This window comes from Nicotiana sylvestris, chromosome 7, assembly GCF_000393655.2.
Source record: "Nicotiana sylvestris chromosome 7, ASM39365v2, whole genome shotgun sequence".
NCBI lineage: Eukaryota > Viridiplantae > Streptophyta > Magnoliopsida > Solanales > Solanaceae > Nicotiana > Nicotiana sylvestris.
In genome coordinates, this window is record NC_091063.1 from 76,378,726 (window position 1) to 76,450,814 (window position 72,089).

The 72,089-nt window shown below is 39.3% G+C and overlaps 2 protein-coding genes across 2 annotated transcripts; one reads left to right on the forward strand and one right to left on the reverse strand.

The window, feature by feature from the left end:
• Positions 1-5,513: 5,513 nt before the first annotated feature.
• LOC104212965 (early nodulin-like protein 9) lies at positions 5,514-6,747 on the forward strand. Its single transcript, XM_009762337.2, has 2 exons — positions 5,514-5,804; positions 6,013-6,747. The coding sequence occupies exons 1-2, from the start codon at positions 5,609-5,611 to the stop codon at positions 6,462-6,464; spliced, it is 648 nt and encodes a 215-aa protein (XP_009760639.1). The 5' UTR covers positions 5,514-5,608; the 3' UTR covers positions 6,465-6,747.
• An 18-nt stretch (positions 6,748-6,765) lies between these two features.
• LOC104212963 (protein disulfide-isomerase 5-3-like) lies at positions 6,766-16,216 on the reverse strand. Its single transcript, XM_009762336.2, has 15 exons — positions 15,816-16,216; positions 14,343-14,433; positions 13,969-14,063; positions 13,462-13,519; positions 13,139-13,323; positions 12,964-13,021; positions 10,632-10,672; positions 10,431-10,505; positions 9,775-9,831; positions 9,020-9,086; positions 8,626-8,772; positions 8,008-8,232; positions 7,380-7,529; positions 7,210-7,287; positions 6,766-7,061 (listed from the first exon to the last, which is right to left on the reverse strand). The coding sequence occupies exons 1-15, from the start codon at positions 15,854-15,856 to the stop codon at positions 6,984-6,986; spliced, it is 1,446 nt and encodes a 481-aa protein (XP_009760638.1). The 5' UTR covers positions 15,857-16,216; the 3' UTR covers positions 6,766-6,983.
• Between the last annotated feature and the right edge of the window lie 55,873 nt (positions 16,217-72,089).

Sequence of the window (72,089 nt, forward strand, 5' to 3'; positions counted from 1 at the left end):
CGTCGTTCGATCGAGGTCGAAACCTTCTCTTTTTTGGCGAAGGCCCTTGGCCTTAAAGGGTGTTATTTTGAACTTATCAAAATAGCAGCCCGTCGTTGTTCGATCGAGGTCGAACCCTTCTCTTTTTTGGCGAAGGCCCTTGGCCTTAAAAGGTATTATTTCGAACTTATCGAAATAACAGTCCGTCGTCATTCGATCGAGGTCGAACCCTTCTCTTTTTTGGCAAAGGCCCTTGGCCTTAAAAGGGGTTATTTCGAACTTATCGAAATAACAGCCCGTTGTCGTTTGATCAAGGTCGAAACCGTCTCTTTTTTAGCGAAGGCCCTTGGCCTTAAAGGGTGTTATTTCGAACTTATCGAAATAACAGCCCATCGTTGTTCGATCAAGGTCGACCCTTCTCTTTTTTGGCGAAGGCCCTTGGCCTTAGATGGTGTTATTTCGAACTTATCGAAATAACATCCTATCATCGTTCGATCGAGGTCGAACCCTTCTCTTTTTTGGCGAAGGACCTTGGCCTTAAAGGGTGTAATTTCGAACTTATCGAAATAACATCCCGTCATCATTCGATTGAGGTCGAACCCTTCTCTTTTTTGGCGAAGGCCCTTGGCCTTAAAGGGTGTTATTCCAAACTTATCGAAATAACAGCTCGTCGTCGTTCGATCGAGGTTGAACCCTTCTCTTTTTTGGCGAAGGCCCTTGGCCTTAAAGGGTGTTATTTCGAACTTATCAAAATAGCAGCCCGTCGTCGTTCGATCGAGGTCGAAACCTTCTCTTTTTTGGCGAAGGCCCTTGGCCTTAAAGGGTGTTATTTCGAACTTATCGAAATAACAGCCCGTCATTGTTCGATCGAGGTCGAACCCTTCTCTTTTTTGGCGAAGGCCCTTGGCCTTAAAGGGTGTTTTTTCGAACTTATCAAACTAATAGCCCGTCGTCGTTCGATCGAGGTCAAACCCTTCTCTTTTTTGGCGAAGGCCCTTGTCCTTAAAGGGTGTTATTTCGAACTTATCAAAATAACAGCCCATTGTCGTTCGATCGAAGTCGAACCCTTCTCTTTTTTGGCAAAGTCCATTGGCCTTAAAGGGTGTTATTTCAAACTTATCGAAATAATAGCTAGTCATCGTTCGATCGAGGTCGAACTCTTCTCTTTTTTGGCGAAGGCCCTTGGCCTTAAAGGGTGTTATTTCGAACTTATCAAAATAACATCCCGTCGTCGTTCGATCATGGTCAAACCCTTCTCTTTTTTGGCGAGGCCCTTGGCCTTAAAGGGTATTATTTCGAACTTATCGAAATAACAGCCCGTCATCGTTCGATCGAGGTTGAACCCTTCTCTTTTTTGGCAAAGGCCCTTGGCCTTAAAGGGTGTTATTTCGAACTTATCGAAATAACAGCCCGTCGTTATTTGATTGAGGTCGAACCCTTCTCTTTTTTGGCGAAGGCCCTTGGCCTTAGAGGGTGTTATTTCGAACTTATCGAAATAATAGCCCGTCATCAGTCCCGGTTTCTGGAGAGTTGGACATCTTCCGTGGGAGTCCCAGTTTGTTTGGTATTGCTTGCACCAGATGGTGCAATGCTGGTGAATACGAGGTGTTGATGTTTCGCTTAGGTTTGTGTTGTGTACGCATTATAGTTTTCTTGTCTAATTCCTGCTGTCCAGCTCGGAGATGTTGCTGGCAGGAGGTATTCTAGCTGTGTTGAAGCAATTTTTGTCTTTCGATCGAGATGTTCCTTGGTACGTTCATCCACGCGGGTCTTATGTGCTTGCCTGGACAAAGAGTGGGAGGTGAGGATGAGATTTTCTTCGCTCCCGCCCGGTGGGGGAAAACAGGTTGGTAACACCGTTTGCCTTGTTTAGTATATCGATGGTTGATGGGGTGAAGATTTCCGAGCCCGGTGATTTTGCTTGGCTCTTCTTCCTCCTCCGCGTTGCTCTTGTGTCTCGCGTGGGTTGGGTTTTTCCTCCGCGCTCGTTTTGGTGAGTGATTGTATTTCTTGGTTCGATCTGGAAGAAACTAGGAAATTTTCACTAAGAAATCCCCACAGACGGCGCCAATTTGTTTGACTCAAAAGATATTAAAACCTTTTTGAACAAATCAATCATAGATGAAGGGGTAAATCTTAGTCAAACATAATTAATTCCAGATCGAAAAGTTAACAACAACGATTGCATATGGGATGAAAGAGATATGATTGATCTTATTAAGATTTGACATTGTCTTTCTCATCAATTGATGACAAAGTAGATTTACATATTTTCTTCGAGGTTATCTCCGCTTTCTCTAGAATACAAGAAAGGAGCTTTTTGTCTTCCTTTTTGAAAATTGGAGAAGCCCCCTTTGCTGAGAGCTTTCCCTGGCTATATATAGTCAGGGTATCCTTGCCCTTTGCTTGACTCGACATCTTCTTGCCACTGATGTGTCTAGGTCATGATTTTAGGCGTCACTCTTATCGATTTGTCGGATGTCATAGAGGAGAAATGGAGTGAGCTCTATTGACTTTCACTGCCCAGCTACTGAGGCGGGGTGTCGGTCAACTTGGTCGTGACGGTCATATTTTGACCAATACAATTGTATCTTATTAGGATTAAAGAAATATTTTGAGCACAAGTTATATGTTTTGTTCTATGAAGATTTTACTGAAAAAAATCCGAATAACCCGAAAATCCAAAAAAATCGAGATTGAAAAATTCGAGTTTTATTGGTTTGATTTGGTCTTTAGATTTAATAACCCGACACAATTGGTTGGTTTGGTAATTGTAAAATCCGAACCAACCCGATCTATGTAGGGGGATTTGCAGTCGTACCCTATTTTTATGCCACCTTTTAACCTATACCCTATTTTTAAAAACCATTGATTTCGTAACCAACTAATAAAAAATCCATAATTATATGACCATTATACCCCTTCAAAAACATATAAAAGATGCATCAAGCATACCCAGATTCAAATTCCAGATCTTCTCCGTATCTCCTTCATCAGTCCGTCTCTCCTGAGATCGCCCCTCGCAAACCAGATTTGAACCAGATTCAAATTCCAAATTCAAAATTACAAAATCCGATAAATATGCTGAAACAAGCTGAAGTTATTTAGTTCATATCTAAAAATTCAACAAAATGAGCTGGCAAATAACACAACGAAGAAAAAATTATATTAAAACATTATATGAGTGTTTTAATATTTAAAACACCTATGCGCAAAAAACTTCGGCATAGGTGCCAAAGTTTTTTTGTTAATATTCCTATTACACTGGGTAAAAAAAATAAAACATAAATTAAAATTCTATATTGCACAAAAAACTTCGGCATAGGTGCTGAAGTTTTTTTAGTTAATATTTAAAAAAATTAGCAGGAGGAGCTGAAGTTTTCCTATTACACTGGGTAAAAAAAATAAAACATAAATTAAAATTTCATATTGCACAAAAAACTTCGGCATAGGTGCTGAAAATTTTTAGTTAATATTTAAAAACTTCAGCAGGAGGAGCTGAAGTTTTCCTATTACACTGGGTAAAAAAAATAAAACATCAATTAAAATTTCATATTGCACAAAAAAACTTCGGCATAGGTGCTGAAGTTTTTTAATTAATATTTAAAAACTTCAGCAAGAGGAGCTGAAGTTTTCCTATTACACTGGGTAAAAAAAATAAAATATCAATTAAAATTTCACATTGCACAAAAAAACTTCGACATAGGTGCTGAAGTTCTTTAGTTAATATTTGAAAACTTCAGCAGGAGGAGCTGAAGTTTTCCTCCTACACTGGGTAAAAAATAAAACATAAATTAAAATTTCATATTGCACAAAAAACTTCAGCACAAGTGCTGAAGTTCTTTAGTTAATCTGTAAAACTTCGGCTAATCAGTAAAGGACTAGCGTATACTTGGAGAGAAAGTAATCTTTTAATGAAGAAGGCAAAATAGTCTTTTTAGAAGGCTTTTAACAAAAAAAACAGGTACAAGTGCAAACAGAAAGACAAAGCGGCTACAGGTTAAAAAGGGGCGCCCAAATAGGGTGCCCCGTGCAATTTTTACATCTATATACACCCCTAGTTAAACCCATTAGTTATCCATTGGTTATCCATTTTCTAAATGGATAATATGGTTCTTATCCATATTTAATTCGTTTTTAAAAAGTTCATTATCCAACCCATTTTTAATGGATAATATGGGTGGTTAACTATTTTTTTTAACCATTTTGCCCCCTAACTTTAAACGAAATCAAGTCAAGAGTTTATTCAACTTTATGGCCAGGCCCAGGGCAGGTGGTCCTGGGTTGGTCAATTTGCCTGCGCAGGGATTTGAAATGGTTTATGATATTTTTGGTATGATATCGCTAGTGTTTAGGGTCAATTTTATGTACTAGTCAACCGGATCCACAACTCAAAGTGAAAGAACCTTCCTTTTATTTGGACTATATTTTGTCTTACTGTTCTTGTGAAAATGAAACTTTGTGCTGTTATTACCCAATCACCACGGTGAAGACTCATGTGTTTCTTTGGTTTTCTTCTCTTTTTGGCTTTTACTCCTTTTTTTTTTATCTGACTTAAATTTTAGTGGTCGTTCTATCGCTTAATTAACATGACTGAAAAGGAGATAGTATAGTATTCCGTTTCTTTTCCGTCGTTGAGAAATTAGTTCCTTTATCTGATTAAAGATTAGAATTATAAAATTTTCACCGAAGGCGTAAATCTTCCATTATTAGATTAGTGAAGAAAAAATAATTATATATTTGAAATATAAATAAACAAGGATAGCTCAAAGATGAATAAAGGCGGGCTCATTCTTTCCTTTCCTTGTAAACATTCTCAAGGCTATTACCAATAAGCATATAGTAATATTTTAACGAATGAAGTTATTAAGATCGAGTTTATTTTGGATGTCATAGTAGACATCTATCTATTGGATAGTCAAGTATTTGGAATCATTTGGCGCTCTATATTAAAATTTTGGCATACTTTATATTATTTCATTTAAAAGATAATTGCATCACTAATTCACTGTTGAAGGCCTTTAGAATGAGTTTAATGCCCTGCTTTCACTGTGAATGATACAAATTCAAAAGAAAAAAAGGTTAATCTAATTGCCAACCAGCTATACTATTATTCCATACAGAAATGAACCAAACTTGACTATAATCAACCATATGTAGTAACTTCTGTTTGAGACCTCCTCACTCTATGGGAAAAATATTTGTCACTCAACATTAAGTATTACTACCTAGACTCGAAATTAGTAGTATTATTTTACACAAACGAATAATGTTACACTTTGGAAATTCTAGATTCCACAACCCAACCCACAAGACATGAAAATTCTTGATAATGATCAAGTAAAGTATAAATCTAGAATAAGTAACTAAAAAGTGCTCAAAAACAAGTTCCTCTCTTGGCTTTATGCTTTGCAATAGTCGTTAAGAAATCTAAAGATGAAGAATAACAAAAAGAAGCTAAAGCTTCACTGCCACAACTTGTAAAGTTCATGGCAATTTGCACCTACAAATATCCTTCATTATCATTCTCCATTCTCATCACCCAAATAGTTTTTCCATACATCCAAACAAGTTCTAAGACCTTGGTTGCTATTCAAGGATTTAATATCTTGTATTCCTCATTTTCCCAATGGCTCAAACAAGTTCAATATCTAGTAGAAAAGTCTTTAATGTTTTGGGCTTGCTTAGTCTTTTGATTATGTTCCAAAATGCCAACTCTTTCGAGTTCAAAGTTGGAGGTTCTGGAGATTGGAGTGTCCCTTCAGATCCCAATAGTTACAACCAGTGGACCGAGAGGAGTCGATTCCAAATTGGTGACAGTTTATGTAAGTTTTTTTTTTTGGGTTAATTGCCACTCATAGGTGGATAAATTCAACTTAACTCATTACTTTCGACTCAAAATTGTGCATACATATACAAAAAAGACTAAAAAATCACACATATTCATTCAGAATCCACCAACTCTAGGTCCTGGATTCAGCAATGTCATGCACAAGTTTGTTTCTGATATCATTTCTCATTTTGCCTTGGCAGCTTTTAACTACCCTGCTGATAAAGACTCAGTGCTTCTTGTAAACAAGGCAGACTATGATAATTGCAACACAGCTTCTCCAATTGAGAAGTATAGCGATGGACACAGTGTGGTCAAGTTTAACCACTCTGGACCATTCTACTTCATTAGTGGGGTTCATGACAACTGTGTCAAGAATGAAAAGTTGCATGCTGTGGTTATGGCAGATAGAAGCAACCGCAACCAAACAGCAGCATCTCCTCCACCTTCCCCTTCAGCAGATGATGTTCCCCCGTCTCCGGCCCCATCCGGCGAAGAGGCCCCATCACCACCCACTGGCTCAGTAGAGATCAACCCAACTGCAGCACCTTCTCAAGAATCATCTCCTCCAAAGAATGGCGCTTCTGCGATCGTCATGAGCTTTATTGGCTCCACTGCAGCTTTTATTGGTTCATCATTCCTCCTAGGATTCTGATGAACAGTTGATGAACTTGTTTGATTTTATTTTTATTATTTGATTGTTCTTTTCTTTTTCATTTTTGGGTTTTAAATTTCTTGGTTTTCCCACTTTGCTCTCAGTGAATGTAGCTGGGAGTAAAAGGGTAGATTGGTTTGTATTGGTTCGATGATGAGAATAAATAATCTGAATGTTGTGTAAAGCTTGCGTTGGTGATTCATAAATATTGTATACGAGTGTACAAAGCTAAATAAACAGCTTTCATTTGTGTGGACATATAAGAGAGTCCTTATTGAAACAACTTTACATGCCTTCCACCTTGATTTAAAGATCCATATATTGACTAGTTTTCTTTTCGACAATCGACACCAAGCCACATGCTACACATTTAACTAGAATATTCAATCATGCAGACCACCAGAGCTCTTGCGGCAAGCTAAATGTTTTCAAGAGAAAAAATCTAATATAGTATAACTTAAAAGAGTATATCCAGCTTAAATGTAGAAAATAAATTTATACCATCAGTCTACACTGACTTCAAAAATTCTTTCCTAGCTCAACTTTTTTCACCATTCTCATTGTGTTGTGCAGAATAGAGTCCAATATGCCGGCAACCTGTAACAGCCAAAAAGAATGAATATAGGGGAAGTTTGATAAAAGATAACATAAATCAAAAGCCGAAAGAAAATTGTTCGTGATTGAGTGGGGGCGGGTGAAGGAATGAAGGTGGGAGGGAAGGGGAAAGGCAGTTTTGAGAACTGACCGTAAAAACACCACCAATTATAGCACAGACATTTGTAATAAAGTGTGAAAAGGACTTGGATTCTTCTGTAATTAAGACCTGATAGCAGAGGACAGATATTGAGGATGAGAAACCAAAATAACAAATGTATAAAGGTCTACCACATAATCATGAAAAGCATTGATGCAAACCTGCATTGGGGATAGCTCATAATGAAACTTCGCTTCAGGTATATGAAGACTATGAACCAAACTACTATGCGCTGTGTACTCATATTCCTCAACTAATTTATAAGATCTAGTCATCACCTCTGTTTTCACCACTTGAATAAAATGTTCAATCTGCAAATTACAGGTCAAGAAAATAAAAGGTAAGCTAGGTTTTCCGCCATCCTTGTAACTCTTTATGATCACACCAGATGAGTAAATATAATCTATGTTGCGCGGACTCTCCTAAATGTAGCCGCACCCGTGTCGGATCCTTCAAAAATGCACTACTTTTGGAGGATCCGACACGTATCCGGCCACATTTTCGGAGAGTCCGAGCAACATAGAATATAATAGAGGAGCACCCAAAAACTTAGTGGAAAAAGGACCAATCAGTAACTGAGGATTTCTTCGTACTTTTTGGAAGATTTTATAGACTGGAGCCAGTAAAAGCAGCAGAATATAACATTCTAAATAAACTATTACGGCATTGTCACCATTATGGTTTTAGTTTCTGAAGGTTTGCAATCACTCATGTAGAAGTTGCTTCCACGAAAAGGTGTGGTCACATTTAAATAAAATAAGAGACGCCATACACGGGTAGGAAGCTTACGGTAACATTTTCTGTAGAATCTCTTGGATTAGTAATATATGAGTTTCCATTCAACCGTTCGTGGCTTTGACCCAAATGTGGCAGCAGTCTCTTGATATCACTCATAACCTTTGGAGTTATTGTCTTACCAAACGAAAAGCGTGAAATTACATGTGACATGTTCATCTGAGAAGCATCAAATGAATGAGCTGCTGAACGAGCTGATATGACAAGGTTGCCAGGAACCTGAACAGTACGTAACATAGACTGATATATTAGTTTTTTGGGAAATTTTAAAATTAGCAAGACAATAGTGGATGAGCTTCTCCGCAATCTTAATGCCTGAGAGAAATTTCAAACTAATTAAACAACACATCATATTTCTCTTTATCTCCACCATCTTCCTCATGTTCTTTTAGTCTGCATGCAGCTTGGAGAGAAAGAGGGGGGTTGGGGGGGGGGGATTCAGGGATGCAATGATCCGAAGAATAAAAGTAGATTTGATGCTCAACAAGGATTTCCGCCTAGGTTGGCTGTCTCATCATGTTCTTTTCTCCGTATTAGCACACCAGAATAAATTTTTTTTAACAAAGAAATGTCCACCTATTCTTTACGGGCTCCAATTAATAATTTGTATACCTTCTTAACACGTACAAAACCTTCTATTCTGCATCCTCCAGTTACAGGAGCAGGTCTTTTCAAGTCAGTTGCCAGCTTGGTAGACGTATTATCAGAAGTAATCATTTGAGACTCCAACTTGATAGGTGCAATCAAATCTTCCATCATCTGCAGAAGATAAATCCCAGTCATCTCAACAGCATGAAAGCAACGATCCAATAACATCTAATGCCACAGAACTGCCCCATGGCAGGGCACCGTGAAAAATTAGTTCAAAAGGTTATGTCCAGTGATTGTAAGAAAGAAGTGTGGACCAGCTCTATTTTCTTTCCTCAATCTTAACCATCCTTAAAATTTCTTTTTTTTTTTTTCATGCTTTCTTCTTTTCCTTATCCAAGCCCAACTATGTCCTCACCTTGACTAGGCTATCTGTATCACGATCGCCATAGTACGACTCATGATCATGGTGTCCATGGTCCTCTCTGCATGGCAAGCACACTTAACAATAAATACATTATAAGAACCAAAGAACCATGCAAATGAGATTTAGGCTAAAAACCCTGAATTCACTACACTTCCAAGTACATATTGTATCAAACTTAACTCAAGAAAGTTAACAAACATTTACCAATTGGCAACAAAATGACTTTCCTTTTTTACCTCCACTATCCAGACACGTAATGCAGCTCTAATTATTCAGAAAGCAGAATGCTGATAGCAACTTCTGCAGCGTTACTATGCTTAAAATTTTAGCATGAAAAGTGGAAGCAAATAAAGATTCAAAACAAAGGCAGAAGATAGAATGATGAAGAAGAGGAATTTCAGTACACTTTCCACGGCCGAGAGTAGCAATGACAAGGTTCTCAAACGTTCGTAAAGGGATCAAACATAAAATAACTGGAAAAGTGCATCTTTTAGCGTGCTAGCACAATCTAACACTTTAACATTGATACACATATGCAACTTAGTCACACAATAATGGCCTAAATTTTACAACATAATGAAAGCGCCTAACAAGGGATTTTGTTTTTCTTTTTGAATTTGAGAGGATTTGGAATCACAGGTCAAACTAATAAAATATGAAGGACATTAAACATACTATAGAATATTAAAAAGTTAAATAGTAGTGGTGCAAGTTCATAATTGGCTAAAGATAAGTTAATGATTTACCTAAGATCAGATCCTTTTCTGAAGATGCGAATGGAGGGATACCCTTGTATGTGATTCCTGAACATTTATTATTAGATGATTGTAAGGCATAAGGATAAAAATGAAATCATGCTAGAAAATCACAAACGAAAGAAATGTTAGTTTAGGCAACTCTAAGCACTTCCATCCAAACAATTTAGGCAACACAAGGCCTTCCCCTTATTAAAGCATAAAGTACGAAATGTCCAACCAAATCTCCTCCTTTATTCAGGTGATATCAATTTTTTCCAAGTTCACCATCATGGACTCATGACCCAACCAATCAATACTGCAGAATTTGAGAAACTGGATTGAAGGCAGAAGTAACTTCAGCATTTGATCTGTGATAGACGAGGTAAAATTACTCCTCCCCTATACTATCTGAACCTCTCATGGTTTGAGAATCTACCAGACATTTGTACTCAAAGAACTGAAGCTCAGTTAGGTCCTCGGCAAAATCAGCCATGTAGAGCCTACTTTTTTCCATCTTTGAAATTGTGAGGAAGCAATTAGATTAACTGTCTCTTCTTGAACATAAAAACAAAGACAAGTATAGCAAAGTTATAATTTTTTGGTCAAATGTAGGTTTCACCGGACAGGCACAGCAACAATCTCTAAATTGTTCACTCAAATAATACCTTCTACACAAATCGACTTCTTCAGTGCAATCGACTTTTGCCACAAGAATACGCCCATCTGTTTCACGGTCATATCTGAAAAAGTGCAAGATTGAACTTAGAATAGCATATCAGCATGGGGATTTTCGAAGCTCCATTTCAGACATGAGAAGGAGTTCAGCATATACTATTTTTGAAAAGTATATGGGCAACAAAGTGGACCTCTCTCGTATGATATTGGCTGCTTTCTCCCATGAAGGTTTCTGAGACAAAACAAGAAAAAAAATTCAGAAAAAAGAGAAAATGTTAGCTATTCTAAAATGAACAGGTTAACCTTTCTTAGTTTAACCAGAGGATAGCCACAACCTGTTCTATAGAAAATTGTCTGATTATTTAAGCTGGAAATAGACAGGCATAGAGCAGACAGCACACAGAAGAACTACCTTACTGCGTTTGTATTATTTTCAGAAGGACATAAAGTAAAAATACACGAAATGTGTGAAACATCCTAGTCTAGAAGCCAAGATTTACAACTGCAGACACAAAAAAGGACACTTCTATACCTAATCTTCCAATTGCTCTTGATAAATGGCAGGTTGGATCTCTCATAAGAAACATCACAATCCTCTGCATACTGAACATAGATATAATGGCATAAAGGAAAACCACTAGAGAATGAAATCAGAGCGACACTTCTATGGTGTAAAAAGGACTTGATTCAGTCATATTATACTTTCCATGAGCTTGTTTCTCCCAAACTAAAATAAACAAAATGGAGAACAACAATAATCCGTTAGACTCACTTTGCTTGGTGTGCTGCTGGCGATAAGCCCCAAAAAGACACCATCTAACCACAACAAGAGATCTTAAAAGCACGACTGCCTCATTTTTGGACTAGAAGAGGCAACTAAAGAAAGACTTTTGGTCCATACAAGCAGATTACAGCTACAACCCAAAACCTATAATTGAAAAGGTTTTGGCCATAATGTTAGATCCAAAATGCCCAAAACAATGTGGAATTCACTGGAGTGCACGTTAAGCTAATTAATCCAGTAACATTACTCAAATTTAGACAAATTCTGCTTTCATGGTTCTTTTTACTTGACCCCCAAAATAATGTCTGATCGAGCAAACGGTCCAAAAAGTTCCAACCTGAGTTTATGGCCATCAGTCAGTCCAGCCTCAAGCAAAAACTAATCATGCCATGTATCCTCAGGGAAAGACCAAGCTAGAAAATTGTGCACGCATATAGCAGGTTTAGTTTTGTTCTATTTGGAAAGCTGCCTAGGTGTTCAGCAGATCTATTTTTCAGCTAATGAAAATACCATCCATATTCGGTACTTGAGGAACTTTTTTTTCTTAGAGAGAGGTAATAGCATATAAAAGCAGCATTAAGGAAGTGTGGAAGTATTTGCAGGTAAGCAAAAACCAAAAGAAGAATCGCTTTCCAACCTTATAGGGATTCCAAGAGGCTAAGTATTGATTCTGATTCATTTACAAATTCCTCCTTACACCAAAAAGAAAACAAATGTATACAGTTAAACATGATCAGTTGAATTGAGTTAAGTTTATTTTGAAAACATCTATGTTTCCTTTCTTTACTAGTGCTCCAGTCCCAGTTCCAGCAGTGTAGTAATTGTAAGGTGTTTCTTGGCATAAACTCGTTTCAGATCTGCTAAGTTCAGAATAACGTCGCATAGTTTTGATGTCACGGGTTTGAGTCATGGAAACAGCCTCTTGCCGAAATGTAGGGTAAGGCTACGTACGATAGACCCTTATGGTCCGGTCCTTCCCCGGACCCCGCGCATAGCGGGAGCTTAATGCACCGGGCTGCCTAATTTTTTATGTCACCTTGCAATGAATGAAAAGATGGTCTATAGTCCGATTCCTCCCAAATATTAGGCATCTGCTGCACAAAAAGATGCCTTTTTTTCTACAGGATCGAATTGACCCCGGTTGACAGAGGATTCCAGATCCTTCTGCCATACCTTTTTCTTTTCACTCGTGGTTCCCTAGAGTCGTTACCATTTATGAGGAGGTTTTAGCTTTGCAGAGTCATTTTTTTTCTGGGATAAATATAGGACTTAAAACTCATAAAATTAGAATTCTTTATATAAGCTACAAACACATTGCTTAAGTGCTTTCCTGTCTAAATAACTGCCAAACCTAAGACCTTTAAACTATACACTAGTTGAGCACTTGAGCTAATGTATAATTCTTATCTTCTTCTTCTTCCAATTTAATTAAGTAATCTGGTTTTCATTTTTATATGAATAGTATGCTATCTTTTCCCTCTATCCAATTCTTAGCTGCATAAAAACAAGCGTATAGGTACTAATAATAAGTGCATATTCATAAACAAAATCCTGAAATTAGCCCATTCCCCAGATCATTATGAGAAAGACAGGACATCAATAACCCACTCTCAAACAGCAAATCCACACCTCTTGGCATTAAAGCAAGTCATATAAATCTACAACTTTCTGTTTAACTTAGCTTACAACCAGAAAGAAGAAGAGAAGAAAGTAGCAGTTTGGTAGAAACAGATAAATACCAGTCTGTTGCTCCAATAGCACCAAGGAGCAAAGAAATTTACAACCAAAATTGGGAACCTGTAAAGAGAGTGACAATAAAAATAAAGAGATGAACATTAATGAAGTTAAAACAGATGACTAAGATTTCATCAAAAAAATAAAACAGATGACTAAGGTGCATAGCTAATAACTCACTGGTGAGAAACTCTATCAAAACTGTGTCCATTTAGGGAAACAGCTCCTTCACCATATTCCTCGTCATCTTCCTCATCATGTTTGATTTCTCTTGCAGTTGATCCCGAATGAAACTCAGAGCCAGTAGGTCTCAAGTTTTTATCAATGGAATGCTTGCGTACTGTTTTGGTTATGTTCAGCCTATTCTGAGATTAATATATACAAATCTGTTAATCACGAATAAACAAAAAGCTAAAGGCTAACTACATCAAACTGCATGATGTTTCGATAAAGCATTTTCTCTTTCAGATTATGAAGTCCATAAGAAGTGAGTTGAAACTTACTGTTCCTAAGACGTCACTCACATCCACTGATGCAAATTCACAAGACAGTGCCGGAAAACTGCAAGACAAGTTTCGCAAAGTGTTATGGATCAACTTACAGAAATGGTTTGCTTAGTAATATTGCATAATAGAAGGGAATGCATGACTTGAAAATCAACTGAAAACATGAGGACATTGTAAGCATCTTGAAACATCTGAACAGAAACAAACAACTAGCAATATAGTTTACTCCTGCAAGAGAAGACCCCCAAAAGTGTTGTATTAGTACTGACATAATTAATCCAGCAACACATTCATTAATATGTAATCAACTTCTTGGTATGACCCAGTTTACTTTTTTTCACATGTAGTGTCATCATTTGTGTCAACAAAAAGTTGAGAGTAGAAAATGTTAAACAAAAACGCCTCCACTTCAGAAATGGATAATATCAATATGTCATGCATTTAGTAGAAGAAAAAGGAAAAAGGGGATACTGAATATTTTTCCAAGATGTGTCAGAATCATACCTCATATTAAAATCGATTCGTAAGAATTCCGCATCAGAACTCTTATCAACAACAACGGATGTAGTGGTGGTCACTGTCAAATAGTTATTTAGTTCCTACAAGTTATAAACACGATTGAATTAAAATGTGAGCTACAAGATAACGGACAAATATACAAGCATTGATGATCATTTCTTCTGATAATATGAACTTGAAAGCAAATGTAATAAAACAAGGAAAACAACACCAGTATTAAGATACAATTGTACCAGCAATTTAGGAAAACGTATCTATTTTAAAGCTAGTAGAAATTGGCGGTGCAACAATTGCACTTAATTCACTATCTTCTACCACTTGTTCTTTAAACATGAAGGCAAATAATTTTGACTTCCTACCATTCCAAAGAGAAACATCATGGAAAGCGCTGCTACAATGGACAATCCAGCACCAGATAATGATGCCTCTGTCAAATCTCGGGGAATTTTCCTGCAGTAAAAAATTAAAATAAATTTACACAACATCCTGAAGGAGTAGTTTTGAGGATTGTTGATGCAAGATTTCACCCAATTCAGGACGCACTTGCACAAAATTTTCTAATTGCATTAAGCCAAGGTAAAGTAAAGAATTCATTACTTCCATAGTCGTGCATCTTGGAGTTGTAATGCACTCTATTGAAATGGTTAGTTAGTAGAGATGTTCCCACAAATGCACTTTTGGAGACAAGAAGATGCTACAATTAAACTGTCATTCCAGGTGCCCTACTGCCCTTCCCCTCTTTGTTTTGGGCAACAGTCAAACAGAAGATGAAAACTAGAAAATCACAATAGCTGGGAGAGGAGAAGCCATATACATACATACATATATATATATATATATATATATATATATGTGTGTGTGTGTGTGTGTGTGTGTGTATATGTATATGTATATATATAGCTCACAATCTTCCCATCATTTTGTTGTTTCAACCAAATATTCGTTTCTGAAAGCCATTCAACCAACATGACATTCACTATTTCTACTCACTAGCCCGCCTGATAATCACATAAATACTTGGAAGATAGAGAGTGAGAACTCCTTACAGCTTAGACTATCAACTTAGAATCAGAAAGAAAACTATGAAAAAATAGTTTTTAACTGCAGAAGCTTTGTCTTTAAGTGCTACGTTGACCTTCCTTTGGATAGATAGAGAGCACATTCTGTTAAAGTATGCACTCAGTCCAGATTATGTATCTTCCTTTTTCCCTTCCGCTAGAAAGAAAGCACTACCACATGTTTCTTCCTCTTCTTCTAAATATATTTCATCCTACTATTGTCTCAAAAATATCCCTCCAAGAAAAAATGAAGAGCAGCGACAGCAAACTACTTACTAGACATTTACAGGTCATAGAAGGAGAATGAGAACACAGCTAGCTTTCTACTTTAACAAGGAAAGACAGGAGTATTCTAAAGATGATCGTGTTTAAGCGCATACATGCAAGATCGTGTATACATGTGTGATCAGTGATGAAACTATAACTTGATAGGTAATGCAACTGCAGTTTTGTTGAAAAATCAAGTTACAGAAAATTAGACAGACATAATTAGAAAAAGAGCGAGAATTTGATCTCTAAAGGTAACAACTATATCAGAATTGAATCACTAGCCATTTTCACTAACTTCAATTAATCCACTTCAAAAACATCAAAACAAACAGTAAATTAACACTAGTACGCGATTTGGCAGTAACAACACAACCAAATTTACTGTTTTTCGCGGTTAAAAATGACTTTGATTACAGCATGTGATGGAAATCGGAATTGGAAAAAAAATGAAAAGCACGCCGGTAATCAAATTAATTGAACATGAAAATAGAGAAGAAAAAAAACCTGTAAAAGTCAACAGATTTGAGCTTAGCCGTGGACACCATGGTTATTGAACAAAGCAGGGCTCCTACAAAAATGCCAAAGCTAATACTCCTAATGTAACAATCAACAGATCTGCTAAATCTCCACAGGCACAGGCACAGGCACACACACAAAAGATAGAGATGTTGGATTTAGCTATGGGGTTTTGAGGAGAAAAGAAAGCGAATGCGGTGGTCGGCGTTCAGAATCGATTTCTCGAGAATTGGGAGGACTCAGCTGTATCTGCGGGAGGGAGTGTGTGTGTGTGTATACTCCCCGCAGGCGTTTCAAGCGGGATGGTTATAATCTGGCTACCGGCCACCTCCACCACTGTCTGTGTGTTGCAATATTTATTTCGTGACCCGTCTGAATCTAACGAAATTAAGAAAATTATAATTATGGATTATAATATAATTAGTGGACTGTGTGCCCCGCAATTTGCATTGGGTCGGGCTATAAGTGTGTAAATTTGGTCCCCGCAAATCTCAAGAGAAATAAATGCGCGCGTTTATCACGTTCATTGCCTTCGGTTTGGATGGTCATGGCAGTAAGTGAAGTCATTTTCTGATTTCTATAGAGTAGATACAACAATGCCATAAAAACATATTTACAAGTTACAACAAATATAACCTTATTACCTGTGCGGCTACGCAAAGGACTTCAACCAACTTGTAATAAACAAATGATCATGATTTACCCATATTATATTACTAATGGTTTTCCCCAACACTTCACAAAACCCAATAACCCAAACAATGTTTTGGAAGTATGAATACCACTTGATTCTTAGATGATTCCGTTTGACTCAAAAGATATTGGAATCTTTTTGATTTAATCAATTAAATCAAATGAAGGGGTGAATCTTAGTCAACCACAATAAACTCCATATCAATAAGCTAATTGGAAAAATTATAAATAAGGTGAGATAGAGGTAATCAATCTTATTGAAACTTTCTATTGTGGCTCCCATTAATTAATGGAGGAGACCATTTTACATATTTTCTTGGAAAATGCTTCGCTCTTCTTTTCATTATGAAGATTACAGAAGAGTGAACTAGGGAGAGAGAAAGAAGTGAAAAAACCGCCCCTTTACCGAAGGTTTTCCCCAACTATATATAGTCATGGGACCTTTGCTATGTACTTGGTCTGACGCTCTTTCACACTATGTATGCCTTGGTCGTCCCTTGAACGTTGTTTCTTCTGACTCAACGAGTATCGTGAGTGCGGAATATAGAATAGACCATGTCATATTTCGCTGCCTTACAGCTTGGACGGGATGTTGGTCAGCTTGACCGCAGCGGTCAGATTTTGACCAATACAGTTAATCCCTCCGGCTGTCGGGGTCGTCCCCTGTCGGGCCAGGCAGACGGATCATGATTGCTACGAATCCGAGAGAAATCTGACTACTTGTCCCTTGGTTATGCTCCTTAGGTTTTAAGTGAGATGACGACGCTCTTTCGATATCCTTGGACCGTTTCGGCTGTTTCGGAACTGAAACGTCGTTTGGATTGAAACGTTGTTTTGTGGTTGCCGCCATTATGACACACGTTCCTAGAGAATCGAAACGTTTTGTGCCCTATCAGATTCGATTGGCGACTTTTGGATTTCGTGCTTGGGGGATTTATGTTTCTTATAAATAGAAGGAACACATCATTCGATTGACATACTTCCTTGCCCTTTGCTTGAAAGAGCTTTGCGAATATACTTTCTTCCTGATACTCCAAATTTTCACTCGCCCCCAGTTAACTGAAAACTTTCATCCTTCCTTTCCACTGTCTTTTTACTACACCAAATTGACAAAATGGTTGGTGATTCTTCTCGTGCTGACCTCCCCGTCACAATTCCGACGCCGGAAAATGTTGCTCTAGCCACCGGAGGAGTAGAGGTGGTGGAAGATGAGGAGGTCCCATCGGTAACCGAAATCTTGCCTCGTCCTGGGAAAGAATAGACCGACTTCTGCAGTCGTGCCGGGGAGGAGCCAGAACTTGTCCCCTCTATTATAAAAGAGAAAGAAATCGCAGAGTTGAAAGCTAGGTGGGGAATTCCCCGTTACGTTGACATGAGACCGGCGGTAGGGGATGACATATTCTATTTTGACCGCCCCGAGTACTGCGTGTTCTACACCTACCCCTTTCTTATTAGGTACACACTTCCTCTCCCTCTCCTGGTGGTAGATTTCTGCCGTTTTTATGAGGTATGCCCCGCTCAACTTTCGTCGTACCTGTATAAATTGTTCCTTATGTTGCTCAAGTTCGCGGAGCTTGCCGGTCATGAGATCACTTTGGATCACATGCTCAATATCTTCGCCCCTCAGCTCATTCGCGGCATGATAATTCACATGCGCTCTCGGGGGTCAAAGAGTCTGGTGGTGAAAATGGATGACAAGTCTAACCGTCGTTTCTACAAGAATTATTTCTATGTGCGGACCGAACACCTTGTGGCGGATCCAACGGGGTTCCCTGAGAAGTGGAACTTTGCGCATAAGTTTCTTATGTTTTTAGTCGGAGAGATGCCCAACCGCTTTCTGTTACGGTATTAAACCCTGTTATGTCTCTACAGCTGCGAAATTGCCCTTTCTATCTATCGAAGGTATCCGCGAGTCGGTGCGTGCCATCCTTCCCCAAACGGCAGGGTGTCACGCCCCAACCTTGGGAGGCGCGGCCGACGCTCAATCGAGTGAACCCAACTGAGAAAGCCTTTTAGATACCTTCTACCCAACTCACTATGATCAAGAAACCATGCTTTCAGTTAAATTAGACAGTAGAAAAGATCGTACATGAAACATTGCTAGTTTATTTTTATATTACAATCCTTAAACCGTAGTTAAGTTTCCAAAATTTCATACATTTACAGTTTAAAGGAAACAAGAGTTTAGAATTACAACATAGTCTAGTGACCCATCCAATACCCGTACAAAACCCACACAAAACGTCTACAGAGCCTCTAAGGATACAAAAGACAGTTATGATAATGCCGGCAACAAGGCCCCAGCTATACCTCAAAAGTGGTAATTTATAACAAAAGATGTACAACATAACCCCCAGAAGAAAAGGGGCTCACCGAGATTTCTGAGAGGGGGATGCTCCGCTACTTGCGATCGTCACTATCTTCTATAGAACCACCTATATCGATTCAAAAAATGTAGCGCCCTTGGCAAAAGGGACGTTAGTACCATAGAATAGTACTAGTATGTATAACTAAACACCATCTTATTAGAAAAAACAACCATACAAGAACAAAGAAATCATAAGGACTAATACGAGCTTTAAACAATCACCACATCATCAAGTAAAAGGAATCACGTAGCTTTCACATAATTTTCATAGCTTTAGTTTGGGACATTTCATATAGTTGCATCATCATTCACAATACCACTACTTTCTTGCGCGGAGTCCGATCACGACCCGATCGGCTAGGTTGCCTCCTTTGAGACATGTACCTCAGTCACAATTTCACTCTCACTTTTGGTTTCAATATCAGCACAATACCACCATGTGTGCGGCATGGCGTCCGATCACGGCCCGATCGGCTAGGCCTTCTTACCAAGATATTTTTCCTTTTCCATCAATCACCTCATTTCAATCTTTATTTCACATATATCAGTTCGTCGGCACTTGGGGCCAAAATTATCACATCATACTTGGCACTAGGCCATATTTCATAACTCACATTCCACATCACTTTCACTTTCAACATCAAACTTGCGATTTAAGATAATGGGCACATACAAGAGCAATTCAAGTTGTAAGCATAGAGAGGAATGCACATGATTCGGCATAATAATCACAATTTAAACTTGACTTGAAATCTAGGAAATTTAGCATATAGTTCACATTATTCAGATATCCCCAATTTACCAAGAATAGCATATTGAACACATTGAGACACACCTTTCACGTATATTCTTGCAACACCAATTCCTTTTAAATAACAAATACTACATCAATCAAATTTCGGACTTACAAGATATGCATGGACATCATGGGAGCTCAATTTCTAAGAAGGGGGGGGGGGGTTAGCCATACATACCTCAATAGAGCTTTCCCTAGATTCTTACAATAATTCCGGAACTCCTAGCAACTTCGATGTCACAAACCAAAATCCACTAAGGGTCGTGATGGTGCCGGACACCACTGTCAGGCTATCCAACAACAATTTACTAGCAATTTCTCATTTTATTTGTTTTGAAATCATTTCCTTTAAACAAATGAATAATAAATAATAACTTCACTGAATAAATAAGGATGTCTTTACAAAATTTAACTACTGAAAAATGTCGTGATCCTCCCAGAACTCGGTGTCACAAGTGCATGAGCATTTACTGGGGAATGAAATAAAATACCCTAACTGTCCGGAATACAAGTGGACAAAAATGAAAATACAATACGATACTTTGAAGGAGACTCTGCTGGCTGCGGGTCATCTCGATAAATGCACCTTACTTAAGTCCCCGTGTCAACCATGCCGCTATGCCACTAGGCCACTAGCCACATATGAACATGTGCAACAAAAATGCACAGCAAGTGTAGTATGAGTACGAAAATAACATTACCCAATGAGTATCCCGTCTAATCTCGAAGAAGTAGCGACGAGAGGTCGACTTCGACACTTACTAGTGGTCCAATAATAATATATTATTAGTGAGAATAATCATGGATTTATTAAGAATGACAATAATTTCAAATACGTCAAGAACAGGTAAAAGTTCCTTTTTATATTAAAGTCTTCGGATTCATAATCCATTAGTTTTCAATTGTCTCAAGGCTAGGAGGGAAAATATCAATATCAATAAATTTCAAGGCAAGCAATACAAACATGCGCAAATCATGTCAAGGACGTACGACCCGATCCAACAATATTTAAATTGTGCACTGCTAGAGGGTCGAATGGCACGAACCGTAAATGCATCTATTTAATCTACCGAGGCGTTCGGCCCAATCCGAAAATAAACACACACAGACAATCAATCAAGAAGTCAATAGGGAACAATTATCCAAAGAAACGCTAATTCTCTTTTAAAGATTTTTGAAAATGAAGTTTAAATCTTTTTTTTTAGAAATTCATTTACTAATCCGATATGATTTAAACAATTCAAATTGTCAACAAGGTTACAATATTCCAAGTATATCATGCTTTTGGGTCCTAGACTACCCGGACATTAGCGTAATAGTAGCTACGCACAGACTCTCGTCATCTCGTGCGTACGTAGCCCCCACGAATAGGAGCACATAACTAATTAACTCACATATGGGGACAATTCCCTCATATAAGGTTAGAAAGGAGACACACCTCGCTCCGAAGATCCCTAATCGGCATTCCACGTTCTTCCAAAGACTCGAATCGATGAACAAAGCTCCAAAGCTAGCCAATAATAATACCATTCCATTAATATATACTCAATTACCCCTAATAATCCATTTTATAACAATTCCTAACCCCGATCGAAAAGTTGACAAATACGCCCTCAGGCCACGTGCCCAGATTCCAAAAAATTTCGAAGATAAACTTTACCCATAACCTCACGAACTCAAATATTTAATTTACTCTCAATTTCATACTCAAAATCGTGGACAAATTCAGAGAATATCAATTTTCTAGGTTTTCCCTCAAACCCCATGTTTCTACCAATTTCCATGCCCAAATCCGTATATAATCATGTATTTAACCAAAAACTAGCATAAATTACTTACCTCATGCTTGGTGGTGAAAATGGCACCTCAAAGTTGCTCCAAAATCGGCTCCAATTGAAGTAATGGGGTTGAAATGAACCCAACCCCCGATTTAAAAGAACCTCACTGCCTCCAGCATTTCCGTACCTGCGGTCTCTTGACCGCTTCTACAGTCTCACAGGTGCGAACCAACCGCCGCTTTTGCGGTCCAGGGCTCCCAGCCCATTCCACTTCTGCGTCCTCTCCTCCGCAGATGTGGTCCCGCATCTACGGCAAAACGACCACATCTGCGGTCCCAGTCTAGCCGTCCATTTCCGCTTCTGTGGCACGAAGGTCGCTTCTGCAGCTCCGCACCTGCGGCCCTAGTCTCGTAGGTGCGGTTACACCAGCAACTTCAGCCCTTTCCAAAATTCCATTTTCGATCTGTTAACCATCCGGAATCCACCTGAGGCCCTCGGGACCCCAACCAATCATACCAACCAGTCCCAAAACACATTACGGACTTTCTCGAGGCCTCAAATCATATCCAACAGCGCTAAAATCATGAATCAATCTTGTTGATACCCAATTTTTTCCTATGTATTTTTATATATAAAATACTTTCAAAATAGCATATACATACATATATAAGCATGCCCAAGAGTTTTGGTATTTTTTCCTAATTGTTAAGATTTTAAAATCAATTTATTGTCTATTTTTAGCAGTACAAAATCCAATAATTATTCCCAAGATTATCATTTTGGTGAATAACTTATTTTATTCTCATATTTACACCAAAAAATAATTAAGGTGATTTTTGTATTTTTTTACAAATCTATTTGGTATTTTTAAGCTAAATTGCATGTAATTGCAATTATAGCCTATTTCACGATTAGTAGCATTTTATAAGTATAAAATTATTTCCAGTATTTTTAAATTAATATTTATATAGTATCTGTTAGCTCAGTATTTTTAATTTACTTTTAAAATTATTATTACTATTTGTATAAAATAAAAAGGGAAAATAGGCTATTTAACACTTAGCCCATTTCTATTTCAATTACATCCCTTTCACCTTTCAATTTTGGCCCTCAATTTGACCCAATTCCGCCCCCAAATTAAACCATCCCAATCCCCAAATTACCCGACCCCTGACCCGATTAAAAAACCCACCCGGCTCCCCTTTGATCCAGGTCGTTGATCATTTTGATCAATGGCCGTAATTCACCCTTTCCTTTTTTAATTCCCAAACCCCCCTTGACCTAATTCATTTCACCTAAGACATCGCCTTTAAACCCCTTCATCTCTCAGATCCTCTCGAGCCTCTCTGAAACCCTAATCGTCTCCCACCCTATCTCACCATGTTTCCACCGGAATCCATGGCGTCTCCGGCCATGGATGGTCTGTACTCATCCTTTCTCACCATCAGACCTAAAATATTCAAGGTTTTGAAGCCCGACTTCAATGGATCTCTTCAAATCCTTCTCAGATCTGTAGATCTATGGCTTCTCCGGCCATTACCCCGGTATGTTCAAGCAATATGAGTCTTTTCGACTCAGGATCTGACTTTCCTCAAGACCTTTCTCATTTCTAGGATTTTCGCTGCAACTCTAAGCCGTCTGAGGTTCTGCACTCGCCTATTTTTCTTAGATCTGCGATATGTCTGGGCTTTACTTGGCATTTTAAAAGGTTTTCCCCCAAATTTCTTTTTCAAAATCGCTCAATTTCAATTTTAGGGTTTCTGAAAAAGTTTCTTCAAATTTCTTTCCGATTCTTTCTGTTCTTTCTTCATGTGTGTTTACCTATGTTATACTTGTATGCTTTCTTTTCTACTATACTTGAGTTTGCTCTCTTGTTTCCTTTCTATTATGCAAGATTCTTCTACTTTTGTTGTTATTTCTGTACTCACATGTTAATCCGTGTTGTTAATCCTTATTCTTTGCTATACGTGTTTATGGTTGAGTTCTTTGATTTTGTTCACTTTATTTAGCTCTGTTTGTGTTCTTGCTAAGCATATTTCACCTGCTTTTGTTTAAGCTCGTATCATCTCTTTCTTCTGAACTTGTTTAAACTCCAAGTTTTCTCAAACATGTTCCCATGACCTTGAATCAATTCTTTCTATCATGTATGTTTGTTTCTCATAAAGTCTTTGGAAGAGACTTCTGAGCCTCTTTCAATGACCTGCTCTCTCACCTCTATGTCTGACTCAATTCGAAACCCTAGGATTTGGGGGTTTCTTTGGCAAGTGATATTAGGGTTCCACTTTGGGACCCTAGGCTTTCAGACTCACTATGAGTCTGTAACTGAACTCGATTCGCTTTTGTTTGTGACTCTAAGGCTTTCAATGTTAGACTCTTTTCCCGAGTAACCTAACGATTCCTTTCGTTTGATTGGTATGCTTTATATATGTGAAACTCTTTCAAAAGGTTTTTACCAACTGATTGATTGATTCTGAAATCCTTTTAATAAGGCTGACGAATTGTCACTGATTTTTCTTCGACTGAACCCTCTTTACCTATTCCTGACTTGGTTCATTCGAACTAAGCCTGTAATGTTGATTTTATTGGCTGTCTGATTGATTCCCTTTCCTTTTTCTTTACAAACCAAGTACCAATGGACTTTTGCCTTAAATAAACTCTATGTATTTACCCTTTTTATGCTACTGTGAAAAGATTTTAATCAAATTTCATTCGTCAATTGTATTCTACCCGTTTGAATCAAATCCCTTAACTGAAGGGAGATCATATGAGACTGATTTCAAAGTTATTTCCTTACCTTTTCTTACTCGTTTTCTTCACTATAAAAGGGACTACCCTTCTGCACCTTTGACACCACTTCGAGTTCAATATCTCGAACTTTTAGATCAATACTTTCAACTTACTTACACACTTTATTGCTTTGAGTTCAATACTCTTACAACATTATGCTTTTTTCTTGGATTTTTTGGAACTTTTGCTTGCAACTTGGCCTTTTCAAGATTACTTTTACTTTTTTGTTTTCCCTGAAACTGGTATGTTCTAATTTAGCTTTCCTGCCTCACCCCTATGTGTTTATTTACAGTTTTCTGCAATCCTATTTACTTTGTTGTTCATGATTAATGTTAACTATGTGTGTTCTTTCCTTGCATCTATTTTCTGTTATGAATTCCTACTCCTATTCCCTTCTATGTGTTTGAGTTAAGGTTCATGGCCTGGCAATATCCAAATTACTGCCCATGTCCAAACCTGATCCTCAATGGATCCTAACTCCCAATTTGGGGTGTAAGCACTGCCCGGAGCCCCTTTGAGACTCTTAGGAACTTTGACACATCCCAAGTATGAGAAAGGCTTTTGGAAATCCGATCCTGGAAGTTGGTTTATCTCATATTGTTGGACTTTGAGTCTGAATTAGGCTGTTTGGTTGTAGCTGGAACTTCTGATGTAATTTTTTACCTTTTTTGTCTGAGTCATTCGGGTCTGTAATAATTTGTAATAACTATTGATAATGGCTAATGGAAAGGGATGGGATGAATGTATGCAAAGGGGTAGATAACTTGCCTATATGATTTTCTGATTCCTGCATTCACATAAACAACATGCCTATAAGTTACTTATAAATTTCTGCATCTTAGAAATTATTCCTATAAGTTCTGCATTTCTGCATATAGAAATCCTGTATCTAGGTTTCTGCATTTCTGCATATGGAAATCATGTCTCTAAGTTTCTGCATTTCTGCATATAGAAATCATGATCATAGGTTTTCTGCACTTTTGCATATACATGTCATTAGGCAAACAATCATAGGTTTAATAATAATCAACTTCATTCTAGATATCATGCCTATAGGACTCTTGCATTTTTGCAATCGTTTAAAAACCAATAACGCTTAGAAATCATGCCTATAGGAGTAATCAATTGAATCAGTTTCGCTATTCCATCTCTGAGTTTAAAATCAGTAGTAATATCGTTTACAATCTGCAGAACTCTTGTTTATAAAACCAATAATCCTTTCTTTAAAATCAGTATTGTTAGATGTCATGCCTATAGGTCTCACCTAGGCAAACCATTAGGTGATTAATTAACTGTGTCAGTTTTGATAAACTACAATCATACAAGGCTAATTCGAACTCCTCATCTGAGAAATATGTGGTAAATCAGCCTGTCCTAACGCTTTAATTCAGACCATAACCAGTATTTGAAGTCATGCTATATATTTGCTCCTCTGAGTAAGGAGGCTTGTTTGAGCCTTAACTGCTATTTGTTTTTCCCCTAATTGCTTATGTGTTTTGTTTGTCGCCTAGACTTTCTATCCTTTTAAAACTCTGAAAAGCCCCAACTCCCTCCCCTTTAGGATTAGTAGTCTCAAATGCCTCCGGGACTGATAGGATTGGGACGGGTAATAGCATGCAATAAAAAACGATACTATTCCGCGCTTTAATACCTTAACGGGGTGGGAAGGGTAGATATGGATATGATGACCGCTAATACCACGTGTAGCCCCTCTTTTAAAGAGTGATTACCGGGTATTGCATTGATGTGATCCATATTATTTGTAAACCTAGGACCCCCTTTCCTTTATTTGCTTATTTTATTCTCAAACTATTTCTTTAAAATTTCTGCTTTCTTTACTTTCGTCAAACTCTCAACATGCTTGCAATATTATGTGAAAACCCCCTTCTACTTGAGACTTCTATTTGCTTACTTGTTATTCAAAGTCACAATTGTAACATGGCTGGGAACCACACTAGTGGATCTTGGGGGGTGCCTAACACCTTCCCCTCGAGATAATTTCTAGCCCTTACCCGAACTCTGGTTTTCCAACTCGAACTCTTCTTTAGTGTCCTAATGCACTTTAATCATTAGGTGGTGACTCTTCAACCCAAAAAACCCAATTCCCAAGAGGGAACGAGTTGTCCTCCCAAATGTCATGAACCCGATTTCGCCTTAGAAAAAGGGGGCGCGACAAACCTCCAATCCAAGTTTAATGAACTTTCGAATTTCAAACTTCTTCATTCGATGCCAAAACATATCAAATCACGTCCGATTGACCTCAAATTTTGCACACAAGTCATATTCGACATCATGGACCTACTCCAACTTTCGAAATTGGATTCCGACCCCGATATCAAAAAGTTCACTTCCTGTCAAACTTCTCAAAAACTTTCAAATTTCTATCTTTAGCCAAGTGACTCCAAAATGACCTACGGACCTCTGAATTCACTTCCGATCGCGCTCCCAACCCCAGAATCACCATACGGAGCTATTCCCAGGCTCGGAATCCCAAACGGACGTTGATAACACTAAAATGCACTTCAACCCAAAATTATGAAATTCTCCCAAAATGCTAACTTCCACAATAGGCGCCAAAACGTACCCGGGTCTTCCAAAACCCGTTCCGGACATACGCCCAAGTCCGAAATCATCATACGAACTTGTTGGAACCTTTAAATCCCGATTCCAAGGTCGTTTACTCAAAAATCCAATCTTAGTCCATTCTTTCACCTTAAAGCTTCCGAATTGAGAATTTTCTTTCCAAATCAACTTCGAACTTGCCAAAATTCAATTCCGACTATACGTACAAGTCATAATGCCTGAAATGAAGCTACTCATGGCCTCAAACTGCTGAATGACGCGCTAGAGCTCAAAACGACCGGTCAGGTCGTTACATTCTCTCCCACTTGAACATACGTTCGTCCTCGAACGTGCTAAGAACTGTGTTGGGGTTGTCCGAATTCACTGTCTAACACCTCGAGCACCTACCCGTGCTACCACAACTCAGCTGGGCACCCTAGCTCGATCAATTTGAAGATATCCTTTTTCACTTAAACAAGTAAGCCTTAGAGCCCAATTCCAATATCCGGAATTCTCTGCCAGGCCTGCTCTAACATACGCTCACCATATCAATAACTACACGCAACACCAGAACATGACTGTGTACCCTAGCTGAATTCACAACTTGCACCATGTTACTCACAGGACCACAATAACATTCTCTGATCAAATAATTCGAAATTCCACGAATTTGATGCTCTCATCGCACCTCATGACCTATATAGGCCTTACTCTAACTCTTACAATACCACCACGACGGAAGAGATGTGTAGAAATTCATAAGCGACTGCCGAATCGACTAGTCATTGGGTCCGTACTCCTGACAAGAACCCTCACCCCATTCTGAACCAAATAATGGTCTTTGCTCCTTAATATATTTCATATAATCAGATTGCACTGATTCTAAGTCCAACGATCTCGTCTCACCCAGTACGAATTGCTCAGGCAATAAGCCACCCCGGATGTGATCAAACGTCTCATATGATGCCACAATATGCCAATAGGCCACCATTTCGAACGACATACAAAGGGAAACGAACTCTAGAAGGAACTACTCAACTCGCGCAACTAATATGAACTTTCCTCAGAAAATGGGAAACAAACACACATAAGATGAAGTATGAAAACTGTAATCAACATCACACTGTTGCGGCGTGCAACCCGATCCAAACAACATACCCATGGATGTGTGTCACCCGATCCATACATACAATTCACCATAGGAGATGCATATCGAGCTAAATTGCTCATTACAACAAAATACTGAATATCGGTCACAAGCACGCTAAGTGCATAATACCATCCCTGAGGGGTCATATAATGCTATTAGCTACAAAAATCAAGCACAACTGAGGTGCAATATATGATCTGAATCTCAAGAGCCATTTTGCTCATATAACCTCGTCTCTACGTGGAACCTCAACACATAAGTAATTCCCTAAGCCATCGCACAGCTCACACGACACAATGTATCATTACATGAAATAATTGACGACGAAATACCACCCTGACTACTCTTCCATAAGGAGCACATTACTAAAATGAACACATCTAGCCTGATAGAGAGCCCATATTCATATTTGAATCCATCCAAAGTCCACAACTTCATAAATCAAGTGCCCTCCAGGCATCGATTACCAAATTAACAATATCACCACAGTCTTCATACTTGGTTTAACTCTTCAATCATTCAAGTGACTATATGCCACACTTATACAACCTTCTCGTGGGGCACGCTCCCACAACCTTCCGTAACAGATAATAGGTTTGTACAGCCAAACTACCGGCCGCACTAACACTGAAAAGCGATCAAGAATCCTTAACCAGGATGCAAAGCCTTTTTCATAAAACACCGATTTCAGGTGATGCTGAAGACAATACCTACTTACTTTAAACATCGAGACTCTGTTCCTGCTCATCCGAGCTAGTGACATCCTTGTCAACACCGAACTGCAACCTTGATCCTCACTTCAAATTCCATACCACTCACTGCACCCATCATGCCAATATATGATAGAACACGATTTTTGTCATAACTCCAGAACCACTAATAGATTAACACTTCATCATATAAATTTTTTTCACTTAACTCACTTTAGGAGAACCATAGCAACAAATAGGTGAATTCTCATAACCGTAGAATATGCAAATCTCTAAGTAGTGGTCTAAGCCACCATAGCCCTTTCGGGATCCGCCTACACATAGCAGGCCATAACAGTAGAATACTTCTGAATAACACCAATTACGGCAGCCGACAAGCCTCACACGTACCGTCACAGATCACTTGCATAACTTGATTACACTGAAGGAACTGATCACTACTACCAATATGCCAATTCAACTATGGCTAACCAATCTATCTTCTTTCAATTCATCCTTGATTGCCTTAGAAATAATAATAACTTCATTCATACTCATCCCGAGTGACCTTGAATCACGAGACCATGCTGTCTCAAATCCCACGAACCATTTCATACCTCCCAAATGCTACAATGCAAGTCAAAACATCATAGAACATTCTGGGTACCTTCTCATAAGCTGCTACAAAGCTTGATTCTTAACTGTACCTATAGGCTCGAAATTATTAGGCACCATACTTTACCCCTTCGAATTCACTAGGACCATTGTTGAGAACCACCTGCTCTGACTGGGCCCGAATATAATCAACTCTATGATTCTTCTAGCACATGCATACCCTCTCGAAGAAGCACTCGACAAAATCGCTTCCCTTGAAACCCGCACTTATACAAGGCACAAATGAATCCTTCCCCAAGTCTGAGCATGAGCCAATAAGGCCAATCATATCACACCTTTGACAATTCCTTTGCTCAAATTATCATTTATGCTCTTTTCCCGTAGCTGAAATAACTTACCAATACGCCGATAACCCGAAACCTCACAAGAAGATAACCATACAACTAATCGTAGGCGGAGGGACTCTCCTACTTAGCTTGAAGCCACTATTACACAACTCTGAAATTCACCAGGATTCCTTATCTCTTATTGACATAACCATGCGCAATCGACCGTAAATCTTCTCGGAATCTTTCTGTAAAACCCCCATTTTATACTCTGAATCATCAACCACATTCGCACGACCGATCTCTTTATGGTATAACCAATAGAATTCTTCGCAGAAGCTTCGCCAACCACGCGACCGCTAACCTGCTCACAGGGAATAACTCCCTATGGAAATCACTCTCCAACATCTTCCAACGTCACTGCACGGGGTACAATCACTGCGACATTAATGACCCATACTGAGTCCGAGCTCACTCTCTAAATGCACCAATCCATTCACTCCTCGTGGATATCAATTTAGTGTGCGAAAACATCTTTCAAATTCAAAGTTATGTTGTATCCTTCTTCATTTCAAGCAGCTCCTTTCTGTTATATCAAATCTCCCCCCGCATAATAGTCCATACTTCAAATTAATCCGTAGACCCTAATCTCCAATCACTAAAATTCCCAAATCGCTCAAAACCCTCCTTAAGAGGTGTAGTCATCTTACCACCAGACCCATATGCAACTCTGCCACTCTCCCACTTTGGCGAAACTCACCCCTTTAATCGACCACCAGACCTTTGCTTCTTATACCTGGCCTTCTAGAAGTTTTAACCACCGTCTGACATCCCCCCACGTCCTTCCTCATCCTTTGTTGCTCAGTTATTGCCTAAAATAAAATCCATCTTCGTAGCGCTTGATCCCACGAACCACTACTAACTTTAAATCTTTCCGAAGATCATCTTTCTCGAGCCGTCGATATTAGAAACATTGATTCAATCCTGAATCACCGCACCCCGCGATTTCTGACTGTCACTTACTGTCTCGCAATATCCTGCTCCAAAGGTGAATTGTAGAAGATCATAATACCGACAAACTTAGTACATTTAGTAGGGACAACGACACCTCATCATAGAAGAAAACTCCACCACACTCGCAAATACCAAGTCTTGTTACCCCATCAACCCAAATCTAAACATTCTTAGCCCGTTTGCCTTTCTCCTACCGGGAATAAAATACCAAATCCCTATATCATGCACTGAGTAAACCTCCCTTTAAGTTATTTACTGCCCCGACACGTAGGTAAACATCCTACCATCATATCAATACTGCAGAACAATCGTTCATAAGCATCATGGCAACTTATGCCTAGGCTCAGAGCTCTCAAAAGTACCGCTATTGAGCTAAAACAATAGAATATCCTTCCACAAGGCGACACTAATAGCTCAAACAACCCCGCAGGGAGAAAGACACCGCACCATATTCGTAGTACCATTACACTCCTTAAATTCTCGATTTATAACCAGCGGTTCGCGTCGTGTAAAATTGAGTAGGAAGGAAACAAGGGCATAAGCCTCAAGGAATCAAATCACACGATGAGGAATCAAGAAGGGGAGTACTCCTAACAGCCACGTAGCCTCCCGAAGATAAGTACAGACGTCTCCGTACCGATCCGCAAGACTCTACTAGACTTGCTCATGACTCGTGAGACCTAAGGGAACCTAGTGCTCTAATACCATGTTGTCACGACCCAAAATCCACTAAGAGTCATGATGGCGCCAGACACCACTGTCAGGCAAGCCAACAACAATCTACTAGCAATTTCTCATTTTATTTGTTTTGAAATCATATCCTTTAAACAAATGAATAATAAATAATAACTCTACTGAATAAATGAGGATGTCTTTACAAAATTTAACTACTGAAAAATCCCGTGATCCTCCCAGAACCCGATGTCACTAGTGCATGAGCATTTACTAGGGAATGAAATAAAATACCGTAACTGTCCGGAATACAAGTGGACAGAAATGAAAATACAATACAATACTTTGAAGGAGACTCTGTTGGCTGCAGGTCATCTCGATAAATGCAGCTTACCTAAGTCCCCGTGTCAACCATGCCACTAGGCCACTAGCGACATATGAACCTGTGCAACAAAAATGCACAGCAAGTGTAGTATGAGTATGAAAACAACATGTACCCAATGAGTATCCCGTATAATCTCGAAGAAGTAGAGACGAGAGGTCGACTTCGACACTTACTAGTGGTCCAATAATAATATATTATTAATGCGAATAATTATGGATTTATTAAGAATAACAGTAATTTCAAATAAGTCACGAATAGGTAAAAGTTCCTTTTTATATTAAAAGTCCCCCGATTCATAATCCATTAGTTTTCAATTATCTCAAGGCTAGGAGGGCAAATATCAATATCAATAAATTTCAAGGCAAGCAATACAAGCATGAGCAAATCATGCCAAGGACATACGGCCTGATCCAACAATATTTAAACTGTGCACTGCCAGAGGGTCGAATGGCGCGAACCATAGATGCATGTATTTAATCTACCGAGGCGTTCATCCCGTTCCGAAATTAAACACAAACAGACAGTTAATCAAGAAGTCAACATGGAACAATTATCTAAAGAAACGCTAATTCTCTTTTAAAGATTTTTGAAAATGAAGTTTAAATCTTTTTTTTTTTAGAAATTCATTTACTAATCTGATATGATTTAAACAATTCAAATTGTCAACAAGGTTACAATATTCCATGTATAGCATGCTTTTGGGTCCTAGACTACCCGAACATTAGCATAATAGTAGCTACGCACGGACTCTCGTCACCTCATGCGTACATATCCCCCACAAATAGGAGCACATAACCAATTAACTCACATATGGGGACAATTCCCTCTTGCAAGGTTAGGAAAGAGACTCACCTCGCTCCGAAGATCCCTAATCGGCATTCCACGTTCTTCCAAAGACTTGAATCGATGAACAAAGCTCCAAAGCTAGCCAATAAAAATACCAATCCATTAATATATACTCAATTACCCCTAATGATCCATTTTATAACAATTCCTAACCCCGATCAAAAAGTTGACAAATACGCTCGAGCCCACGTGCCCGGATTCCAAATTTTTTCGAAGATAAACTTTACCCATAACCTCACGAACTCAAATATATAATTTACTCTCAATTTCATACTCAAAATCGTGGTTAAATTCAGAGAATATCAATTTTCTAGGTTTTCCCTCAAACACCAAGTTTCTACCAATTTCCATGCCCAAATCCATATATAATCATGTATTTAACCAAAAACTAGCATAAATTACTTATCTCATGCTTGATGGTAAAAATGGCACCTCAAAGTTGCTCCAAAATCGGCTCCAATGGAAGAAATAGGGTTGAAATGAACCCAACCCCCGATTTAAAAGAACCTCACTACCTCCAACATTTCCGAACCTGTGGTCTCGCAGGTGCGATCCAACCGCCGCTTCTACGGTCCAGGGCTCCCAGCCCATTCCGCTTCTGTGTCCTCTCCTTCGCAGATGTGGTCCCGCATCTACAGCAAAACGACCGCATCTGCGGTCCCAGTCTAGCCGTCCATTTCCGCTTCTGCGGCACGAAGGCCACTTTTGCGGCTCCGCACCTGCGGCCCTAGTCTCGCAGGTGCAGTTACACCAGCAACCAGCAACTTCATCCCTTTCCGAAATTCCATTTTCGATCTGTTAACCACTCGGAATCCACCCGAGGCCCTCGGTACTCCAACAAATCATACCAACCAGTCCCAATACATATTATGAACTTTCTTGAGGCCTCAAATCATATCCAACATCGCTAAAATCATGAATCAACCTCCAATCCAAGCTTAATGAACTTTCGAATTTCAAACTTCTTCATTCGATGCCAAAACATATCAATTCACGTCCGATTGATCTCAAATTTTGCACACAAGTCATATTCGACATCATGGACCTACCTCAACTTTCGGAATTGGATTCCGACCCCGATATCAAAAATTCCACTTCCGGTCAAACTTCTCAAAAACCTTCAAATTTCTATCTCTAGCCAAATGACTCCAAAATGACCTACGGACCTCCGAATTCACTTCGGATTGCGCTCCCAACTCCAGAATCACCATGCGGAGCTATTCCCAGACTTGGAATCCCAAACGGACATTGATAATACTGAAATGCCCTTCAAGCCAAACTTATGAAATTCTCCCAAAATGCTAACTTCCACAATAGGCGCCAAAACGTTCCCAGATCTTCCAAAACCCGATCTGGACGTACGCCTAAGTCTGAAATCATTATACGAACCTGTTGGAACCTTCGAATCCTGATTTCGAGGTCGTTTACTCAAAAATCCAATATTAGTCCATTCTTTCACCTTAAAGCTTTCGAATTGAGAATTTGTTTTCAAATCAACTCCGAACTTCCCGAAATTCAATTCCGACCATGTGTACAAGTCATAATGCTTGAAATGAAGTTGCTCATGGCCTCAAACTGCTGAATGGCGCGATAGAGCTCAAAACGACCGATCGAGTCGTTATATTCGATCTATTTTATGAGAATTACAAGTTGAACCAAGAGTTAGAGGGATAATCAAGATTCTAGCTCATTTGGGCACATTATCAAGCACTAAGTGTGCATTATGATTTTAAGACCTTTCTGTGAGATATTCTATCATCCTACAACCCATTGTTATATTGTAGCTCATAGTCTCCCCATACCCTTTTTATCATACATGCATGCAAGAAAATCCATCCTTATGCCCATGTACCCCCTTGTTAGTTACTTATTCTAGTAGGAATTTCGAAATCAAAGACAAGGGCTCAAGTTCTTACCTCTTGAGGTGAAGGCATAGTAACTTTACTTGATAATCTTCAAAGGTTTGGGAAAGGATTGAGTGGGGACTTGGTAAGGATCACTCTCTCCCTCTACAACACTTTCTCTCACCTTAGATGTAGTAGAAAATAGCACAAAAAGGTCGGGTTTTAAAAGTTAGAAAATAGGAGCATATGCGATCGCATAACTGACACGCGACTCGCAAAAGGGGCCACAAAAGTGGCCCTCAAGATTTGAATATACTGCCCTGGTATACGAACAATATGCGGTCCACATACCTATTCTGCGGTCGCATAATGCACCGCGGAACTGGACTTTACAAAAATCACAAGGAGGTTATGCGACGACTATGCGACCCGCATATCAATTATGCGATCACATAATTGGCCGCACAGTTGACCTCAAAATTAGCCAACATTCTGACTCACTCTGCGGCTGATATACGGCCCGCATTATTGTTATGCGGTCACATAAGGGGCCGCAGAAATGTGCTTGGCACACCTCCTTTTTTACTACCCCGGAAAGGTATAAGAGTGTTTTTCCAACTTTAAGTGATAACCGAAACGAGATTATTTTATTTAAAATTCAGAGTCGCCACTTAGGATAATTTATGGTGTCCCAAGTCACCGGTTCAAATCTCGAATCGAGGAAAGATTGACTCTATTTTACAGTCCGCGAACACAGAAATCCAGTTAAGAAATTCTGTTAACCCGGAAAAAGGTGGTAGGCATTCCCGAGTTTCGTGGTTTTAGCACGGTCGCTCAACTATTATTACTGGCCTAATTATCTAATTTAAAACACTTTCAAACCTATGTGCATTTTAACTTTTCAAAAATCACTTTTACTTATTTAAAGAATTAATTCAAGGTTATTTAAAACATGTCGCAAGCCACGCCACATGAAATTCACCCGTGGTTCATGACACGTCCTATTTAACCTTGTTGGAAATTAGAATCGGGTCACATGAAATGTACACCCGGATTTATAACATCTTTATCTTATTATTATCACTATTCAAAATTATAGCGGCTAGCAAAGTTCTAATTTTTGGCCTCATATTTAATCAATAAGAGATACACACGCAATGAAACATATGGTATTCAGAGAAAACAAAACGCAAAATAAATAAATAAGAAACGATGAGAATAACAAGGCAAATAAAAGCAACCTGAAGCATAATATTGTCCCTTTAAAACTAACAGTACCTAATTTAGACAAGAAAATGACCAAATATTAACTTGCATTGGAAGAGAAACCCATCACTGTAATTGAGCACTAACATTATGGACATTGCAAAATATTTTAAGCACTAATTCATATGGCAATTTGACCTCAAACTAATTTAAAATTTAAACTATAGAAATGCTTTCCCATTAAACCGTCAAGCTCAAACATAACACAAAACATTTAATTTCAACTAAAATCGACAACCAACACTTTGTGTATTAAGAGATTCTAAGACCAACTTGAAAGACTCAATGACTCAAACAACTGTAAAAAAATCAATGTCATGATTAAAACCATCTCACAGGTAATCAAAGAGGAGGAAAGAGACGAACCTCCAAATGTTAGAACCCCGACGTAATTCAAATGGAAACCAACCAAACGGCATATCAACGCACGACTGAAATAGAGCCTCCCTAGACAACGACCATCGACGACCCTAAAGCTTGATAGAAAGCTCAAACATGAACCAGAAAGACAGACTTAAACAGCTGATTTCTGAGCATTGAAGACGCAAAATCTGGAATTGATTCATATTGGGGTTTCATGGTTTTGTTTTTGGACTGAATATCATCACTGCTATTTTCTCTCGATTTGTTCTTTTTTCTTTTATCTTCTGTTTGAATGGTGGCTTTCCGGACTATTTCACGGAGGATTCAAGAAGGTTTCATGGTTGTTGTAGCTATGATGGACGAAGAAGAAGAAGCAGTGGCACTGGAGGTAGATGTGTTTTCTGACAAGTTCGCCACTGACCGGTGAGAAGAAGAGTTGAAAAAGATGATTAGGGGGGGGGGGTCGTTTGTGTTTGATTGCAGAACGACGGAGGGCTTCTGTTGAAGGAGATAGAAATGATGGGGGGGGGGGTTCCTTTCGTGTTCAGCGGCGCAACCTTTCAGCTCTTAGAGTCTCTAGGTTTTCTAGGCGTATTTCTTGTATATTGCCTTAGAGTCTAGGTCTATTTTATTTGTGTATTTTTAGCTTATTGCTCTTAGATCCTTTGGGTATTTTTATTTATTTTTTGTTCTAAAGAAGAGTCTAGAAGGGCCCCTAGGGTTAGCTTAATGGGTATTGGGTATTGAGCTTAAGGAATGGGCTAGAAACTTGGGTCTTTATGACTAGCTATGCTTAAAATTAGCTTAATTAACTAAAAATTTATCCACACAGAAATATTATCAAAAATATTAATTATCCCTACTTAAGTACAAATAATTATTAAAATAAGACTGACCATTAAAATAAAACTATTTTTTTGGGTATTTTTTTCAAGATTAAAAAAATGACTACAAAACACTAATGAGCCTATTTTTTGTAATTTTCGTTTTCTTATAATAAAATAAAAGTAAAAGAGTAAAAATGAGTTGAAATAGCTATATTAGGCCTAAATTAAATATTTACGTGCTAAAATATGAAAAATCTTGGGGAGGGTAAAAAATCACATGTCTACAACTGCCCCTCTCTGATTGGAAAGACAAAGTATTTTCAGACAAAGAACGACTAGACAAGTTTTTTGACCCGACCCTTATTTGGAAAGACTAAAACTAAGAGAGAGGGGAATGTGACCGAGCCCTGGTATCTGAGTTGTCTACATATCCTTGGCTATAAAGGAATCAGGCCACATGTAGTTCAGAGGTGAGTGAGATGGTGGTGTATGCCGAGGTGGAGAGCCGGTCAAGGTGCCGTTCCGCCGAGGTTCCGGTCCGTGGTCCTGATGTTACATCAAAAATCAAAACATGAAAAAGACTAGCTAAGCCTATCAACTACAAGTTACAAGACTCCTATCTATAAGTCTTCTGAAGCTTGATCTTGAGTCTTGAATGGTTATTCATGCAGACTTTGGATTTGAACCTTGACGCTTGCTAGTTGCAGGTGCTAGCTCGTTCTTCTTCAGATATTTGGATCAAGACCGGACATGTAGCGCTTGTGACCTCAACCATGTCTTGAGAAGATAACATCTCTCATCAACTTCTGTATTTGGATTTACTTCTTGCCTTTCTTTTTTTTTTTTGATCGTGACTAACTTTCATTGATCACCTTGGACTGTTGACTCGCATTCTCGCCGCGATCTTCTTTTGTTGCTGACTTGAATTTTGTTCTGAAGTGAATTCCATTATTCTCTAGGTAAAGTTCCTAATTGCCAATACTTGAACTGTCTTCCTTCAACACTTGGACTGTCTTCCCTTTAAATCTGTGCTATCTTCCTTTGAAACTTTAATTACTTTCCCTTTGTTCTTCAGGTGGACATCTAATTGTCGAACTTGATCCGTCTTCCTTTGAACATTGCTGCTTTGTTCTTCAGGTGGGCTCCTGATTACCAACACTTGAATTGCTGCTTTGTTCTTCAGGTGGGCTCCTGATTACCAACACTTGAATTGCTTTGTTCTTCAGGTGGGATCCTGATTACCAACACTTGAATCGCTTTGTTCTCCAGGTGGACTCCTGATTACCAACACTTGAATTGCTTTGTTCTCCAAGTGGACTCCTGATTACCAATACTTGAATTGCTTTGTTCTCCAGGTGGGTTCCTGATTATCAGCACTTGAATTGCTTTGTTCTCCAGGTGGGATCCTGATTATCGACACTTGAATTGCTTTGTTCTCCAGGTGAGCTCCTAATTACCGACACTTGAATTGCTTTGTTCTCCAGGTGGGCTCCTGATTACCAACACTTGAATTGCTTTGTTCTCCAGGTGGGCTCCTGATGAGCGACGCTTGAACTGCTTTGTTCTCTAGGTGGGCTCCTGATTACCGACGCTATTTGCTTTGTTCTCCAGGTGGGCTCCTAATTACCGACACTTGATTTGCTTTGTTCTCCAGGTGGGCTCCTGATTACCGATGCTTGATTTGCTTTGTTCTCCAGGTGGGATCCTTATTACCGATGCTTGATTTGCTTTGTTCTCCAGGTGGGCTCCTGATTACTGACGCTTGATTTGCTTTGTTCTCCAGGTGGGCTCCTAATTCTAAACTTGAACTGTATTCCCGTGCTCTCCAGGTGGGCGCCTAATTGCCAGAACTTGAACTGTATTCTCGTGCTCTCCAGGTGGGCACCTGATTGCTGAACTTGAACTGTATTCCCGTGCTCTACAGGTGGGCGCCTGATTGCTGAACTTGAACTGTATTCTCGTGCTCTCCAGGTGGGCGCCTGATTGCTGAACTTGAACTGTATTCCCGTGCTCTCCAGGTGGGTGCCTGATTTTAACAAAAATAGACAAAACAAAGAAAATTTTCTACCCCAGTTTGGTAGCTGTGAGTGTTAAACTGAATCATGTTACCAAATATTACTAAGAATTTGAAAGCTAGATCCCATTATCTAGGAGGGTCCTGACAACTCCTAGTTAAATGACAGTTTTAAAAGTTGAATTATGTTTTCTAAAGGTATGACTTCTGCTAAATCTGGCTATCTATGAAGGTCTTAAAACTACATCCCATTATCCAGGAGGGTCCTGAAAATCAAAAATCAAGTTTTATCTTAAGAGTGACAACTTTTACGGCTGAATTATACTACCCTACAACAGAACTTATGATAAATCTTGTTATCTAATGAAAATCTTAAAGCTAAGCCCCATTATTCAGGAGGGTCTTGGAAGCTCTTAATTGAATCCTATCTCAAGCATGAAAACTTTGAAGCCAACTTATATTCCTTTGGGGTGCATTTATGCTAGATTTTGCTACTCATGATTGTTTTGAATTTTAAACTAGGTCCCATTTTCCAGGAGGGTCCTGAGAATTTACGGTCAAACCTGTCTGGTGCTTGCTTTTCCTTAAGGAGGGTTTCTTCGAAACAAACAAAATTTTCTGCCCCTGTTTCAAATCAACAAAAATCTTGTCAGTTTTAAAAATACGGTGGTTGGTTTGTGGCCTTAACTTTGAGGGCGATTGCTCCTTCACTTCCCAAGATAAATTTGATTTCCACTCGAAGACCTTACTTGTTTATTGACTAACCACTTTCCTTGTCACCCATATCATAGAAAAATACCTCTTCTCCGTTCAGACCCAATACCTTCTATCTGTTGCATTGCTCATGAACTGAAATTTACAAAACCTTTGTGTCTCACATGAATCCCAAAGCACGTCAATTGCCACCCACTCAGTGCGTATGTTGTTCCTTCTTGACTTAAACTACTAGCCTTGTCCTTGAGGTCTATTGCTCCATCACTTGCCATGATAACTTTGATTTCTGCTTGGAAGACCTTGCTTGTCACTGGTTAACCACTTTCTTTTGTCAATTTTATCACAGAAAATACTTTTGATCCGTTCCAACCCAACACCCTCTATCAGTTGCATTGTTCATGAATTGACATATATCGATCCTTTGTATTTCACATGAATCTCAAAGTACGTTGATTGTTACCAACTCAGTGCGCTTGCTGCTCTTTTCCTAACTTATGCCACTTTGATATGCTAGCCAGATCTCGTTTGTGAAATTGGAAAGATGGTGGAAAATTTTGAAGTCATTTCTCACTTGTTCTAACCAAACAGACTCAGTAAGACGAAGTAAACAAGACAAAAGGAACAGAGTAAAGGACAATGGAACGAGACGATTCCTAACAAGAAAACTACAAAGTAGAAACTTATCAGATGTGGATAACAACTATAATGACCATGACATGCACCTTTGGAGTAAGTGGCCTAATCTGTCAAGCAAGTCTGATGTTCAACTCTTGTTATACCCCTAAACCGTGAAACTGGGCTTCAATGCTCCGATTATCCAATCTGATTCACAATCCTTATTCGACTTGTAATGCCCGAAGGGTTTTCACTATCAAGCCTATCTCATTTTGTTATTTCTCTCGACTCACTGTCGCCTTATGGTGCATGTGAAGGTTTTCACCGATAAGACTCTCTCATTGTTTTTTCTTCTGTAGATGACAAGGCATTGACCATAGTAAAAACATCATATGCTCCTGGCATGGCTAACTTAGCACTCTCAAAGATTATTTGGGAGGTCTTTTTTGGACTGTAATGTGGCTTTTGGACAGGATTAGAAAGAAAGGATATCATAAAGGCTCAAAATAACTAAGACAATGGGGTTAATTTATTTACAATTTTGGAATCTATTTTAAAAGCTATTGCCCCAATTTCTAAAACAGGGGTATGAAATATTTTATTTGGTATGACCGAACCGTGAGGCTGCCTACATATCTTGTGGTGACAAGAATCATGTCAAGCGTAGTTCACAAGACTACTCTTTGTTACTATTTGCCTTTTCTTTTTCTCTTTCTTTTTCTTTTTCTTTCTTTTCCTTTTTTTCGTTTCTCTTTTTCCTTTTTCCTTCTTTTTTTTCTTTTTTTTTCTTATTTTTTCCTTTTCCCATTTTTTTCTATTTTTTTTTCTTTTTTTTGGAATGAACTTTCTAAAATAAACCTATGGGGACATAAACCTTTTTTCTTTTTTTGCATGACTCTAACTTGATTCCAAAAGACGGGAGGTCAAAGAAATTAGTATAGACTCAAAAGGGTATCAAATGATATAAGTGTTTGGGTAACTGAAAGAGGGCCTCCCAATCCCTAAAAATGCCAAGTACAATACGTACAACTTAAAATGAAAATTGAAGATCATGCACAATATTTCTTTTACGGCTTCAGCATTGATATCACTGATATGCCTTACACTTTTCTTTAACGCCTTGTCAAGTCTAGAATCCTTGTTGGGTGATTCCCTTTTCACAATGGATATCCCCGGTCAATTCGGAGAAAACTTTCTTGACTTTATTTTGTAACTTAAGACGCACTTGAACTCAAAGTTTCTTACTTCAAATCATCCGGGATGCACTCTCCCTTGACGATTTTTGTCATCCTATTAACTTCTTAAATTATCTGCCCCAGTTTCACACAATACAGGCTTTAAATGATCTCAAAATTGTGCACTTATTTCCTTCAAATGCCCCAATCAGCTTCAAAATTGCTTCATTGCTTCATGAGTAAACTAACTTTTAAGACCAGGCCTAGAATTATGTGTGCATGTCATGTCACTAGAGCGAGCAAGAAGAGAACTAAACAGAAATGACTAGAAATAATAGAAAATAGAAAATTACATTAGACATACGGTGGAGGGGTTCGGACAACAAAACAAGCACTAAACTGGGGTTACAACCCTGGAACAAACCTAGACAACACTAAACGAGTTACTACGACTAAACAAACCAGGCAACATAAAAGGATAGAAAGAGTTTGAGCAACAAGAAAATATCGGGATTACAACCCTGAAATAAACCAGACAACAGAAATGACAACAAAATAAACCACCAAGACTCCTCCCTGGCTAGTCAAGAAAGGAGCATCTTTACAATCACCAAGCTCAACATCTTAGCCACTGACTTCTGCATCAACAATACTAGGACCTTCACAAGTCGTCATCACATTGTTCTTAACAGATTGCCTTTGGATTCCCTTTGCCTGCTCGTTCTTAGGATCATTCCCTGATAGCGCTGAAAGCTTTGTAGCACGTGGACCTCCGAGGATCTCAGGAGAATTTTCATATTCCTTTTCAAAATAAGTCATACCCACCATATACGTCTCATTATGCAGAGGCGATGGTCTTTGGCTAGTGTCTGCATCTGGATTTTGCATGACAATGTCACCTGCATCAATAATCTCCTGAATTGCCTTTTTCAGGCGCTAACACTTTTCTGTACTGTGACCCGGGGCATCTGAGCAATATGCACACCTTTGAGAAAAATCAAACTTCTTTGACAGAAGGTTCGACATTTTTATCTGAATTGGCTTCAACATGTCCAATTGCCTCAACCTTTGGAACAAACTGGCATATGATTCTCCAATAGGGGTGTGAGCCTTTTTTTTTCTGCAACCTCTTGTTCTTAAATGCTTGATTGGGCCGGAAACCTGATCCAGGATGGTTTTGGTAGGCTCGTGGGTACGACATTTGGGGAAGTGGTATGGGCCATCGCGGGCCTTGTGGGTGTGGAGCATATGGTGGTGCATTGTGGATAGGGTACTAGGAAAGTGATGTACGACTTTGGGAGTTATGTGGAGAGAAGTAACATTGGGGAGGGTCATCTGGTGCACCAGGATATCCATGGGGCCGATGTCGAGGCTGAAAGTGTTGAGCAGGAATGCCCAGCGAATCATCTTTTCTATTTCTCTTTCTTGCACCCAAACTTACTGGGATGTTCTGAATGTCTTTCATAGTATCTTTCAATGCCGAACAACTCATGATTTTTCCTGACTTGATTCCCTCTTATACCATCTCCCCATTTTTAACACATCATTGAAAGGCTTTCCCGAGGCCGGGATCAAATGACTGAAGTAGGAGGCCCCCTGGGCTTGTAGGAAAAGCTCAACCATTTCTTCTTCACCAATCGGGGTACTGACTTGAGCAGCTTGCTCCCTCCATCTGAGCCCAAACTCCCTAAAGCTTTCCTCCGGCTTCATTTCCATTTTAGATAGGGAGGAGCGATCTGGGGTAACGTCTAATTTGTATTGAAAGTGTCAAACAAAATCTTGATCCATGTCACCCAATGTAACTTACCGACATATTGACGATTATGCCATTCCAAAGCTGCCCCAGTCAAGCTCTCACTGAAATACGCCATCAACAAATCATCTTTCTCGCCAACACTTCTCATTTCACTGCAATAATTCCTCAAATGGGCTATCGGATCTCCACACCCATCATACAAGTTAAACTTTGGCACTTTAAACCCCGCGGGTAGGCGAACGTCAGGGAACATACACAACTCTTTGTAAGACATGTTAACCCGGTCTCTCATCCCTTGCATGTTCTTTAAGGACTATTCTATGCTTTTCAGCTTCCTGGATATCTCGTCTCGACCTTCTTTTCTTGTGACATTTTCATTTTCAGCATGAAGCTTATCACGAGGGCTCTTCTTGTATGAGTCAGGAACCTTGTGGGCAACCTCTGTGGGGTAGTATTGGGCATCATGAGATTTGAGTGGATATTAATTGTTGGGAATGACGGATATGACAGGAGGACAATTTTGGGGAGAGGTAATTGGAGGATGAGTGACAGAGCTACTAGGGTAGTTGGGAAAGCTGTGATAAATGGGTGGATCTGGAGAGTATGGAGGATCATCTGACACTATGACCGGAGTTTGGGTAAGGGTAGCATCTAAGAAGCTAGGTGGGGGTGGGGGTGGTGCCTTCCCAGTCATCCAGGCCTGATACATGTCCGTCATGTGTTGTCTTAACATCCTTGCCTCATCAGCCAAACCAGTGTCCTGTTCAACCAACTGCTTTCGGGCACCGGTATCAACCAACCTGATTCTGTTGTCGTCTGCCATTGCCTTTCGACCTTATGTTGTAGAAAAGAGTTACCACTTTAAGAACCACAAACCAACCACCTTTCTCATATGAAGATATCAAAAGGAACAAAATAGGGTCATCCCGTTAGCGTTAGAGCATTTAACAGATAGGCAACCGCATATTGGGGATGCAATGCACCTAAGCAACAATTAATGGTTCTAGAATGACTTCAAGGGTCACAAGGTCACTTGGCATCATCCCGATTTTATTCATTTCAATCTTCCCTTTTCTTTCTTTTTTAGCATTTCTTGGCTTGCTCATTTTCCTTCCTCTTTTTTTTTTCTAATTATCACTCTTTTCTTTCCTCTCATTTCTCATGTCCCATAATTTCACCATCTTTTTTTTTCTTCTCCCTTTTTTCTCTTTTTCTTTTTTTAAAAAATGATTCGATCGAACCCTATGTAGGTTGCCTACGTATCATGACCCCGCATGAATCAGATATTTGCGTAGTTCTGGAAGATCGAGAATAAAGTAAACACACTAACGTTCTCTTTTTTTTATTTTTTACCTTAATGACTACTCTGATGAGAAAAGAGAAATAAAAGAAGCAAATCTTTTTTCTAGACTGAATGTTCTATAACCTACTCTAAACTCAAGCTTAACGAGCATGTCTTTTTTTCTTTTTGAAACAAATAATCTATGGGAAATTATTAAGGAAAAAAACCCTACAAGAGAAAAATATTTTTGATTCTTTCTTTTTTTTAGGAAGAAAATCTAAAGAATAAACCAAAGAAAAATATTTTGAATTTTCACTTGATATCCTGAAGAAAAGATTTCGAAACAAGAAATGAAAAAGATAAAAAACTATTTTTGGATTTGAATTTTTGATACCTAAGGAAGAAACTCTGAAATAAACCAAAGAAAAAGTATGTTTTTTTATTCTATGTGCAATATCCTAAAGTTCTAATGAAAATAAGAAAAGATTTTTTTTTTCATTTTTCATTAATTTCCCAAAGAAGCACCTCCAAAGAAAATCTTTTTTTGATTTTTGGAACTAAAATCTTAAATAAAACTTTTAAAGAGGTATTAAAAGAAAATTCATTTTTTTTTGAATTTTTAGTCCTAATATACGAAAGGAAATATAAAGGCAATTTTTATTTTGAGTTCTAGATATTAATTTCCTAAATGAAAAACCACAAAAGATTTTTGAACTTCTAGAGTTAGTATTCTAAAGAACAAATCTAACAGAAATAAAAAAATGCAAAATCTCTTCTTTTTTGAATTTTCAAGCTCTTTTGTTTCCTTAACAAAAATGTGACAGAAAATATAATTAGGCCCCACTCGCTTTATCTTCACACTTCACCCTCTCTTTTTCCTTTTTTTTCTTTTTTTCATTTGCCCTCAACTATCATTGGTCCGCCAAATGACCCCTTTACCCTTGAAGAAATGCAACATGTAGCACATAGGATGGATCATGATGGTCTGTTATTTTGGGTAGACCTATCCTAGATGGACCCAACCCCTGTGTTGAGTCCCCAAAGTCAGATGCATGTGATGCAAAACAAGCGTTCCTACTAGGGATCCAGCATGAGGCTATGTTATTCTAGGTTTAAAAACCTGGGTATATTGATTCTAGAACTGGCTTACCCGAGCGGACAGCTCGAGCCGAGGGGAGGCAGCGTACCGGGAATACAGAAGCTTCCCCGGCTTTGCAACTTGTCCGAACCTCGTTCTAAAATTGGGATATGGCTCTAACAGAAGAGAAGTCACACGAGGTGCACACTTCCCAGATGATTTAGAAGACTTAGAGAGAGGAGGGTTTCGTAACAATTTATATACAGTCCAAACAATATCAAAGCGGTAAAAAGCACATTTAGCACATTAGGCCTAAACATGTGAATAAAATCAGATAATAAATAAAGCCAAATATAACAATTAATCTAAGCTCGAATTCTGAACCCTGAACCAGAAGTTCTGGGTTCTTTTCCCCAACAGAGTTGCCAGAGCTGTCACACCTCCTTTTTTACTACCCCGGAAGGGTATAAGGGAGTTTTTTCCTACTTAAAGTGACAATCGAAACGTGATTATTTTATTTAAAATTCAGAGTCGCCACTTAGGATAATTTATGGTGTCCCAAGTCACTGGTTCAAATCCCGAATCGAGGAAAGATTGACTCTGTTTTACAGTCCGTGAACAAAAAAATCCAGGTAAGAAATTCTGTTAACCCGAGAGAAGGTGGTAGGCATTCCCGAGTTCTGTGGTTTTAGCACGGTCACTCAACTATTATTACTGGCCTAATTATCTGATTTAAAACACTTTAAAACCTATGTGCATTTTAACTTTTCGAAAACCGCTTTTACTTATTTAAAGAATTAATTCAAGGTTATTTAAAACATGCCGCAAGCCACGCCACATGAAATGCACCCGTGGTTCACGACACGTCCTATTTAACCTTGTTGTAAATTAGAATGGGTCACATGAAATGTACACCCGGATTTATAACATCTTTATCTTATTATTATCACTATTCAAAATTATAGTGGCTGGCAAAGTTCTAATTTTTGGCCTCATATTTAATCAATAAGAGATACACACGCAATGAAACATATGGTATTCAGAGAAAACAAATTGCAAAATAAATAAATAAGAAACGATGAGAATAACAAGGCAAATAAAAGCAACCTGAAGCATAATATTGTCCCTTTATAACTAACAATACCTAATTTAGACAAGAAAATGGCCAAATATTAACTTGCATTGGAAGAGAAACCCATCACTGTAATTGAGCACTAACATTATGGACATTGCAAAATATTTTAAGCACTAATTCATATGGCAATCTGACCTCAAACTAATTTAAAATTTAAACTATAGAAATGCTTTCCCATTAAACCGTCAAGCTCAAACATAACACAAAACATTTAATTTCAACTAAAATCGACAACCAACACTTTGTGTATTAAGAGATTCTAAGACCAACTTGAAAGACTCAATGATCAAACAAATGTAAAAAAATCAATGTCATGATTAAAACATCTCACAGGTAATCAAAGAGGAGGAAAGAGACGAACCTCCAAATGTTAGAACCCCGATGGAATTCAAACGGAAACCAACCAAACGACATATCAATGCACGACTGAAATAGAGCCTCCCTAGACAACGACCATCGACGACCCTAAAGCTTGATAGAAAGCTCAAACATGAACCAGAAAGACAGACTTAAACGGCTGGTTTCTGAGCATTGAAGACGCGAAATCTAGAATTGATTCATATTGGGGCTTCATGGTTCTGTTTTTGGACTGAATATCATCACTGCTATTTTCTCTCGATTTGTTCTTTTTCCTTTTATCTTCTGTTTGAATGGAGGCTTTCCGGACTATTTCACGGAGGATTCAAGCAGGTTTCATGGTTGTTGTAGCTGTGATGGACGAAGAAGAAGGAGCATTGGCGATGGAGGTAGATGTGTTTTCTGGCAAGTTCGCCACTGACCGGTAAGAAGAAGAGTTGAAGAAGACGATTAGGGGGGGGGGGGTCATTTGTGTTTGATTGTAGAATGACGGAGGGCTTCATTGAAGGAGATAGAAACGATGGGGGGGCTTCCTTTCCTGTTCAGCGGCCCAGTATTTCAGCTCTTAGAGTCCTTAGGTTTTCTAGGCGTATTTCTTATATATCGCCTTAGAGTCTAGGTCTATTTTATTTGTGTATTTTCAGCTTATTTCTCTTAGGTTCTTAGGGTATTTTTATTTGTTTTTTGTTCCAAAGAAGAGTCTAGAAGGGTCCTTAGGGTTAGCTTAATGGGTATTGGGTATTGAACTTAAGGAATGGTCTAGAAACTTGGGCCTATATGACTAGCTATGCTTAAAATTAGCTTAATTAACTAAAAATTTATCCACACAGAAATATTATCAAAAATATTAATTAGCCCTACTTAAGTACAAATAATTATTAAAATAAGACTGACCATTAAAACAAAACTATTTTTTTTTCGGTATTTTTTTCAAGATTAAAAAAATGACTACAAAACATTAATGAGCCTATTTTTTGTAATTTTTATTTTCTTGTAATAAAATAAAAGTAAAAGAGTAAAAATGAGTTGAAATAGCTATATTAGGCCTAAATTAAATATTTACGTGCCGAAATATGAAAAATCTTGGGGAGGGTCAAAAATCACATGTCTATAGCGCTCTTCTGAAAAACATCTTCCTTAACTTTTTATTGCACAGATCAGTCCAAAGGTCCGAACAGCGGCTCTCAAGCTCGCCGCGAAGAATTTTATAAATTTCTAACACATATTCTTAACTTGGCACTATGAGATTTCGGGTTTTTGAGTAAACATTTCACGGGGCCTTACACGGGGGTTCGCACATGGTCTGCCTCTTATGAAAAATTTGGACGCAGGCCCCTTACAAGTGAGATATCGTTTCTGTTTGCTATTTTTTCTCTCTTTTTACTTAGTTTATTATGTGCTATTTGTCGATGTCAGGGAGAGTGCGGAGAGCGAGGGTTCCTCCATTAGCTTTTTGTCAGCCTGCATCGTCTGCTCGCCCTGCCACAACATCTATCGCTCGGTCCTTGTTGAGGACTGCTTCAGTTGAGTCTACGACTGTGGTTATTCCTACGGAGGCCACTTCTCAAATTCAGGTTCCGACTCGTGCTGCTCGTCTGATGGGTGAATCTCCCCGTGCTGAGGAAGAAGAAGGGCCATCTAAGAGGCGGCGAGTAGAATTCGAGACAACCCCTCCAACTGTAATACATCGGGATGACTCTCCCTTGACAGGATCTAGGGTGCAGGTTGATACCACTCCGCCCGTAGAGACGGAACTAGCCATCATATCTGCCCCATCGACGAAGATTCCTGCCACTGTCATTAATCAGCAACCTGCCGTGACAGGGGGACAGATTTTTGAGGCTGCTGTTGTGGTTTAGGATGTGCCTTCATCCTCCATACCTAGTCGTGCTTCCTCCTCAGCTGCTGAAAGAGGAAAGGGCATTGTGGTCGACGACTATAAATCCAACTCGGACCTCGATCCTGATGATGTTAGGATGTTTGAGGAGTGTATCACCCACTCGGTGGTTCATGCGGGAGGCCTGTCCCGTATTCTTGAGATCTTTTCGGATGTTAATCTCCTGGGGGACACTGAGGATCTGGTGCTGTAGTTCGACATTTTGTGCTCCGCTGCCAAGAACGAGGCTCTCCGGAACGTTCCTGATATCAACTTGATGCATGAAGTGGCCGCTATGGGCCTGAGGGTACATTTCGCCTTTCTTTCATGTTTTTTTTTTATTTTTCTAGATGATAAGATCTTAACCCATATTTTCGTTTTTCAGACGTGCATGTTGGAAATTGAGAGTGCTCGTAGGGCTGACATTCAGACTAAGATTTTCCTAAAGGCGTTGGAGAAATATCGGCGCTATCGCAATAAGTGTTGTGAGATGCACGAGCAGCTGAGGGAGAATCCTGGTGCTCGATCCCTTGGTGAGGAATTGGAGAAGAGAGACTAGCAGTTGATGGAGGCCGTTCGCAGAAATAGTGTGCTCGAGGAGCAAATTCGTGTGAAGGACGAAGAACTTGAGTTAGGCAAGGGGGTAGCCGCAGAGTGTGACTATTTGTAGGAGAGACTGAGGTCAATGCAGTCCGAAATGGATCAAAAAGGAGATCCTTACCTTTTTCCCTTAAGAATAGGGTACTATCAATTTTACCTCTTTTGTAGCCATGTTCAAGCAGAAATTTGGACAGTCGTTCATACCATGCTCTAGGAGCCTGCTTGAGTCCATAGAGAGCCTTGTCTAATTTGTACACATGCTCAGGACATTCCTTGATCTCAAATCCTGGAGGTTGTTTCACAAACACTTCTTCTTTCAGGTAGCCATTCAGGAAGGCACTTTTGACATCCATCTGATGGAGAGTGAATTCCATGTGTGCAGCTAATCCTATGAGGAGTCTTATTACCTCTAGTCTTGCAACTGGAGCAAAAGTCTCATCATATTCCATACCCTCCTCTTGGTTGTAACCTTGGACCACAAGTCTTGCCTTGTTTCTTGTAACTGTTCCATTTTTATCAAGTTTATTCCTGAAGACCCATTTTGTACCAATAACTAATCTATCCTTGGGTCTTGGAACTAGATGCCAGACTTGACTTCTCTCGAACTGATTGAGTTCATCTTGCATTGCATTCACCCAATCTGCATCCTGCAAAGCCTCAACAACATTTTTAGGTTCAATAAGAGATAAGAAAGTATAAAAGCACACAAATTCTTTAATTGTGATCTAGTTTTAACTCCAGATGTTGGATCAGTGATTATGTTCTCAATAGGATGAGAGCTTTGATACTTGTGAGGTTTCACAACAACTGATGTCTGCTAGATGTTTCTCCCATGTTTTGTTGCTGAGGAACAGGGTCATGAACATGTTCTTTTAGGGGATTTTTTCAATTCCTCTTTGATCAGTTCCTCTGTCAGGTTGCCCTGATTGGAAGGACTTGTTCCATTACCTGTTCCTTCTTTTGGTTCCACTTTAACTTGTGCTGAGACTTCAGTCAAATCCTTTACCAATACAATGGCTTCATCTTCATGTTCCTATCTCTTAGAAAGAACGTTAGTTTCATCAAATACTACATGCACACTTTCTTTTACACACAAAGTTCTTTTATTGAATACTTTATATGCTTTTCTATGTGAAGAACATCCCAAGAATACTCCATCATAACTTCTGGGATCAAACTTACCTATGGAGTCTTTTCCATTATTGTGCACAAAGCACTAGCATCCAAATGCCCTAAGATGGGATATATTTGGTTTTCTCCCTTTAAGTAACTCATAGGGAGTCTTCTCTATAAGAGGTCTAGTCATGCATTTATTGATAATGTAACATGCAGTGTTTACAGCCTCTGCCCATAAGCTGTGGGGCAGTTTACTAGAAAGAAGCATAGTCCTAGCCATATCTTCAAGAGTCCTGTTCTTTCTTTCAACTACTCCATTTTGTTGAGGAGTCCCAGGGGCAGAGAAGTTATGATCTATACCATGCTCATCACAGAATTCAGCAAACTTAGCATTTTCAAATTCAGTTCCATGATCAGACCTAATGGATGCAAGTTGATTACCTAGTTGTTTTTGAGTTTTTCTAACAAAAGCAGCAAACATGTGAAATGCTTCATCTTTAGATGTTAGAAATAGTACCCAGGTAAATCTAGAATAATCATCAACAAGTACCATTACATATTTCTTTACACCTCTGCTCATGGTTCTCATTGGACCACAGAGATCCATATGGACCAGTTTCAACGTCTTGGTTATGCTTACCATTTTCTTGCTTTTGAAGGATGATCTTACCTGCTTCCCCCTTGCATAGGCCTCACAAACTTTGTCTTCCTTAAACTTGATGTTAGGTAACCCTATCACCAAGTCCTTAGAGACTAATTTGTTTAGCTGATTTAGACTAGCATGACCAAGTCTTTTGTGCCACAAGAGGGGATCATTATCCAACACACTTAGGCAGGTGAGTTCATTTTCTGAAAGAGTAGACAAATCTACAATTTAAATATTGTTAACTCTTTTTCCCTGCAAAATAATCTTGTCAGTGGTAAGGTTAATCAAAAAGTATTTAGTAGAGGTGAATGCTACAAGGTTACCTCTGTCACACAGTTGTGACACACTGATCAAGCTGTATTTCAAGCCATCTATCAAGTAGACATTCTCAATTGAGTGAGAGTCTGTCTTACCTACCTTTCCAACCCCAATAATCTCACCTTTCTTTCCATTTCCAAAGAAGACATTACCTCCCTTTAAGTTCTCAAGTGAAAGGAACTGGTTCTTACTTCCAGTCATATGTTTTGAGCAGCCACTATCCATGTACCATATTTGGATACTTCCCTTCACTTGGACCTGCAAAAACAAATCAAGGGTTAGTCTTAGGAACCTAAACTAGTTTGGGTCCCTTTCTATAGGCAAAGGGATAAATCAAATTCCTTTTAGCCCACTCAGGCAGCCTATTTTTCTCTTAAACAAAAGCTTTGTTCTTTTGACTGGCCTTTTCTTTTGCATTATATTCATTTTTGTAATGGCCAGTTTTGTCACAGTGTGTGCAGATTTTGTTCTCAGGGAGAGTGAGGTACTTGCTTTTAAGATCCCACTTATGTGCTTGAGTCCCATTGCCAAGTCCTATTTTGTTGCTACTGTGATGTTCTTGTAGCCAGGAAAGTGCATCAGAAGCCTTATTCCATTTGCAAGTTCTGTCTAGTTCATGTTTTACCTTCCCTAGATCTTCTTTTAAAACTTTTATCTGCTCATCCTTCCTGTACAACTCATCCTTCATTTTTCCTAAGTTTTCTTCTAGGGTGAGATGTGTGTGGTCAGCTTTCTTCTTTCCTGTTCCTAGTTTCAGTTTTAAGTTCTCAGACCTAAGTTCTAGGACACTGGTGTCAAGTTCAAGAACATGGTTCTTCAACTCAGTAATTTTACTATCACTCTCATTAGTCCTAGACTCTAGATTTTTGCACTTGGCTTTAAGGATCACACATTCCCTAGACACATCTTACTTCTCACTGTTAATTATCTTAGACTCATCAATTAAGTCTAACAATAGCTCAGACAAGCTTTCTTTAGACAGGAATTTAATATTACCTTTGAGATGAAGGATACTTACCTCTTGTTCATCATCTGATTCTCCGATAGCCATAAGTGCTTGTTCATCTCCAGCTTCATCTTCTGAGTCCTCATCTGATGTTTCTCCCCAAGCAGCAACCATAGCCTTTGTTGATCCTTTGTTCCTTTTTGGTTGAACCTGTTCCTTGTTCCTGTTCCTTCGTTCCGCCCTTTCCTTCTTCCATTCAATTTCCCATTGAGGACAGTTCTTGATCATGTGGTCAGTCTTACCATATTTGTAGCAACCCTCGTTGGTCTGTTTCTCAGGAACCCTTGGTATGTTGAAGGTTATACCTCTTGAAGAACCCTTTCCTCTCATCAGGTACTTTTTGAAATCTCTTGTGATCATGACCATTTCATCATCCTCCAGATCTGAACCTTCAGCTATTCTGAGAGCCAGACTTCTTTCCTTCTTGGGTGCATCCATTTTCATGGTTTGCCTTCTCAGTTCACAGGTAGTGAGGTTTCCAATTAGTTCATCCAGATTGAGGGTAGCAATACTCTTTGATTCCTGAATAGCAGTGATTTTGCTTTCCCAAGTCACTTGTAAAACCCTTGTCAAGATTTTCTCAACCTTGTCTTCTTCAAGGATAATTCTCCCAAGAGATTTAAGTTCATTTGTTAGTGTTGTGAACCTTGTGTACATCTCCTGGATAGATTCTCCTTTCTTCATACTGAAATTCTCATATTAAGAATATAGCAGTGTTCCTCTTGATCTCTTTACTTGAGGAGTTCCTTCATGAGCCACTTGTAAAGTGTCATATATTTCCTTTGCAGTAGTACAACTTTGAATCCTATTGTACTCGTCTGGACCCAGTCCACACACAAGCCATTTCTTGGCCTTAGCATTCTTCTCCCATTTCTTCAAATCTTTAGCAGTGCAGCAACTCTTGTCTTTGGCACATCCACTCCTTCAACATTCTTCTTTGTAGTTGCCAGAGGACCATCTGTGACTATGTCCCAGAGTTCATAGTGTTCTCCTATGATGTGATCTCTCATCCTGTTCTTCCACCAAGAATAGTACTGACCATTAAAGAGTGGAGGCCTAACAGTGGATTGCCCTTCCCAGTTCCCAGGTGGTGCACTCATTTTGATCTTTTCTTAAGGTGTTAGCCTCTTCAAGGATAACCTGCTTTGATACCAATGATGTTTTAAGCGTCAATACTACACAAGAAGGGAGGGGGGTGATTTTCGTAGTACCCAATTTTTGCTTAACTAAACTATAGAAGAACCTGGTTGTTCTAGGTGTTCCAACTACTACTGTTTGCGGAATAATAAATACAGAAAATAAAGAACACATAAATTTTTACGTGGAAAACACCTGACTAAAAAGGTGAAAAACCACGGCCTACTAATCAGTAGGATTTTCCTAAACTTCCACTAAAATCACTGAGCCAAAACAACATTTACAAAAACTCTTTGTAAACCTAAGGATTAACTCTAATCCCGTTGTGGTACACAACCTCAACTGTCGTGACAACTTCAAGTTAGCTATAACTTGAACACTTTAGGTACCTAATACAATTGCTTCTATGAAAGCTGAAAGGTACAACTTTAAACCACCTATTACAATTGAACTAGAATAAAAGATAGACACAATGGAACTGGTTCTTCTATCTCATTCAAGTAGTTTCAGGAGTGCACACTCAAATCACACATAAATTTCTTGAAAAATCACCTTGATATTTTGCTCTCAATTTAGTTAACTTCTGTGTATGTGCATTACCTGTAAAAGAGAATAAGACTGACATTTAATAGGTTAGTAATCAGAGTTTGATTGGAACTCAATTGCTGCTCTCCTATCGTAGAAGAGTTCATGATGATCTCAAACTCTAACACTATCTTCATCCTAGATTGTGTTCTCTTCATATAATGAGACTTTCTCCCCTTATCCAATATGCAACCTTTTTGATCAGATCAGAAGATATTGATGCTTGATCAGTAGGACTTATCTCCTTCACGTGCATCTCACATGTATAGATTGATCATGACTGTGCTTCACAAGATGGACTTGGTCCATGACTGAGTTCTTTTTGTTATTCTTCAAAACTTCACCTGTTCTTGGGGCAACAATGCCCCTATGACCAAGCAGGAGAACTCCTGCATCCCGTCACTTCACCTTGGCCATTCATAAAGTGGGGGATGGATATCGTCGGACCCCTCTCGGCGGGACGAGGTAAGGTACACTTCCTTTTGGTTTTAACTGACTATTTTTCTAAATGGGTGAAAGTAGGTGCATACACTCAAATACGTGAGCAAGAAGTTATCACGTTCATATGGAAAAATATAATATGCCGCTTTGGAATTCCCAAAGAAATCAGCTATGACAACGGACCTCAGTTCGTCGGAAAGAAAACAACCGAGTTTTTCAAAAAATGGCACATCAAGCTAATACTCTCCACACCATACCATCCCGCCGGCAACAGCCAAGCCGGATCCTCCAATAAAATGATACTGAATATATTGAAAGAGAAGCTCGAGGACACCAAAGGGCTATGGCCTGAACTGCTTCCAGAAGTACTATGGGCATACCACACTATGCCAAAAACTAGCACAGGCGAGATGCCATATTCACTAGTCTACGGGACTGGCGCGGTTATACCCGTCGAAGTCGGAGAACCTAGCTTGAGTTACTCCAATAAAAGCGGACCAAGTAATGATGAAATTAGGCTACAAGATCTGGATGAAGTCGAAGAATGAAGAGATATGGCCCACGTAAGAATGGTAGCCCAAAAGCAACAAGCAGGAAGGTACTATAACAAGAAGGCCAAAGTACAATTGCTCAAGGTCGGAGACTACATCCTCGAAGCTAAAACACAAGCAGCGAAATACCCTAATGAGGGAAAACTGGGAACAAACTGGGACGGGCCATACACAAATATGACGGCAGCAAACAAAGGAGCATTCCAGTTAGAGACAATGGAAGGAAAACAACTCCAAAACAATTGGAATGTCGCCTATCTCAAATACTTCCACTTCTGAAAGGAGGCACCACCTAAGTCGTACTCTTTTTCCCTCATCCGGGTTTTGTCCCAATCGGGTTTTCTCAGTGAGGTTTATAATGAGGCGGCAAGGGGGACGCCTCGAGGTCCGAAGTATTGTTCATTACCCCGCCCGTCGACGTGATCTCCAGGCTGAGTAATGAAGGAACTGGATATAGATAGCCAAATCTCCATAGTATATACAAAGTCGACATGTATTTACTACAAGAATATAATCAAATCTCCAATGTATGAAAGAAAATCCCAATGGCCAAGGCCATCGACAAAAATATGAGTTCGACCTCACTCGAACAATGACAGGATCTTACTTCGACGCCTGTTCGAAGGTAACATTCCAATGGCTAAGGCCATCGACAAAAAAATGAGTTCGACTTCACTTGAACTACGACGAGATCCTACTTCGACGCCAGTTTGAAGGTAACATCCCAATGGCTAAGGCTATCGAAAAAATATGAGTTCGACCTCATTCGAACAAATCCCAAGGTAACATCCCGTCGTAGTTCGACTTCACTCGAACTACGACAGAATCCTACTTCGACGCCAGTTCGAAGGTAACATCCCAATGGATAAGGCCATCTACGAAAAACGAGTTCGACTTCACTAGAACAACGACGGGATCCTACTTCAACACCAGTTCGAAGGTAACATCAAAATGGCTAAGGCCATCGATGAAAAACGATTTTGACTTCACTCGAACTACGACGGGATCCTACTTCGATGCCAGTTCGAAGGTAACATCCCAATGGCTAAGGCCATCGATGAAAAATGAGTTTGACTTTACTCGAATTATGACGAGATCCTACTTCGACGCCAGTTCGAAGGTAATATCCCAATGGCTAAGGCCATTGACGAAAAACGAGTTTGACTTCACTCGAACTACGATGCCAATTCAAAGGTAACATCCCAATGGCTAAGGCCATCGACAAAAATATGAGTTCGACCTTATTCGAACAATGACGGGATTTTACTTCGACGCCAGTTCAAAGGTAACATCCTAATGGATAAAGCCATCGACGAAAAATGAGTTCGACTTCACTCGAACTACGACGAGATCCTACTTCGACGCCAGTTCGAAAGTAACATCCCAATGGGTAAGGTCATCAACAAAAAACGAGTTCGACTTCACTCGAACTATGATGGGATCCTACTTTGACGCTAGTTCAAAAGTAACATCCCAATGGCTAAGGCCATCGACAAAAAACAAGTTTGACTTCACTCGAACTACGACAGGACCCTACTTGGACGCTAGTTCGAAGGTAACATCCCAATGGCTATGGCCATCGACGAAAAAAAGTTCGACTTCACTCGAACTACGACGGGATCCTACTTCGATGCCAGTTCGAAGGTAACATCCCAATGGCTAAGGCCATCGACAAAAAATGAGTTCTACTTCCCTCGAACTACGACGGGATACTACCTCGACGCCAGCTCGAGAGTAGCATTCCAAGGGCTAAGTCCATCGCCAAAAGAAAAGTGCCTGACCTCACCCGAAGAAAAATCGGCTTAACAATTTGACAAGTACCCGGGATATCATAAATATTACAAAGATCATCACCAAATTGACAAAACAATTTCTTCATTACAACAAAATATTACTAGCACCTATCTTTACAACGGGCTCAAGCATGCCCTTTCAAAAATCCTGAAGCAAAAAGTAAGTACAAACCAAAAATTACACATCATCCCCTGTAGGATACACATCTTCATACCAAGAGTTGGAGAGGCAAGACGGTTCGCATCATCAGAGTTGATATCATCTCCGTCAGGCGTAAGAGGGTCATATCCGCATGCCTCACGAGCTGCACGTGCTTCTACACGCACACCCTGAAGTTCTACTTCAGATGCCCTACTGTTAGCATGAAAAGCCTTGTACACATCGAGCCGGGCCTCAACATGAACCCACAATGCATATAAACGATGAGGCACAACAGGGTCGGCTGAGGCACGAGAGATAGAAGGTTGTGAGCGTCGACTCGCGTCCTCTGTTCTCAACAACGCCACTTGTCCATTCAATTCAGATAGCTTTGCCTCTAACTCCTTAACACGCCCCTCAAGCCCCGCTACCTTAAGCTCGGATAACTCCTTCTCCTTGGTAAGCTCTGACCTACAGACACGGAGGGTATTTTCCAAGGCCGCCATTTCAGAAATTGCAGTCGCCAGCTTATCAGCACTGACACTCAGCTCACTATTAAGCCCATCAATCTCCGCCGCCTTCATACCCAATTCAGCGGTCAAACTGGCCACCTTTGCTTGCAAGTCGGCATTCTCGGCCATCACCCTCTACTTAACTCCATCTCATCTTCCTTCACCTTAAGGGATGCCTCAAGTTCACTGTTGCGAGCGACAACCTTCATAAGGTCCTCGTCTCGCTCCCTCAGCTCCTCGACCTTGCACGCCAGTTGATCCTTTATCTGTTTAAGCCCTTTGCGGAACAGTTGAAAATCAGGGTCCTGATTATAGATGTCGGCCATCGCACGATGCTTAGTTCGATATTTTTGACATTTGTAAGACATCTTCCCGTAGATGGCCATCCTCTTCCTTTCCCGGCGCTCGCGCTCGGTCTCTATGATAAGGGTCTGGAACAATAAGAAAGAAGTTAAAATAAAAAGACAAGTCGACAAATAACAATGCAAACCCAACGATGAAAAGGAAAAGTAAGACATCTACCCGCAAGGCCATGCTGACAACGTTCCAAGACAAATCCATGTCGCTCATTGCTCTAAGCACCTCGCTCTCGGGGGAAGCACATAAAGGGGCTAGAGCAGACGCCACCTGATCATAGTTAGACAATAAGTTGTAGTCCCTTGGGATAAGTATATGCCGATCAGAATCTTCCACTTTGACCTCCACATGAGTATGGCGCTCTAAAAACTCACGAACGTCTTCAGGGTCGACATCTGAATTTGAGTTTTCGCCCTCGACGCGCTGGCCTCCTCCAACGTTGGATGACGCGCCACCCTTAATAGAGCGTACGGAGTCACCTCCTGGGTAAACCCCTTGAGTTTGGGGAGACCTCCCCGCTAAGATGGCGTCGACCATAAATGTAGGCACAGGTGTCGTCTGCGACGCACCCACCCTCCTTCTACTAGTGTCCACGGCCACATCTTTCCTAAGCTCCACTCTCCTCCTTTTTCTCTTAGCGACTCGTCCCCATTAGAGGATTCGTCCAAAAGGTGAGGGGTCGATACGGAAGAGGCCTCTTCCCTCACGACCATATCTCGAAAGGGAGCTTCTATTTGAATTGGCTGAGTACGACCCCCTTGAATGGATTCAGTCAAAGAAAATTGCATTTCTACAGCAGTGACAGGCCTGTCGGAATGTAGGGACTGGGGCCCTCCGCCTAGAAGCTCCTCGACCTGTCATCACGAAGAGTCGTATCAATAGATAATGGTGTATGACCAACGATGTTATAGGGGAAGACATTTACTGGATGAAACTCTCGTTCCATAACGTTTCATGAAGGCGGGTCAATCATGGGTCTCCGCTGCATGGGACAACAGATGGGCTACTCAGTCCCTTATACCCGCAATAGGGTAGGGTGGACGCCCCATAGCTGCAAACGAGAACCAAACAAACCCTATAATGAATGAAAAGGAAAAGAAAGAGTAAAATAAGTGGCGATACTTATGATTCTCATTCTACCTCTCCGGGAACCTAGTGAGGTCAGAAACAATGTGTTTGAATTTGACAAAGAAATACTTATGCCAAAACTTGCGACTTGCTCGGTCGTCGATCCCAACCACCAGCCCTTTTGTTCCACTGTGCCTCAAATGCACCATAGTTCCCCTATGAAAGCTGGGCGAGAACAGGTCCAAGTGGTGGTGGACGGTAACCTCGCACCCCACCAACTCCGCATACTTTGTCAACAACAGAAGTATCTTAAGTGTGTATGGTGAAAGTTGCGCGGGGCAAACTTGATAAAATCTATAGAACTCTTCCACTAACGGAAGGAGGGGGAAAAATGACCGATCACGAAGGGGTACTCGTAAAAAGCACAGTACCTAGGCCTATGGACATCCACGAAGTCCCTTCCCGCTGGAACCATATCAACATGAGCGGGGATGCCATACTTTGTACGGAGAGCATCAATATGAGCTTGCTTCATTTCAGAAAGCACGGGGGTAGGAGTAGGAGGAAGATCCTTGAGAAAGTTGCTTCGAGACATGGGGTGTCTCGGTAGCAACTCCTCCACGGTGGGAAAACTATCCCCCTCTTCCACCATCATATCCTTACCACCAGAGGGGAGCTCCACGAACAACGGGGCGGCCTCAGAAACTCCCTCACGAGATCAGTGTATTTTAGGCATTTTTTCGATAGAAGGTTGTGAACAAAGAATGGGAGAAGAAGAAGCAGAAAGTTGTTAGAACAAACTCGGGAGGGATGAGAAAGAATACCTAGAGAATGAAATGGCCAAGAGTTTTTAAAAAAACAAACCCTCCACCTATTTATAGGATTGGTGGCGCCAAAATCGAAGTGGAAGGTTGCAGAGTGGCACCGAAATCGAAGCGACAAGCCCTCAACCCCTGTCTCGAAAACATGCATAATGATGACGCATGTGGAGATGACGTCATTTCTCGATAAAATACATTATCCGGTGTCTTGTTGAGCACGCTAACCTCCCATTATTGGCCAAGCCGTAATGCTTCGTAAGACTAAATTTCTCTATAAGGGCAAGTGGTGTCCGCTTATCGAGGACGCACCAAAATGCAACCTCGACAAGCGAAGGGACTAACTGTATGGGTCCAAATTTGGATGACCACGACCGTTGATGAGTACGACAAGCGACAAGATCCTCATAGCTCAACGTCCTGCAGGGGACGACAGACAAGCGAACAAGAGACTGTACGACTTTTACAGTAGTGTAGGTCCATTCGGGGGCATTAGGAATATTCTCTATGATTTGTCTTTTAGAGCTTAGAAGGGGTTTGTCCCTTATATATAGCGTAAAAACGACCTTGTAAGGGGCTTCTTCTGCTTTTCCAACTAAGAACACTTGCTCACATAAACGATTAATATCATTATTGTTTGATCATTCATCTTGATAAGGTCAAGAAATATTACCCTCTGTATTCACCTTATATACCTTTTGTTCTAGAGATTATTATACTTAGCTAAGATTTACCCCTTCATTTTTTTGATTGATTTATTAAAAAAGGTTCAATATCTTTTGAGTCAAATAATACTTGGTATATTATTGTTGTTGTTGTTGATCGAATTCGGGGATCGAGGATCGATTATGTATGGGAAAAAATTAAGCAAAATGTTCAAAGACCAAAACTATGGCCTAATGATAAGGTGAGACATATTGGGACTTTGAAAAAAAATGCAATTAAATGCCTTAATGTCCCATTTACAAAAGTCATCACCGGAGACAAACGAAAGAGGCAACATAGGAAATTCAATTGTGCGACACCTTGCGCGTCGCTTTAAGCGACTCGGCAATAGAAACAGCAGCAGAAATTTAAATTGGCCCTGTGCCATTTTTCCACCCTATAAATATATTGTAAACACAATTTTTGAAGGGGGATTCGACCTAGGAGAGTTTTAGAGAGCCACTACGGTTTGTAGATACAAAATTTCATCAATTCTCTTGCCAACAATTTGTGGAATACGAGAGTTTGTATCGTAAAATTATCTTTGATATTTTTAATGTTCTTTAACTTCTTTATGATGAATTTCTCCATATCTATGGAGTAGTTCTTCCCTAGGTGTTTGACGAATATGGTGTTTTGAGTGTTGTTTATAGATTTAACTCTAGTTTAATTGCATGAATTCATTTATGGCGATTTGAATGGATTGTGAATTTGTTCACCAATTTATTTAATTGAAAGAAGAATACTTTTGGTGACTAATTATGCATTATTTGGTTTGGTTTAATTTAGTGATTCTTCTAAACAATCGAGAGAGCTTCTTGAATAATTGATTAAACTAAGTTAGGAGAATATTCGAGAGACATTTTCCTAAAAACTAGTCTATTAACATGTTTTTGCATATCTTCACAGTGCTTCATATTAGTTTCTTTTGTAGATTTCAGATTTAATCGAAAGAGGAATCTTGACCTTACGTTTAAGTTAATTATCAAGTAAATTTGTGAGAATCATTAGAACAATAGAAGTGAATTTAAACAGAGTTAGATCCCGAATAGCTATCCTACACCTATCCTTTCGCGGTCCTTATTTCTCATATTGTTTACTACCCGTTTTAGTTCAACTCTTATTCTTCATGGTCAAGTCTAAATAGTCGTAATATTAATTTAGTAGTTATTGTAGTTAGTAATTACCTTAAATCAACTGTTGATCATCCTGAATAACGTTAAATCATAAATATTTGAATATTATTTAAATCCAATCCATGTGGAGACAATAATTTTACTATACTATCTTTGGCTACCGAGCATAAAATTCGTATTGTGTTTTGAGCTCGTTGATAATAGGCGAAATCTGGGTGATTTAGCGATTGTTTATGCTTCTGCTTGAGTACATTCAAATGTCATATTATGGATAATTGATGGAAAAACATGCTCTACTCAAAATATGTATACCTTGCAGGATGAGAGCCTAATGATGCTTTCAAGAGGAGATTGGAATGATTTATGAGCAAGAATAATCCCTAGGAGTCGAGTGTGTGCAAGGACGAGACGAACCAAATGGACAAAAATCGAGCTACTGAATCGCGCGAACTATTGCGCGAAGTTTTAAACTTCGCGCAATAGTTCGCGAATGTTTCTGCCTGAAAGCCAAGAGAAGCGCGCGAACTATAGTTCGCACGATACTTCGCGCGGGTCCTATCCGGAGGAAACTTTATTTAGGGGTAAACTCGGAATTCTTTCTAAAATCCCACTTAACTTACATAAAGCAAGAACTCCATTATGGAGAGGATCAGATTTTAAGGGGATTAAGTGCAAAAATACTATTCATCCTTGAGAGAGAAAGAGAAGGAGGAGCTTCATCTTGGAGCTAAGAAGGAGAAGAAGAACATCTTGGAGAAGGATTTAAAGAGTTCTTTCAAACTTTCTTCTTGTTGCTTGTTAATATTATGTTTAAGACTTTTATTGTTGATTTTTGTATGATTATGAGTAGCTAAAAACTCTAGTATTCTTGGGTCATGGATGTTAGATGATCTTGTTGTTTGAAGCTTAGATTGAAGATCTTGAATCTATCGTTATAGGTTGTTTATTTGATTCTGCTTCTAATTATTTTACTGCGTAGCTAACAGTGAAATATTATTTACGGATCTTGAATTAAACTTGAAAAAGGAAATTCTTGATTGCATATAGAATCAAATAGAGCAAGATCCGGATCCTGGTCATCGGGTGAAAGATTCGCAATTAAGATAGAACTATACTTAATTGCCTTGCTTGGTTGAAAAATTGGATTTGTAAATGCATTTGAGTTAATATTAATACCATAGACATATAGGTATTAACTTAACTTGAATAGATGCATAAGAACTCGAAAGATTCTTATGAATATTATTAACCCTATAATCAATAACCCGGATAATTCAATAAATCAATCTTAAGCTAAAATAGTAGCATGATCTCTAGCAAGTCCATGACCCGGGAATATATTTATCCAAATTGTTATAAACATACTGTGTAATTGGTGTAGTAATTTTGTATTGAATTATTGTTTAATTACTAAGTAAATTGTAAATTGGTTCTTTATATAGTTTGTGATAATTTAGCTTGAATTGATAATTGTTTGAGTCTACATCAGTCGAGAAGTTGATCATAATTCCTCGTGGGAACGATACTTTACTTACTACTATATTACTTGTCGATCGCGTGCACTTGCGTGAGTGTTTTGGTCGCAACAAGTTTTTGGCGCCGTTGCCGGGGAATTAAAATTAGCTACTTGACTGTTTTAAGATTTTATTAGCTGTTAATAAAAACCTAAATTTTCCATCTACTTTGTTTGTGTTGCGCAGGCTCTTCTCTTGAATGCGGAGGAGTAGAAGCACAAATAACCTCTTCCTTTTTGTTCCTGAAATTGAACGAACAATTCATAGAACAAGGAAGGAGTGAGAAGCTAGAAACAAAACAGAAAGAGAGTTGGACATTCAAGTTCAATCACAGCCAACAGTGATGGCAGGTAATCAAGAACGTGCGGTGATAGAAGCAGCAAGGCCAAACCTTGCTAATATGACTCAAGCCATTGTGAAGCCTGGAATCACCGGTCACTTTGAGCTTAAACAGTACATGGTGCAGCTGATACAGTCCACTGGGCAATATGTTGGTCTATCTCATGAAGACCCACAAAGGCACATTCAAAATTTTTTGGAAATAACGGATACTTACAATTATCCAAATGTTTCCAAGGATTATGTCAGGCTGACCTTATTTCCCTTTTCATTATTGGGGGATGCTAGAGAATGGTTGCAAAAAGAGCCAGCTAATTCAATCCACAATTGGGATGATTTAGCAAAGAAATTCCTAATCAAGTTTTTCCCCACCAAAAAGACAAAGTTTTTGCGGAGTCAGATTCTTGGGTTTCAACAACGGGATGGTTAAACTCTTCGCCAAGCCTGGGAAAGATACAAGAAACTCCTTTGGGATTGTCCTCATCATTGTCAAACTGATGAAGTACTGGGCCATACTTTTGTTGATGGATTGGACGAAACTTCCAAAATGAATCTTGATTCAGCTTGTGGAGGTAGTTGCATGGCAAAACCATACAGTGAAATACAACTTCTGCTAAATAACTTTACTGCTAATGATCATAATTGGCAAGGTGAAGGAGAACCAAGGAGAGCAATGAAACAGAAAGCAGGGTTACTTGAACTGGATGACATTTCTGCCATGAGAACAGATTTAGCAAAATTGGCAAATCAAATGACCAGAATGACAATGGGACCATCACAACCAATGCAGCAGGGTCAACAAATGTCAGTTTGTTGTGAAATATGTGGAGATAATCACACAAGTGATATGTGCCCAACGAATCCGGAATCTATTTATTATGTGGGGCAACAAAGCAGAGGGCCGATGAACCAACAGGCACAATATGGGAACACTTACAGTGCAAATTGGAGGAATCATCCTAATTTCTCTTGGGGTGGAAATCAATCAAATCAGAATCAATATAGACCCCAAGGAAATTTTAATCAACCTCAAAGGCCACCACAATAGGCAGAAGAAAGTACAAATGATTTATTAAAAAAATCGTTGCAAGACAATCAGCAACTCAGAACGGACTTTAGAAATCTTGAAAGGCAAATGGGACAACTGGCTGCAAATCAAAATACTAGACCTGCAGGGGCACTTCCTGGCGATACAGAGAAAAATCCTCAAGTGAGTGCAATTACACTTAGAACAGGAAGGGAGTTAGAAGAAGTTTCATCAAAGAAAAAGAACAAGCAAATACCTGAAGGTGAATTGATTCCCAAATCAACACAAGAGGAAAAGAAAGATGATACAATTCCAGCACCTGTAAACATTCCAAGGCCACCACCACCATTTCCACAAAGGTTACAGAGAAAGAATGACGATCGCATGTTCAACAAATTTCTCTCTATGTTGAGTCAGATTCAATTGAATATTCCGTTGGTAGATGCGATTCGTGATATTCCAAAATATGCCAAATACATAAAAGACATTGTGGCTAACAAGAGGAGACTGACTGAATTTGAAACAGTTGCACTTACTGAAGAGTGCACTTCAAGGGTCCAAAATAAGCTTCCTCAAAAGCTGAATGACCCTGGCAGTTTTACTATCCCTGTGAGAATAGGTAATGTTGATGTAGGCCATGCACTTTGTGATTTGGGAGCAAGCATAAATCTGATGCCATTGTCTCTGTATAAACAATTGGGCTTGGGAGCTCCAAAACCCACCACAGTGATGTTGCAACTAGCAGACAGGTCCATAGCTTACCCGGAAGGGGTGATAGAAGATGTGCTACTGAAAATTGGGAAATTTATTTTCCCAGCTGATTTCATTATCCTGAATTGCAGAAGGAGAAATTGTTAAGAGTACTACGTGAGCATAAAAGAGCAATTGGATGGACAATGTCTGACATAAGAGGTATTAGTCCAGTTTTTTGCATGCATAAAATTCTCATGGAGGAAGAGCACAAGCCAAGCATAGAACAACATCGCCGCCTAAATCCGAACATGAAAGAGGTGGTAAGAAAATAAGTGATTAAATGGCTTGATGCAGGTATTGTATTTCCAATATCTGATAGCAAATGGGTAAGTCCAGTCCAATGTGTTCCAAAGAAAGGAGGAATGACCATAGTAACAAATGAAAATAATGATTTGATTCCCATTAGAACTGTTACTGGGTGGAGGATTTGTATAGATTATAGAAAGTTGAATAATGCCACCCGAAAAGACCATTTTGCCCTTCCCTTCATTGACCAAATACTCGATAGGTTAGCCGGGCAGGAATACTAAAGTTTTTTGGATGGTTACTCGGGATATAATCAAATTGTTATAGCCCCAGAAGACCAAGAAAAGACCACATTTACATGCCCCTATGGGACATATGCATTTAAAAGAATGCCATTTGGTCTTTGCAATGCACCTGCGACTTTTCAAAGGTGTATGGTGGCTATTTTCACTGATATGGTTGAAAGATTTGTGGAAGTATTTATGGATGATTTTTTTGTATTTGGATGTTCTTTTGATGAATGTTTAATGAATCTTGATAAGGTCCTTGCTAGGTGTGAAGAAACAAATTTGGTACTAAATTGGGAAAAATGCCATTTCATGGTACGTGAAGGCATAGTCTTAGGGCATAAAGTGTCCAAGAATGGATTGCAGGTAGATAGAGCAAAGGTGGAAGCAATTGAAAAATTACCTCCACCAACATCAGTTAGAGGCATTCGCAGTTTCTTAGGCCATGCAGGTTTTTACCGTCGTTTCATCAAGGATTTTTCAAAAATCTCATCTCCTTTGTGCAGGCTTCTTGAGAAAGATACATCTTTCAAGTTTGATGATGCTTGTCTGAAAGCATTTGATGAGCTGAAACGAAGATTAGTTACTGCACCGATTATCATTTCTCCAGATTGGAAACTTCCATTTGAATTGATGTGTGATGCAAGTGATATAGCCATTGGAGCTGTTTTGGGGCAGCGGAAGGAGAAAATATTTTGTTCCATTCACTATGCGAGTAGAACTCTTAATTCATCTCAAATGAATTACACTGTTACTGAAAAAGAGTTGCTCGCAGTAGTATGGGCATTTCATAAGTTTAGATCCTATCTAGTGGAGACAAAAGTCATAGTTTACACAGATCACTCCGCTATAAGGTATTTATTTGCAAAGAAAGATGCCAAGCCAAGATTAATTCGATGGGTTCTTCTTTTGCAGGAATTTGATTTGGAGATTCGAGATCGAAAGGGAACAGAGAATCAGGTTGCAAATCATTTATCCAGGCTGGAAAATAGAGGCCATGTCACTGAAGGAGAATCAATCAAAGAAACATTCCCTGACGAACATTTGCTAGCTATCACTTCGGATGAAACCCCGTGGTATGCTGATTATGTGAATTTCATTGCAAGCGGGGTGACTCCACCAAAATTCACAGCTGACCATAGAAGAAGGTTCTTACATGATGTGAGATTCTACATGTGGGACGAGCCTTTTCTATACAAGCAATGCGTAGATCAATTGGTAAGTAGGTGTGTCCCTGAGGAGGAGATGAATGCAATATTGCAGGACTGTCATTCTTCTCTTTATGGAGGTCATCATGGTGGAACCAGAAATGCACAAAAGGTTTTACAATCAGGTTTTTACTGGCCAAAATTATTTAAAGATGCACAGGCTTTTGTTAAAAATTGTGGCAGGTGCCAAAGAACTGGAACGATCACGAAGAAGCACGAGATGCCTTTACAAAATATTTTGGAAGTAGAGCTTTTTGATGTCTGGGGAATAGATTTTATGGGACCATTTCCGTATTCTAATGGACACAAATATATTTTGGTCGCAGTGGACTATGTGTCTAAGTGGGTTGAGGCCATTGCTCTTCCTACTAATGATGCAAAGGTAGTGGCGAGATTTGTGAAGAAGCACATTTTCACACGCTTTGAACTCCGAGGGTGTTGATAAGTGATGGAGGAACACACTTTTGCAAAAAATTATTGAAAAATGTTCTAGCAAAATATGGTGTAAGACACAAGGTTGCTACTGCATATCACCCTCAAACGAGTGGTCAAGTTGAAGTGTCAAACAAGGAGGTGAAATAGATTTTGGAGAAAACTGTGAGCGCAAATAGGAAAGATTGGTCCGGTAAGTTAGAAGATGCATTATGGGATTACCGAACTGCATACAAAACTCCAATAGGTACTTCTCCATACAGGTTGGTTTATGGAAAAACATGTCATTTGCCTGTTGAGATAGAACATAAAGCTTATTGGGCAATCAAAAAGCTAAATATGAATATGGACTTAGCTGGAGAAAAAAGACTGCTACAACTCAATGAACTTGATGAGTTTAGATTGCATGCTTATGAAAATGCCAAGTTATACAAAGAAAAGACCAAGAAGTGGCACGACAAACACATCCAACATCGTGAGTTTGAGCCGGGTCAAGAAGTTCTCTTGTTCAACTCAAGGCTAAAGCTTTTTCCTGGAAAGCTTAATTCCCGTTGGGCAGGCCCTTTTGTGGTAGTAAGTGTAACTCCTCATGGAATAGTTGAATTGCGAAACATTAATTCAACAGGCACGTTCTTGGTAAATGGTCAACGAATTAAACACTATTAGGGCAGTGACATTCAACGTCACAAAAGCTCAGTAGATTTAACTGATGTATAATGCAATAGAGCGTCGTGCCGCGACGTAAAATAGGGCACTGGTTGGGAGGCAACCCAACGATTGTGGTAGTTGTGAATATATAATTTTCTTTTTAGGAACTAATAAATGCAGGTGAACAAGGGCAGAATCTAAAAAAAAAAAAAACCTTAGTTCAGGTCTCACTAAAACGCGCGAACTAACGCGCGAACTATATAGTTCGCGCAACATTCTGCCTGAGAGCTTTAAAACGCGCGAACTATATAGTTCGCGCGATACTTCGCACACCATTCTGCCTGAGAAAATTAAAACGCGCGACCTATATAGTTCACGCAATAGTTCGCGCGTTTCAGACGAGCTTATAAGACCTGAAATTTCAGGCGTTTTATTTTCTATGTTGGGTTTGTTTTATTTTGTTGCTTCTTTCATTTTAGTGAGATAAATAGATAATACCCCTTCCCCTTCTATTAAAACCAAACCCAAAACCCCCAAAACACAACCATCTCTTCAAGCATTCATCTCATATCTCAAAATACTTAGGGTTTCTTCCCTAAACCATTAGCAGCTTCACCCCACCTCACGAATTCTAACAAGGTATGAACACTAGTTTAGTTTTCTTTAGTTTTTTTTTATATATATTTTGCGCGTGATTCTTTTGCTATTTTCAGATTTTAAATTTCTTGTTGAATGTTAAGCTATTAATATAGTTGTATCTTGTTATTTGGGTTTCAACCTAGGTAAAATATATTGTGGGTTTAGTTTGTTGTAAGTGTGGGGTGCGTAGTACTTGAATGGGGTGATGAATGAACCTTTTTGGAAAGCCATTGTTGCAAGACCATTAGAAAAACACTGTGAAAGCTTACTGCCCACAAGGTGTTTGTGGAAAAGCCTCAATGAGCATGGTTATGTAGTTATGACCAATTTTGCGTGTGAAGTCTGAGTAACCGCAGCAAGTCATAATTGTTTTGATTGGGCTGAGTTAATATGTCCACATTTTGCAGGTATTATGGCACCAACGAAAAAGCGCCTAGCCACAGGTCCATCATCAAGCCGCCAAAGGGCTGCTCCAGCGCGCTCTTATGATAGCACCAAATTTGTCTCCCTTGAGGCTCATAATCGTTTCATAGCAAAGGCGGTTAAGAAGGCAATTGCTGAAAGGGGCATCCACATTAACAAGGTCAAGGAACGATGCCCCCACATGTTCAATGAGTTGATGGAGCGGGGGTTGCAAGCTTTCATTGTCGAGCCAGGGGAGGCTAATGAAATGGTGGTACGAGAATTTTATGCCAATCTACTCGAGCACGTCCATCAGGTGGTCACAGTGCGCCAGAAAGAGGTAGATGCCTCCATTGAGGCGATACACGCAGCTTATCAACTGCCCGACCCTTTGCCTAAAAATTCGGACTTCTATGAATATGGGCGTCATCCAACCGATGCCAAGTGGGAACGCTTCTTTGATGAAATTTGTGAACCAGGGAAAACGATAGAATGGTTAGAATTTGGAGAGAAGTTTCATTCAGCCCCCTTAACTCAAGAGGCGAAGTGCTGGTTGTATGTGATCAACAGTCGACTTATTCCCTCCACAAATACTACAGAGGTGAATGGACCCCGGGCTGCGTTGATTTGGTGTTTCATCAAAAGCCTTCCCTTCGACATGGCCAAAGTGATACATAACGAGATGTTCATCAAATGTCCCCAACGCTAGTATGGTTTCTTTTTCCCTTATTTGGTGACTAGACTTTGCAGGAATGTGCAGGTGCTTGAAAACATTCGTGTGGATGGGCTGGTAAGAAAAAGCCACAAGATAAGACCTGGCCCGACCACCAGCGAGGCAGCCCAAGCAGCAGAGATAGGTAGAGAGAATGAAAGTGGTTCGAACGCTTCAGAGGAGGAAGAGCATATGGATGTGGAGGGAGAAGTACTGGCTCAAGAACCCAGGAGATCAGCTGCAGCACTCTCACGCGCAGCATCCTCTTCAAGAAGTGCCAGAGTATCCCGATCCACCACATTGGAACAAGAGGTGGCTGAGATACGCACTTCTATCCATGATTTGAATACTCGTGTGGACACAATAGATGACCGACAAGTCAAGTCAGAAAAGAAGTTCATGGGTTGGCTGCGAGCTTTGGGGCGTGCATATAACGTGAATCCCGAAACTGTGTCTGATCAAGAGTGACTCCTCAGGGAAGTACTTCTATTTCATCTCTTGTTTATAATGAAAGACATGGGGACATGTCTCGCTTTAAGTGTGGGGTGGAAAGGAGGAAAGGAGGGTAGTAATTATTAGTAATAATTATGGATTGTTAGGTTGTTTAAATTGTTTCGGATTATTGTTTTGTTTTGGAAGTGTGGTACAATATATAATATTTTGGGATTGCGTGATTATTTCACTTTTGTTTTTAAATGTTTTGGTGATCTAGTGTTGTTAGTAATTGTAGTATTATTGGAGTAATTGTTCTTGAACATATAATTTTTTTATTTTTAGATGTTATATTGGCGCGGCCTGATGACGGATTCTTTTAGATAAGGAGTTCTTGAGGGACTGAGCTTATTGAAAACAACAAAAAGATTTTTATTTTTATTTTTAATATATTTTATTTTTAGGAAGTATAACAAATTCCCCTTGGTTTTTCTTTAAGCCACGGTTCTTTTCCAAGGGTTTATGTTGAACCGAGCATATGTAGTGGGTCTAAATTTTTTTTTAGGAGTTTTTAGTTCCAAGAATGAATTTTTTTCTTTTTAGGATGCAAGCTATAGAAGAGAACCCATAGCGTTGACACACATGAACACAATAGAACCTAAAGTGTAACGCTTAGTCTTAATTGTTGAATCTCACTGAAAGTGCCTTAATTTGTATGTTTGTACTGAATTGAATGCTTGTAATGGAGTGTCTGGATGAGCTGATCTGGAATGAGTCATATGCCATGTGTGGTGAGTATTTGTGTAGTCCATGTATTGTACTTGTGTCTAGAACTTGCCCGGTATGTGAGTTGAAGCGAAATTTGAGGTGATGCCTGGTTTGAAAAATGATGTTAGGCTCTCTTTGACCTTTTTTTGAGCTTAATTGCTTATCACAAATAAAATTTGTCCCTAGTTAACCCTTTTGAGCCTTTAGACTTTTGTTTGGCACCCGCATTTCAAGTCTATACCCTTTTGTTCTTAATTGACATTGTCTTGATCCTTTTACCTCTTAAAGCACTTTAATTGTGAGAAGAGCGCTGAAAGAAGTAAGAAGGAAATAAGTGTGGGGTGGCTTTTGAGTAGAACCAATAAAAGGATGAAAGGGTACTTATGTTGTAAACGAATACACCACTAGCAGAAATTGAGCGACAAGAAAAATTACATTGTGTTTTGCTCTAGCTAGTGGGAATGAATTAATAGAATGCTTAAAGAAGAAGGGCGTATTTTTGGAATGATATTGTGTATAAATGAGAAGTGGGTTGAAGAATTTATGCTGAAAATTGCTCGTGTGATGTGTTAAAGTGCTTAGGGGTTGAGTCACTATTCCTAAATACATCCTACCCGTCCCTTAGCCCACATTACAACCATGAAAAAGTCCTAATTGATTTTGGATTGAGCTAGCCTACATTAGTAGAGATTTACATTAAGGGCAAGCTTATGGTACTAATTGCATGCATGTGACTTCTTTTGTGAGAGTGAGTGATTTCCTTGATATATGTGAATATATGAATTAAATGTGATGGATTGAACTCAGTTTTTGTTGATATAATTATGAGGGCATATGATTCGTGACAGAAAAGAAAGTCTTGACTTCTATATAGAGTACTTTGAGGAAGTGTGAATATTGCATGGCACTTGAGAGTCAACTTTGAGGCTAGGATTGTTCACTGC

Excerpts from the sequence above, each read along its gene's own strand:
- LOC104212963 (XM_009762336.2), bottom strand. The coding sequence starts at position 15,856 with ATGGTGTCCACGGCTAAGCTCAAATCTGTTGACTTTTACAG. Across the intron at positions 9,832-10,430 it reads GAAGTCGATTTGTGTAGAAG|GAATCACATACAAGGGTATC; the intron begins GTATTATTTGAG and ends ATAAATGTTCAG. Across the intron at positions 8,233-8,625 it reads GTTTTGTACGTGTTAAGAAG|GTTCCTGGCAACCTTGTCAT; the intron begins GTATACAAATTA and ends CGTACTGTTCAG.
- LOC104212965 (XM_009762337.2), top strand. The coding sequence starts at position 5,609 with ATGGCTCAAACAAGTTCAATATCTAGTAGAAAAGTCTTTAATGTTTTG. Across the intron at positions 5,805-6,012 it reads CCAAATTGGTGACAGTTTAT|CTTTTAACTACCCTGCTGAT; the intron begins GTAAGTTTTTTT and ends TTGCCTTGGCAG.